General features: G+C 40.9%; 1 protein-coding gene across 1 annotated transcript; it reads right to left on the reverse strand.

The window, feature by feature from the left end:
• Positions 1 to 5,051: 5,051 nt before the first annotated feature.
• SLC27A6 (solute carrier family 27 member 6) lies at positions 5,052 to 36,810 on the reverse strand. Its single transcript, XM_063129461.1, has 10 exons — positions 35,908 to 36,810; positions 30,862 to 31,068; positions 28,268 to 28,426; positions 26,533 to 26,657; positions 24,490 to 24,684; positions 15,423 to 15,513; positions 11,375 to 11,573; positions 10,135 to 10,232; positions 7,643 to 7,773; positions 5,052 to 6,178 (listed from the first exon to the last, which is right to left on the reverse strand). The coding sequence occupies exons 1-10, from the start codon at positions 36,389 to 36,391 to the stop codon at positions 6,002 to 6,004; spliced, it is 1,866 nt and encodes a 621-aa protein (XP_062985531.1). The 5' UTR covers positions 36,392 to 36,810; the 3' UTR covers positions 5,052 to 6,001.
• Positions 36,811 to 72,089: the final 35,279 nt, after the last annotated feature.

A 72,089-nucleotide genomic window follows, 5' to 3' on the forward strand; every position in this document is an offset into this window, starting at 1 on the left:
GCCTCCCCGTCGGCCTCCTGCTGCTGGGGTAAGAGCGACCCGGGTCGGAGAGCTCGGCTTCCACTTCCACCGAGCTCTCCGACCTGGGTGGCTCTTACCCTGGCAGCAGGAGGCCAGCGGGGAGGCGGCGGTGGTAGCAGCAAGGACGCGGCCGGTTCCCCAGCAGCCTCCACCTCTTCCTCCGTCTCTTCTTTCGCCGTCTACACCGTTTTGACGGCGCACTGGAGGCGCACGAAAGCGCCTTCAGTACTACGTGTAGATTCCCTCTTGCTGAACTGTTTTTGACCATCAAAAGTTTCTGGACAGTTTTCAAAGGCATTCACATGTACAACACATTGCAGTAATCCAAATTATAGGTTACAAGAGAGTGGACAATTGTAGCAAGGCTATCTCTGTTTAGATAGGGTCACAGCATATCAGGCCATTGCTAGACCAGGCTATATCCCGGGCTGATACCTGAGATCGCCCCTGTGAGTCCAGATGACGCACAGGGGATCTTGGGCTCGGGGAGGGATCAAACCTCCCTGGCCCCGGGATATAGCCTACCCCTTCTAGCCCAATTTTCCCCATGGTCTCGGGCTGAGCCCGAGACCGCAAGCGTGTAGCCTGTTCTGCGCAATTACTCACGCGTAGCTGGGAGTAGCTGTGCATGGGGTGCAGTGCTCCCCAGGAGTGCTAAGCCCATTGGGGGCAGGGTGGGGGGAGCGGGGAGAACGATTTTTTTTAAAAAAAAAAACTTACCTAAGCGCACGAACATTCGTGCGCATCCAGCCCCTTTAAGTAAAGAAAAATAATGGCGGGCACGACGGTTCTCTTCGTGAGCTCGTCGCGCCTCGTGTGTAACCGAGGGCGAGATCCCACGATAGTTGCATCGCAGGCTCTCCCCTCGTCTGGCACGGATTTTAAAGTAGGTCTAGCAAAGGCCTTACCTGATAAAAAGTGCTCTGAATCACTAGGGCACTTATGACTCTGGAGCAGGAATGGGAAACTGAAATGGGGTGGGGGGCATGTAGCCCTGCCACTCAGCCCTCTGTGAGACTGATGATGTCATTGGGTGTGGCCAAGCCTACTTACATTAGTGGATGATGCTACAACCAGGAGTCATGGGTCCATGGTGGAAGTGCCAGCTGGAGCTCCTCTGGCTGGTGATTTGGTTAGGGGCTTGGCTTTGCCTACCCTATGCTTTCCCCCATTGAGGAAGTAATGGGTATATGAACCTGCCTGACCAACCTGCCTTCTCCACCTAGCAATTTGGGCTTTCCCTGGCTGGAGCCTCCGCTTTGTGTCTCAGTATGGGCCCCACCTGTTAGGTGTGGGCTTTGGCCCAGCCGCTAGGGTGGATACAGGGAGGATTAAGCTCTTACCATGCAATTCATTCTCCCAACTGGAAACGTTAGCAATGCACAGGGAAACTTGCTTTTATCTACAATCAATTATTAGAAATAGCAGTGGGGATTCCTCTTTCATTGTCCTGAAGGGAGAGGGCTTGAGAGTGGAAGGGGCCTCAGATGGCTCGGCAGGGTAAAGACCAGGCATTATCCACCTGTACTCTAGCAACTGTAACTATGGACCTGATTCTTGAAGGGGAGTACAGATTCCTCTAAATCATTCACTAAACAGTACCTCTGACTTTTCTGGACTGAGTCTCAGTTTATTGGCCTTCATTGAGCACATTACAACACCCAGGCACTGGTTAAGAATGCACTGCGCCTCAACGGGATTTGATGAAAAAAGGGATAGAGCTGGATATCATCCATTCCATTCACTCTGGTCTGTCAACTTAGTGGACAACTCAGTGCTGCTTCACAAATGATAATCTACAGAAATCACTTTTATATGGAAAGTGCACGTATGTCATAATGAAAGCACACAGCTTTTGGGGGGGCCATGTTTACATTTCATGAGGAACTTCGACTTCCTGTCATGTATATCCATGGGAAAGGAGACATTTCTTCACTTGTGATGTCATACACATACATGCGTTTTCTTCTGTGGAAGAGATATTCATGAAACAAAAATTGTGCAGTGAGATGCAGCCTTGATAATCAGATACTACTCTTCTGTGCAAAAAGTATCTGTGCAATCTTGTTGAAACAGTCATCCTTCACAATGACATTCTTGGATATCCCTTCTCTTTTTTCTTCCTTCCACACATTCATTTTTAGATTGTGGGTTCTTTGCTATTAGACGCTTATCTTCAGCGCTGTAACCTTTTCCTTCTTTCATCATTCATTGTCAGCTGAGGCCTGCACTGATATCCCCATTTTGTCAGCACTCTCTAGTGACCTGTCAGACTTCCCTCAACAAACCTACCTCTGCTGAATGAGGTTTTCTTTCATTCAGTTTCTTTGGTGTCCTGAATTTTGAATGATATGGGAGTGAGTGATATAAAGCCCTATTTCTGACTTTATTTCCCTCTTAAATGCTTATGGCAACCCTACAAGTTACCTAATATTTGTCCTGTTGGCTCCATTGTTTGGTACATCAAAACCTCAAGCTGTGTGAACTTACCTACCTGTTCTCTTCATACTTTCCAGTTAAGGGATTTTCTACCTACTTGGCTTTCTTATTATCACCCATTGTTATCAGGTTTCATATTGAAGCCACTATTGTATTATCCTTTATATCCAGGTAGGTGGACACCCTTGATAGGGATACTCTTATTTTCTTGTAATTAACTTATTTAATTCTTTCCCACAAGATGTGGTTATGGTTTGGTGGCCAGATGCAAAAGAGGAGAGCTTCTGCACCTTTAACATGAATAAAAGGGAATTTCAGCAGTTATAGCTTGCATAAGAAACTACAATTGCTGAAATGTTCTCTTCTATGTAAATCAAAGGTATAGGTGCCCTGTCCTCTTTTGCAACTGGCCACTCTAATAAATTTCTCTACTTCCATAGATTCACAAACATCTCTTTGTTATCCTCTAATTGGATTGAACCAGTACAAAATTCAGAATTGTTTCTGAATGATGTGTCCTTATCTCTAAATTGTGTGCAACATTTCAAGCATAAAAGCAAAATATATTATTTTGAATATCGAGAAAAGGGAAGCACAATTCTTAAATTTGACAGCAGGCCACTTGCCTCCAGAATTGTATTATAACTGGGAGCACTAGGGTAATTGCTTTGAGGTTTTGTGTAGAAAGTGGAGTTGCTGATTCATATCAACTCCTGAACTTAAATTACCTTTTAGTACACATTCCTGCTTGACTCACAAATTAGCAGAAAATGTTATGTCGTTTGTGTGACTGGTGTCTTTCTGAAACAGTATGATTATTCAGTGTAAGACAAGCACCATGCTGATGTATTGCTTCTGTAATACTTTGGATTTCCATTCATTCACTCATTTTCAATCATTTTTGTTTGCATTTCTTATAGTTAATATTTAGATAAAGATGTTTCATTTATTTGTGTGTGTGTGTGTAAAATATATATCATTTACAAAGGGAAAGGCTAGAATATGAGCACTAAGCTTGTATTCTTCCTTCTCATATTGCTGTACAAGTTTGAAACTGAAAAAAATAACAGTAATATGTTGAAACTGAAAATAAAGAATTGACAGAAAGGATTGCTACAAATGTGTTTTATATCTGATGTGATGTATGTCTTCGTCTTTTTTTCATTTACTAAATGGAAATCAATCAGATTATCTCCCAGCTTCTGCTTGTAGTGATAATGGAACAAATAGGGAAAATCCATTAAGTATGCACTACTGGACAACTTGCAGATGGATTGCAGGATTTCAACTGTTTAAATAAATAAATGTAAGCATGTTTAAGTCAAACTGATTTCAATGGATGAGTTAAACCCATGCTTGGGCCTCTCCTATTTGAATCAAGAGGACTTAAAATGCATAAGTTTGGCTAGATAGTGCCACAAATGTTTTCTGCACAAGATGTCACCCTAGCTAGGATGACAAGATGCAAAAGAGGACAGGGCTGTTGGATCCTGGAATGGATCTTGGTTATGTTTTCCATTGCTTTGTTAATTGCTGAGGATCTGGAAGAACAGAAGACTCAGCAGAAACGTAAAGGTCAACTCTACACCTGGACATTGAGTGTCATAATTGAATAATTGTCTAATTGATTGTCTTCAATTAAGGGTTGCAAGGAGTTGCATCATTGTACAGGTTGTCTATAAAAGTAAATGTGTTTTCATGTTCACTATACTTCCATGTCCCTTACCCAACTTGATGTGAGCTGTATTGACTGACCATTTGTAAGTATTTGTATCTGTACTGCCATAACTAAATTATATATTTATTTGCCAGTAAAAGGTTTATTTTAACCTACATGAATCTTTGTCTTAATTCACGTCTTTGCTGACTTGGCTGAGAACCGCTGCAACCTCTGCTAGTCTCTGGAAGGCCCAGACAGAGACTTAACACAAAAGGTTATGTGCCAGAATCCCAGTCTGTGCCATAACTAATCAGCTTTTAAAGCCATAACTCAACAAGGGCTCCTGTACTTTTAGTAACTGTGTACTAGAAGATGGAATTTCCTCTTCTACACAACTACTAAAGGTAGAGGTGCTTTGTAACATCTGGCCGCCTTAGCTTTAGGATTAAAGAAACAAACAACACACAGCAAAGAGCATGAGAAGGCAACTTAATGCCCTCTTGGTGTTTTGGATGGCAATTTGCATTAGCCACATCCAGCATGGCCAATGGTCAGGAATAGTAGTCCAAAAACATCTAGAGGGTTGCCTACTCCTGGTAAAGAGGCATAAAAAGTTTGTTGTATAGACGATATAGCTACCATTAAGATAATTTAGTTAGGAAACATTTGTAGAGATGTTTTGATTTGGCTGTCATTATTTAAGAATGATTTAATTCTTGTTTTTATCAAGTGAGAGCCTGGAATCCTTTGAGCCAGATCTACTCACAGTAAGCTGCCCAGGCTGGAGATGTTTAGTCATGAATAGTCTACTTGTGGATAAGGAGACATTTTCCCCCCTCTCAAAATACTAGAATCGGGGTCATCCCATAACCCTATACCTGAATTTCCTGAATAGGAAAAATTATCATGTGTAATCTTTGTTTCAGGCTCAAAATAAAACATCAACAGCACAACCCTAAATATCGCTATTCAAAAGTAAGAACCACTAAATTCAATGGAACTTACTCCCAGGTAAGAGTGTATAGAATTGCAATTTAATTTATTCATTTTGGAGATTAGTGCAGAGAGCTAATATAAGCAGGGCTGAACAAAAGAATATCAAATACCTTCGTGGTTCAGGAGCAATTAAAATCAGAAAGCATGTGAAAATGAAGAGGAGTTAGGAATTTCTGCTTAAGTAAAATAAATAATGTGACAGTTCTGTGTGTCAGAAGAAATTATCTCAAAACAATGTTTTTTTATAATGTTAGCAATCCAAAATTACAGCATTATTTCTCCTCTTTTCAACTATTTTATTAAAAAACACACACCTAACAATCATTTTTAGTTGAGGTGAATATTGCGAACACTTGTCATCTATTGCAAATGGTTACTAGTTTTTTGTCTAAGTAACAGACATTATCAAATATACAAAGTAAAACAACTGCACTGTAGCTTTGTTATTTCCCCCCTCTTAATATCCTTTGTTTGTGTCTATCATAAGATCATACAAAGGAAGTTTAAGTAGGATGACTTTTTTGTGAACTCTAATATATTTAGCTAATGTATTTAAATATATGCAGCTACATTTGATATTCTAAGTCTGCAATTCTATACACCGTTACCTGAGAATAAGTCTTATTGAACTCAACAGGACTTACTTCTGAGTAGATAAGTGTAGGATTGCACTGCAAGAGGTAGAAAACAATTAGTATACACTGATGGTCAAAACAGAGAAAGATAACAGAAAGTAATATCCCCTCCTCCAAATATTAACTGCAAAATTTCAACAGTGTACAAATCTCACCCAAGAAACCACATTGATATAGCTACCAAACCATGTTTAAACTTCTGTTATATTGTGTGCACTAGATAGCACAACTCCTTGCTAATAAATAAACATTAAAGTTTGAGCTGACCAGATAATATCTTCTCATGTAGTTCTTTGGTTAATAAAATGTAAGACTTTTTAGAATTGTCCAAAAAATAAAGTGGATCACTGATTGCAGATGGATTAAATCCTTCCCCGACCAACTGAAATTTTTGTTGCTTGAAAGTTCCTGTAACTTCCATTATTTCCTACAGACAAAAGAAGAATATTTTTTTTTATTTATGGTTGAAAAATTAAGCATGTGGAACGGAGAACAAACTATTATACTTGACTCTTTACTTGAACCCTTTATTTCATTGTGATTCAGCTTCCCCCAAGTGCCCCAGTCAAATATCTTTTCTGGATTTGAATGTTTGGAAGTCTGCCTACCCCTTATTTGTCATAGAGTCAAGCATGGAGTTCTGAAGCTTGCATACAGGATGTTTGTGCTAGAATGTATAAATAACAGCTATCCAAATCTGCTCTAATTGGCTGAGTTTTTAAGTCTACAAAATAAAGTTTGAAAACTACAGAACATAAAGATCATTTTACAGAAATCTTGAGTGATAATCTATTGTATAAAAGGGCATCTTTTTAGCTCCCTAAATAAGTTTCCTTTGAGTTATACAACTGTCACAGAAATCAATGATGGAAAAGGCCAATTAGTGAATCTGGCTTATCTCTCTAAGAGAAGATTTGTTATTAATATCTGTTTGTGCTTTGCCCAACACAAATATATTCCACAGGAGCCAATAGGGACAACTAGATTTATGTATCACTACAGGGATACATGTAGTCCTATACTTTTTGCTGATCCTGTTTTTGTTTACACTCTTATTACTGTAGTGGGGATATATACAGAGGTGTACTTGGTCACATTCAAAAGCAATACTTAAGGGCAAGTATACTTTTACTCAACCTATATAGAGATATTCATCCTATTAGAAGTAGTAATAGGCCAAAGTTTTGCACGATGCAGTTCTAAATATGCATCTTTCAGTCTCACTCCAGAGAGCCCTCTTCAGCACCTAGTATCCCACACACTCACCTGTCAAATTCTTGAATTACTATTGGTATGGGTTAGGCCCCCAAATATCTTGTCTCATGCATTCCCATTAACAAAATCCAATGATGGAACATCTAAGCCCAAAGATTCAAGGGTATCAGCTGAGATGTAAGTATTTATATGGAGACGGTCATGAGTGTGTATTTTTGCCAGCCTTGCACTGACTCCTGAATCAGAACCCAACATTACAAACACAACTTTTCAAAGCAACATGACACCCTAATGTAATTTCTAATATGCTGCCCATTCCAGACACAGCATCCCTACATTCCAGCCTTTGTTATTTGCCACACTGAATTTCATTTGTTATTCCCAGACCATGCTTCTAATCTCTCTAATCCCCTTTTATTATCTTCCATGGAGTACACAACTCTTCCAATTTAGTATAATCTGTAGTTTTCATTAGTGTGCCGTATAATGCCAGCTCATTAATGGAAATAGTAAACAGGACTAAAAGTACCACTGATCTCTAAAATACCCATTAGACAGCTCCCTCTGAGGTCATATCTTATTTTTCAGTATATGTGGTTTAATAGATCTCTGGGCTGATTTTCTGCTAGCAATGAAAAATCTTGAAGATGTGTCTACAATATTTGGTGTATATTACCTGGAGTCTTAAAAATAGTGGACGGGCATAACTGGGCAGATATGTCACCACATATTCATAAAGTTGTTCCAAATCTAAGGACGTATTAGGCTTTAAGATGACAGAGGCCATTCCTGCTTTCCCTTCATAACCTGTGGAAAATTATTATAAGATTAATGCCATATCCATTAAAATGTATAATTTCCAACAATCAACAGAGATATTCAGTAATTCTAACAGGTTAAATGAGTACAGAACATTATGGTTGCTTTTGGACAAACAAAAGAAAACACTGATTCACAGTGTTCCTGCTGCAGCCGGGTGGAGCTTAACAGTGCAGGGACAGTTGATCATGATGTCTGACCTGAATTTTCTGATTTGCTGTAGGGAGACAACCCAGAGCTGTAACCTAAGAACAAACCATGGGTAACAGCTCTGGCTATCTCTTCCCCAAAAACCACAATTCTTGGTTTAAACATCATGATCAACAACCCACAGATTCAGCAGCCCTGGATCATTTAGCTCATTGGGAATGGGCAGGAGCCAACATGCTCACTTGCTTCTGCTCATTCATGAGTCCCCATAGTTTAAGCAACCCAGAGTGGGCCTTGAAAGTAAAAATAATTTAGGGGATGTGGACACCTGTCAACCCACCATTTGTTTGAATTCCTCCCCTTAATCCCTTATCCCAAGTACTGATATGGGCCACTTCAATTCATACCTGCCAAAACGAAGCTCTGCTGCTTCAGTTTCTAAACTGATTACACTATGCAGACCCATGTTTAGTATGTGTACAGTTCTCCTTTTGCCTTAAGGTTCTTTCAGATGCCAAAAAAATCTGGATTTATTAGAGTTAAAGAATGCAGTTTACATTAAAGACATTAAATCTATGTTCCAGAGCTTGAGGAGGCATGGACAGCACATGGAGATGTGAACAAGAAAGCAAAAGGTCATGGAATCCTGTTAGCTATACTGCAGGGAAACAAGCCATTCTTTCTGATGATTGGCTTTTGTTTCTGAATATCTTAAAAGGCTGAATGCTCACACGGGGGTAAGTAAAGTGTGGAGAATTCAGCAATTTATGAAATCAGAATAGCAAATTGAAATTACGGAAAGAAATTGACACTAGTACAACTGAAGTATACTGAAGGCCAAACCAGATGTGAGAAATCCATGACTGGGATTGATCATGGTTTTTGTTTTTCTAAGCAGTAGTGACACAGGACTGTGGTGCTCTGAGACAGCATGTTTAATCTGTTCCTCCCAAGTGTTTTCAGCTCCTTGCCCTCAAAGTTGCTATCGCCTCCAAAGAGGAAAAAAGGAAGGAACAGCATCTTTATGCATATTTTCTTTCCCATGAGGAGCCAATATCTTGAGCAGGTATTGGTATCTATAGGATACTGGGAAATGTACCTCCATAGGACAAATAGCAGATTGAGGAACATTTTAATTGTAAAAATGGCATGGTAGAAAGGGTTAATCTACTCCCCTATAGTGCTGCGGTCCCAAAATGACTCAGGAGTATTTACATCTGTTTTTTGTTTTGTTTTTAAATCTATTTAAAACCTGGTAGATTATAATCGGATATCTCCCTTGTAGCATTAGTTTGGTCTGTAGACTGAGGTCTTTGGGGAAAGGGACTTCTCTGTATGTAACTCTCTAAAGAAAGGGTGGACACTATATGACCCTTGGGCCTCATGCCCCCCCTGGCTGTTTCATGGACCCAATCTCCTTCCAAAGTGCCACTGCTGCTGAATTTCTGCTGACTTTAGGCCATGTGATAGCAGTAGCAGCAAAAAAGCTACATTTCCCCTTTTAAACCTTGTTTTGATGGGTCTTCCTGGAGCTTAATATGCCTTTAAAACAAGGTGCACGCTCATGAATCTTTTTTGCCACCAAAATTCAGCACCAATTTGACAGCATGGCAGCAGTGATTTTGGTAGGGGGAAGGTGCAATTCGTCTTAGCATGATGTGTGAATTAGGTCGCTGCTAAACACAAATGCAATTTCCCCTCCCCTGCAAAACTTCATCTGGAACAGGCTAACACCTCTGGAAATTGCTAAAATTACCTATATTCTTTTTATAGAAGAGGGAAATAAGCTGTACACACAACCAACATAGATTTTGTTTAGACTTGTACTGCAATTTCCAACTAGGAAACTGGCATACATCTAATCTGTTTGGTGCGTTAGGCTTTCCATTTATTGAAGGTTTTCTAAACAAATATTTTACTCTGCTATTGAAAAGAATATAAAATAAAATGGGTTGGAAGTTATATTATTTACATCTTAGTAGCGTGTGAGGTTAATTTGTTTAATTATAAAGAACAACTATGAACCTTAGGGATCTTTTGTGCATGTAAAAAACATTTCAGTTGTGAGTAGACCTTCTTTTATTTGTAAAACATCTGTTCCCACCCGCCCACCCTATCCCAGACTCTTAAGGTTGCAACTCTGTACACTGGGTATAGTCCATTCACTTTATTTACTAAATAAAAGGAATATTTTCTTACCTTGAACAAAAACCCCATACACATTGGCTTCCTGTATGAAACCCAACATACCGATGACATCAGAAACTTCAGTAGTTGCCACATTCTCCCCTTTCCATCTAAAACGAAAAATAATGTGCAGATATGTATGCCTATATAAAAGCTCACAACTCCAGTTTTAAAACTAGAAATACTCATTATAAAAACTCATTACACTAGTTTAATTTTTAATTGGAAAGAGATCGACCTCTCTTCTTCTTTTTTTTTTAAGGACAGATCTCTGCAAAACAAACATTTTGGTTCAATTGGGATTTTCATTGCATCAGACATCATGATAAACTATGATTACTTGAATAAACTTCAGGCTTGTGAACTCTCTACTATAGGTTGACCATATGAAAAGGAGGACAGGGCTCCTGTATCTTTAATAGTTGCATAGAAAAGGGAATTTCAGCAGGTGTCATTTGTATGCATGTAGCACCTGGTGAAATCCCCTCTTCATCACAACAGTTAAAGGTGCAGGAGCTCTATTAGAGTGACCAGATTTAAAAGAGGGCAGGGCACCTGCAGCTTTAACTGTTGTGATGAAGAGGAAATTTCACCAGATTCCCCATATATACAAATGACATCTGCTGAAATTCCCTTTTCTATGCAACTGTTAAAGATACAGGAGCCCTATCCCCCTTTTCATATGGTCACCCTACTCTACTACTACTCTGCCGTGACTGCAAGGACAGGATTGGAAGCTTTTACCATTTTCCAATTAACTGTTATTTCCTCCTCATGGGCATGCCAGAAAATGAGAGAGGAGGGAGGAATGTGTGAGTCTAAGGCACACCATGCTTATTCATGTAATTATATCCAAATGAACATCTTGGGGAATGCAGTTTACAAAGGTATGCTCTGAAGTTAGTTGCTTTTCTATATAAATTAATTTCAAAGCAAGATGCATCCATAATAAATTCAAGTGCTTTCAGTCTGCAAAAATATTTTTGGTTTTTTTACTCCCTTTGCTATTAATTATGAGGATCTATTTTTCTTGTAAAATATTCCCCAAGACAGTAGAAAATCTTTGTAGTCAGTGGCTTGTCAGCAAAAGCATTATAGGAAAGTCTAAGTCTTTGGAACCATATTTAGGTCACAGTGTAAGAGACAGGAAGTGAATGGAAACAACAGTATTCTCTCTCTCTCTCTCTCTTATATACACACATACACACACCGACTACTAGGCAGATTGATTAGTTTCTATTTCTGACTGTACCTGAATGTATCCCCTGTTCTGTCCCAAAAGTAAAGAAAATTTTCTTCATCTTGAACCATCAGATCTCCTGTATTAAAATAAAAATCTTCTTTCTTAAACACACCATAGAGTAACTTCTTTTCTGTGTCTTTCTTATTGCCAGCATAGCCAAAGAATGGATTCTTCGAGTTCACTTTGGATATTAAAAGACCAGGCTCTCCTATGTATAAAATTGTGCAGAGAACATATATACAAGTTAGCTCAGTATAAATCTGAATTACTTTACCATGACGTTTGAAGAATGGATATTAGGGCTACAGTGCTATCCACTTATCTGTTAATAAGCCCTATTGATATCAAAGGGACATACTTCTGAGTAGACATGAATAGGACTACATGGTAAAATGCAGTATGGGCCTATTCAGACATCATGCTAACCCACCATGGATTGCTCAAAAATGATGGGCAGAGTACCCACGCCTGGTACCCACCTGCTGCAGGAGGGTTGGCTGGTAACCCACATAGTTCCCATGCTGTCTGGTGGGAATTCTGTGGGCTTTCCTTGTTTTTTGGGTTTTTTTTAAAAAAAATAAATTGGTGGCCATCATAGACTCCCAGGAAGAATGACTGCCACTTCTGGTGGCAGTCATTCTTCTGCCACTTCTGCCACTTCTATGCTCTTGCTGCCACGGACTTTCTCTATGATCAGCAGCCTTTTAAAGAAAAACGGAGCTACTGCCAGGCACTAATTCAGTACGTTGAAGATGGCGGGATGCATGGTTAAACTGTGTGGAAATATGGGATATAACTACAGAAGGGGGTGGCTACAGGAAACATGGGGCACAGTGTGGTTCCTGTTCATGTGACAGCCCACTTGTCATGGTTTCATTACCCCTCTCCTCTCTGTAGTTCCCCTTCCCATCCACTCCTCTGTGCATGTGTGAATAGGGCCTATGTCTCTTGAAGCATGGTTCCAAAGCACTAGGAACAAAGGGGAGGAGAGAATATCAATGAGAGTTTCTGTTGCATTGCCTCTTTTACAAGGAAGTGAATCCAAAGTGATCACAAAATGCAGTTCAAAAAGCATGACAAATCACTCCTTAAGATCTTCTCGAGGGTGGGGGGTGGGATAAAGAAGACTTAGTTCTGCCCTAAGTTATTACAGCTATATGATGGCATAGCCATAAGCAGACTGTAGGCAGCATGGATTCTCCAGAACTCTCACATCCAGATATACCAGAACCTGGTAAAATGATACAACCCTAATACTTTCTTTCCAATACCTTGGAAAACTATTGGAAAAGTGGATATTGTGGTGTGTTTCTTAAATGAACAAACATACTTTGAAAACCAAATCAAATTGTTCTGGCTGCTTTGATTGAAGGGAAGTTATTAAAATGTGTTTAGAACCTAAATGTGTTTAGAACCTAAAGCCTGCCTCTCATTCAGAGCAAACACAATTATTTTTTAAAAATACCCTAGTTGTACAATTGCAAGGTATTGGGAAGTTGACAAGAGTAAGATAAGAACAATACAAGTGAAACCTGCAGCAAAATGTTGCATTGTGTTTTTCTTCCTAAAAGGAGTACTCCTGTTAAAGCTTCCAGAGAGCCATTGCCTTCAAGTAGGGCATTCCACTCTTGTGCACATGCACGCACACTCTCCGGTATCATTTTTAAATGTCACTCAACATCCCATGGCTACTGAGTATGCTCGGTCCCTGCTGGACAGTTTCAGGTGGGTGTTTCCCCCTTAGGTTTTCTCTCTTGAAGGCTTTTTAAACTTCTGCAAACCACAGGTTCTCTGAAGCATGCTGATAGCTCCCTGTCAGTGCCCCAATTTTGGTTATGATCCTGTTGGCACTGACTATCTGGGTTTGCTATTAGAAGGAGTAATAAATGTACTGTGGTAAGGTTTAAATTTAGGAAAGTATTTTTAAAAAACAAACAAACAAACCCAAAAACACCTTCTACATCAAATAGCACATCTTTGAATGGGAAAAATGTGGATATTCTATGTTCCACAAAAAGGGCCAAAGGTTTCTGATTAATTTGGTGAAGTATGCCTAGGGAATGAGAACACATAAACCACCAAGATTTTAGACTGAACATAATCCTAACTAGGGATGTAAGAGAAATCTGGAATGGATTCAAATGAGTTCAGATTCTGCAGCGTACTTGCTTTTTCCAAGTTGCGCAGATATTGCGGACTTGCAGACCTTTTAAAAAAAAACTTTTTGGGAGTGTGATCAGAGCACATTTGTACTCATGCTAATGTGAACACTGACTAATGCACATTACTGCTAAGTGGAACAAGTTTTTTTGTACATTGCAAAAAATAATCCAGTTCCATCAATGTGCAGACGATGGAACGAAAGTCCACAAAATTCAGACGGAACAAGTTTAGCAAAATCTATACATTCCTAATCCTAACCCCCTGTCCACAGTGTTGATGGTTTGAGAAAGTTACTGTGGTGCATTGTCAGCTCTTCTTTTATAAGGAACCACAAGAGATCTCAGATAAAAAAGAAACTAAGTAGTTTCATAGTATGGCCACCAGATGACAGTAGCAGCTAGACATTATTAAACAATCCTGCCCACAGTGACACATTTAAAAATTCTGGCTGCAAATGAAAATTAGCAGTATCATTATAAACTGGATATATAAAGACCTTTAATCAGGTCAACAGTAAGGAAGTTATATACTAATATCAACGACAGCAGGGGAATTATATGACAGCTCAGGTAAGGCATGTAAAATTTGAATTATATAAAAACTTAACAAGCAACATAAGGTTGAGTGTTTTTCCTTGTTTTGCCTGCAAGGTGACATAAAAAAAGGGAGGCATAAAATGGTGCAATTGAAAGGATGGATGCTGGTGTTCCTCCTGATGAAGCTGGATGGGCTGTTAGAATATGGATTTGTGCTAGACTAAATGACAACTAAACAGGAGATAGCAGACTTGCACCCAGACATTTAATTAAAATTAAAATTGTAACTTCACACAAATTGTTTCCAATGTACTGCGGTGGTTGCAATGAAATTAACAGTGCATTTTCATATGTCTGTATTCAGAAGCAAGTCTCATTGAGTTCAATGGGACTTACTTCCAGATAAGTGTGCACAGAATTGGAATCTGAATTACAGTTTGTTAGACCTCCATGTTCTGGTAGATTACATTCAATCATTAGTGTGATAGGCAGAGAAATCCTATGGTCCCAGGATATAGCGGATTTCCATTCTCAAGGCCTTAGACACTGCTACAACCACAGAAGTCGAAATCCCCCTCCTTTCATGGCCACCATGGACAGCACCACAGCAACTGTTCCTCTGAGATCACAACAGTGCCCTCGGAGGAACTCGGAGGGCAGGGCAAAAAGGGGTGTTGGGAAGGGAGAGGAATAGATTCACATGAATCTACAACCTCTCGATTCCCATTCCCACTGAAGTCAGTTAGTTTTTTCTACAACCATTAGGTCTAGAAACTTCCCTCTTTAAAAAATTAAAGCAAAAGATTCTCAGCATTCTGAGGGGCACAGTTTGATGCTGAGTTCACAGTACAACCATGGCCAAAGTGAATTCTCTCATACCAGTAAGGAACAGCATTACTTCCCTGCTTCCTAAAAAGAGATAGCTGGTAGTACAGTTTGTGGTCTTAAATGGCAATTAGGAAAATAGAGTAGGTATTTTAAACTATGGGTCCTTTGCACACTTATTGGGGGCTTCTGCAGTTCCCTAATACTACCATTGCTGTGACCGCATCCCAAACTAACTGAAAACATATCCCCAAATGTTTTCATTTAAATTAGATATCAAGAATACTTGAAAACTCTGCAGGGACTCTCTCAGCATGGAAAATGGCAAAATGGATGGGGGAATGATTTAAATAGGCACGGGCATACCTATGGACGTCAGCAGGATGTCGCCATAGCCACTGACTTCACTTGGCCTATAAAGGGCCCCTTGGGAGGCAATTTAACCCTCCCCCCCCACACCAAATCTGTTCCCCACCCTTTTACAGTATGTATTGCCATCAAAATGCATAATAAAATTCTGATAGGATTCTTACCTTTCTTAACTCTTTCACACCATCCATTTTTATTTCTGATTGGCTCATCATTTTGAAAATCATACTTAATCAAGTCAAAAGGGAAAAAGAGCTTAAAAGAGAAAAAGAAATGGGCTCAGTAATGTTTAAACAGTGACATCTGGTGGCAGCACTCAATAACGTACATTAAATAAGTGACATATGTTTAATTCTTTTACTCATCTAAAAGTAGCCTTTTAAATGCATATAGAAGATACAACAAATAATTTTTAATGGTAATGTTCATGTGGAAAAATTTTAAGACTTAGACTTCAACTAGCTATAAAATGTCCTATACTACTTTCATACAACACTTTCTAAAATTCCAACATGGGTACCAAATTATAACAAAGATGTTCATATTTCTGATCCTAAATTATAAAGTTTAAAAATGATAAAGCTGCACAAAAATAAAGGACCAGCAGACATGGCAAAAGTCAGGAAACAGATCAGCAGTTTATGAGTTAATTGTAGGGTCTGATACTCACATTATATTTGCACGTGTCCTTAAACACCAAAGTGGCTCATGATAGAGTCTTAAGAGACTTGACCAAACTGGTCCACTTTGGATGCATTGGAGTACAATTCCCTTCATTCCCTAGCTAATTCCCCTGGCTAATGATGGTTTTATTTTTAATCCAATCTATTCAATATGACAGTTTGTGTATCTTATAAAACAGCATAGTAGGTGTTACTTTCATCTCTAAAGTTGCAACCTTAAACACACATATTAGGGAGTAAGCCCCACTGAACACAATGGGACTTATGTCTGAGTAAACATATGTAGGTTTGCAATGTAAATCCATTAGAATATGTTTAATATAGTTAACAAGTGGGACCTGTAACAGAATTTTGCAGTACAACCTTCCTCAATCCTAATCATAGTGTTCCTGTTCAGGATTCCAGCCAGTCATTCCCTCTAAGCAGGGCATTCCACTCCTCTCCTGGTTTTCCATGTTGATTTTCCTAACACTCATATTCCATCATTACTGAGCATGTTCAATCCTCATTCGGCTGTTTTTTGGTATATGGCCCTCTTTGGGTTAAAAAAATTCTGGGGGTAGGGGAAATTCTGCAAGACATGCTGAGCACAACATACCAGCACAACAGGTTTTAAAAATAATGATGAAGATGAAGATGAAGATAAAGAAGAAGAAGAAGAAGAAAGGATTGATTCCTCCCTAGGCATATTTCCTCTTAACTAGAGTCAGCATTGAAAAGCAGAATAGGTGTCTATTGGCAGGGACATCACACCATCACCATCACCATCATCATCATCATCATCATCATCATCATATCTCTTACCCGCCTCTCCACTTGGATAGAGGCAAGGAACAACAGTGAATATAAAACACACTAAAAACTGATTAAAAACATAGCATACATAGCAAACAGCAGCAGCTTGAGTGCTGAACAAATGTAGTTCTACTTGAGTTGATGTACTACCTGGGGAAAGACATCTGGATCTTCTCACATTAGATGTTCTTCTCTGCTAACAAGGCATTGAACATCCAATTTTAATATAGTTGTGGAAGCTTTTAAATAGTGACCATGTGAATAATAACAGAGAAGCATGTAGCCGGGTACAAACCCTAGCATGACACTGGTGCTACAGTATATAAATGTTTAAAAGTAGCAGTAATAGTACTTTGTTAATTACAGTGAACCAATGGAAAAGTAGTTTATTTGTTGAGTGGTGTTAATTTACGTATAGCATAGTGCTGGATAGCTTAGGACTGGTTTAGGACTTAATCTTTCTTCTTTAGTAAAGAAAGTAGTTTCTCTTAAAGAATTCAGGTTCTCTTATAAGAACAAACTGAATAGAATAACTTTTATGTCTCTATCTAGCAAAACTAATTCATATTTGTCCACCTTTTTCGTTTATACTGTCTCAATTTCTAAAAAATGAAAAAGCAGGAACTAGTCCTTGCATTAGAAGAGTTGACAATATTGTATTGTTTTCCCTGACTGAAATATAAGTTATTAAAAACTCAAGAAACCAATTTCCCAAATGGTATAAAGATGATGCAGCACCCACTGCAATCTATTAAGTGTTCCCTGGCTGCAATTAATCTTCTCAAATGAACAAATGACAGCTAACACTTTAATTCAAAGAAAGTCTCTGCTGAAATAAACTAACATTCTCAGTTTGGAGTTGACCAACTAATTAATAGAATAAGAAAGGACATTTTTTTCTTGTATATCTGCTTTAATTTAAGAGGAAAGTAGAATGTAGTATGATTTAAGTATACCATCAGCTATTCTGTTTTAAGGGTGGGACACTACAATATATAAAAAACAAATATGACTCCAAACTCCCAAAAGCAACAAAAAAGTGCTGCCCAAGCCAGAAAAAGAGGAAAATGTTTGATATATATATGGAATAGTTTACCATTACATCTGAATGCATTCAGCATTTTCATAATGAACAGCAACTACTGTTGTTTAATTTAATCATCATGGAGATGTCCAGGGAAAAGCACCATCCCTTTAGAAAACAGTTCCATTCCAACCAACAGATGGGTTCCTCATGCAAACTGGTTAACACATGTCATATGACTAACAAGAAAAATAACAATAATATATTTATTTTATGAGAATGGAAAAGAGTAGCTGCGTCTCTTTTCGAAATACAAAGAATTTGAATTGTATTAACATATGAGAAGCTCTTATTTTAATATAAGCCATACAACTGACATGATTAAATACACAGCAAAAATACAGATATTTTGGAAGTGATCCTGCATTTATTGGACTCAATGAGTGTGCTGTTCCCTGTTACAGTGATAGGAGTAGCCTGCAACAATATGAACTTTAAAAAAAAGCAAAGTAAAGATTAAGAGAAATCACATAGTACTTAATGAGAGAAACACAGGTACCACATTACAGATATTAGATACTCTGAATCTTTAATTTGTATAATGTGTGGATTGAAGGCTGTCTGTAGCTCATCCCCTGAGACATACAAACCTCAGGTGCAGGATGACAGGTTTATTATGGGTTATTTGGGTGGTAACAGCACACTCGCTTTTAAGAATGGATCATATGGGAGAGAGATTCAGCTGTCATGTGGGCTTTCACCTGCAAAGACCACACGTGGGATGTCTTTTTACAAAGCTTTAGAAGCAGAGCAGAGCTACCCTGTATCTCATCCACTGCTTCTCACAAGAGGCAATGCCGAGCTTCCCTCTTCTGTTACAACTACTGCAAGACCAGTGATAGGAAGGGATGTTTGCTTAGCTCTCTGAGGAAAAATGCCACCACACTCCTTTTTTCTGTTCATTACATTGAGCTGATAAAGTTTTGTTTTAAGAAGTGTTTGTTCAGATTTACAATCTGCTTGTTTTGGTTTCTTGCTGCCTCCTTCCTTGGCCAAAAGCCTGGACTGGTGAGCAACTCCGTGGAAGAGAAACGGGTTAAAGAAGATGCCACACCAGTAATTCTATTGTCATCGATTGATTTCCTAATAATTAAGGGAGAGAAGCAACTTTTGCTTTTTAAGCTTTGAAATCCTCACTTTAAAAATATATTTAATGCAATATATTTCCATAAATGTAGGAACAAGTACAAATTTACTAGACACACACCTGACCAGGAAAACACAGACCTTCTCAAATGTAATTTTGTCTTACAAAAGAACAGTTTTTGTTAAGCTGGTAGACTATGATTCTCCATAATTACTTGTCCCTTTTAGAGTTCCACAGCTTGTCACTTACTACACAACACCCATTAACTGGGACCAGATCCAAAATGAAAGCTAGAAGAGTAATTATGCTCAAAGGGCTTCTAGTACTTCAGGAACTCAAGACTGCCAGAATGCTAAGCATGTTACTGATTCAATCAATAGCTTCTTTTCCATTCCCTTATGAGACACAAAGCAATAAAGAACCTTCTGTTGGACACATCTTTTGAGTGTGCCGTCTAATTTTTCAAACTTCACAAAAATGAGCCACTTTGTAAGCCTCTGAAACTTTAAAGTTTGTGCTCTCTCCCAACAGAAGTTACTGCAATACAGACCACTGAAAGGTATAAAACTGATGCATATGTTTCGTACTGAGTCCTTCCATTCATGGATGGCTCTTTGATCTAGCAAAGGCTTCTGTGAATGGAAGGTTGGGGAGAGACTAATTTTGCTTATTCTTCCTTTCCTCTGCATCTCCCTGTGCCTCTCAGAAACCTTCTCTGATGGCTGGGGCACCCTGAGAAACCAGATGGATACGGTGTGGAGGGCTGCCAGAGAAAGGGTGAATGCACGTATATTGCCTTCCTCCACTTTCCATTCACAGAAACTTTCCACTGGATCACTGCTCTTTGTGGATGAAAAGTAATAGTACTTTGTTACTTTGAATAGTAGTAAGCCTATGTACTAAGTCCTAGATCAGTGCCTAAACTCAGTAATGGGCTGGATGAGGGCCAATAAACTTAAGCTGAATCCTGGCAAGACAGAAACCCTGTGGGTGAGTGGTTCCGGAGTCCAGGAGATAGGCTCATTGCCTGTTCTGGATGGGGTTGCACTCCCTCTAAAAGATCAGGTTTCTAGTTTGGGAGTACTCCTAGATCCGTCATTGTCACTGGAGGCCCAAGTGGCTGCGCCGGCTCAGAGTGCCTTTTACCAGCTTCGCCTCGCTCGCCAGCTACAGCCTCTTCTGGACAGGGATAGTTTAGCCACAGTGGTACGGGCATTAGTAACCTCAAGACTGGATTACTGCACTGCGCTCTATGTGGGGCTGCCCTTAAGACTGCTCCGGAAGCTGGAGCTAGTACAGAATGCAGCAGCTCAGCTGTTGTGAGTAACTGCCTTTTTTCAGCATGTAACTCCTTTACTGAGGAAATTGCACTGGCTGCCTAATGGCTACTGGGCTAGGTTTAAGGTTTTGATACTAGTGTACAAAGCTCTAAACAACTTGAGGCCAGGATACCTCAGAGAACGCCTTCTCCTTTACCATCCTGCCCGATCACTGAGGTTGTCAGAGGGCATGCTCCTGGTGGTTCCACGTGGACCTTTGGCCCAATTGCACTCCACTAGGAGAATAGCCTTTAGTGTAGTGGCCCCTTCTCTGTGGAACTCTCTACCCCTGGAGGTCAGGCAGACGCCAACACTAGGCTGCTTCCGGCACCTCCTGAAAACAATTGTTTCAAGAAGTCTTCCTTAACTGACTGCCCACTGTTTCTCTGGTTCCTTTGTTTTTAGATTGAACAATTGTAATTTGCTTTTTAAATCTTTCTTTTATTGTTTATATCTATGTTCACTGCTCTGGAATCTGTGTTAGATAATTGAGTGGTATATAAACAATAATAATAATAATAACAATAATAACAATAATAATAACAATAATAATAATAATAATAATAATAATAATAATAATAATAGGGGGGAAATGGTTTGGAGAGTGGTGTTGCACCATGTATTGCTTGTGGGTCCTTGGTCGACAGCTGGTTGGCCACTGTGTGAAATGACTGCTGGACTAGATGGGCCTTTGGTCTGATCCAGCATGGTTCTTATGGTATCTGCTCTTCAAGCAGATTCAGATGAGGAGGAAGCATGGAGGGGGTGGAGTGAGGCTTAGCTAGAATCCTATCCACACTAAGGGTTCATTTTATTATTCTATTTTATTTTACTCCCAACCCCTTTTTAAAAATGTCTTATCCACTTTTCCACATCTCAAGAGACCTTATAATAGCACAGCCTCCCCCAACTTGGTGCACTCCAGACGAGTTGGATGCTGAGAGTTGTAATCCAACACATCTGGAAGGCACCAGGATGGAGAAGGCTGAAATAGCAATTAAAGGAAGTACTCGTATGAAAGAGGTAGGGCCAGTTAAAACACTCCCATGCCTTTGGAGAATCTAAGTTGGCTGTCCCACCCTCCATTCCATTCTCTCTCTCCTTCTATCTTATCCAGAATAGAAGATAGGATTTTTACTAATTTGATAGACAATAATGTCACACTGCCAAAGTTATATTGTGGGGTATTTGATGATGCTCCTTTACTGAACTGTATTGTTAGTTTGACATGCCCCCTTGGGAGCAAAACAGATGTTTTATAGGTTCGTTTTCTGTTTTGGTTGTTGACTTTTCATTCAGGAGCCAGAAGAAGAACTACATATGGTGCTTATGGAATTATTAGAACTAAGAATATATAAGATCCAGTATTGGAACACAGATTACATACATCAAGACACACCACATGGGACTGCATCACTCTTGCTCCCATGTCAGCAGACTCATGAACGTACCAGTAAGGACTTGGTTGTACTTTGTTCAAATGCATCATGTTGAAAAAAACAAAAACAAAAGTCATGATCAACAACAAAGTAAGAAGGACTTGTCACAAATGCTGGTATTCCTGGAATCCTTACAGATGCAGAAATATTAGTAACAAGTTCCAAAAATACAGGTTAGCTCCTACTATGTAATAGGGAAGGCACAGTCACTTTTGTTGGAGAACAACGAACATTCCAAGTATTGGCCCGCCGCTCTGACCAGGTCACTCCACTTCTGAAATCTCTTCATTGGCTTCCAATTCACTCCAGAATCCAATATAAACTTCTCCTGCTGACCTTCAAAGCTCTTCACGGTCTAGCTCCTGCCTATCTCTCCTCTCTCATCTCACACTATCGCCCCGCTCGCGCTCTCCGCTCCTCTGATGTCATGCTTCTCGCCTGCCCAAGGACCTCCACTTCCCTTACTCGGCTCCGTCCTTTTTCTTCTGCTGCCCCTTACGCCTGGAACGCTCTTCCAGAACACTTGAGAACTACAAACTCAATCACTGCTTTTAAAACTCAGCTAAAAACTTTTCTTTTCCCTATAGCCTTCAAATATTGAGTTTGTTCTGACTCTATACTGTTAGCTTCACCCTACCCGGTGCCTGTTTACACTTCCCTGTGCCTGTTTGCATTCTCCTTCCCTCTTTATTGTTTACTACAACTTATTAGATTGTAAGCCTATGCGGCAGGGTCTTGCTATTTACTGTGTTATCTGTACAGCACCATGTACATTGATGGTGCTATATAAATAAATAAATAAATAAATAAATAAATAAATAAATAATAATAATAATGCTGGTCAAATACAACTCATCATTAACCAGAGCCAGATGACATAACACACAACTAACTGTCTCTGGGAACTGAGTTCCAGTCCAACCACCTACACAGGATAGGTAAGTATGTTAACAAAACTGCATTATCTAGCTCATTAGATAAACCCCCAACTTAAGAAAGAGTATCAGCTAAGTACACACCCAATGGGTGAATGTTAAGCTGGGGCATGTAGAATAATACAACATTTAGATTCATTACAATTAGTGATGAATAACAACGGGTAATTTTAGACTCTGAACTTAATGATCTTACAGGGTCACTCTTGTTTAGATTGTAATGTGTATTACTTCATTCATTTCAAAATATAAGCCAGCCAGCCCTGCTGCTTTTGAGGCCCTTTCTGCTCATTCTGCTGCATGGACCTGGATGTCTGTCCTGAAAGTTGCCATCTTTTCACTCCCAGAGTTAATGTGCCTTTCAAAAGTGTGTGACATACAGAAATATCATTGTGAACCCAGAGACTCTCACTTACAAAATGCTTTCTCTCATCATACGGTATTTTGTATTTGTGTTTTTAGATTGTTGGTTGTTTTATTATGTTCTTTATGGTTTTAATTTTTGTGAACCGCCCAGAGAGCTTCGGCTATTGTGCATGTATAAAAATGTAATAAATAAATAAATAAATAAAAATAAAAACCAGTATAATATGTTGGATGCACCTGTGTGACAATTTTATGTGTGGAAATGTTGGTACTACAGTAGGACTTAAACCCTTTCCTAGAAAGTCCCAAGCTTAAGGGATCTCTTTCTAGGCCTCCAGGCTACAGGATTATGGGATTTAGTTGGCTTTTGTGACTGGGAAATGGCTGGTATGCAGGCAGCTGCTTTCAGTATTACTGTGGTTTGGCTGCTGGCTCTGTTTGGCTTGCTAGGTGATCTGAACCCTTATCTCAGGGAAGCCTATAGCTTGTGGCTATAAATGTCAGTCGCTGCCCTCCTAATGGCTGTACCATCAGGGTTTGTGTTGATGGAAGTGCCTTCAATTCTTCATGGAATAGCTTTTGATTTAGCTGTTGTAGTGCTTTTGGTCTGGCTGCATAGTATATAGTTATGGTTTATGGGATCTCCATCCAGGCCCTGGCATCAGCCCTGGTATAGCAGCTGCCAACACAGTAGGACCATAGTATCACCCTGTTAGTCATTATAGTAATTTTGTAAGATATATTTGAAAGAATTTCACAATGAGCTGTTACATATTATGCTTGTTTACAGGCTGCTATGCTAGTACACCGACAGCTCTCTGTTCTCAGTATTCGAGTTTCCAAACAAAGGAATCTTTCTATAGACTATTCTGCATGTATCCCATTCCCCATGAGTAGGAGTCATGCTACTGGAAGGTTTCATCCTTCTGCAACTGAACAATGAGCCCCTGGGAGGCATTTGAGTTAGAAGTGTGAAAAGCAGACACATTTAAGAGCAAGATGCCAGATTTCTCCAGATACGAAGAAGATATACCATTAAGTTAGATTAAGTTGTTTTAGATCGTGTGTGTGTGTGTGTGTGTGTGTGTGTGTGTGTGCCTCTTTGAGACCAAGAGCTGAATTCCATTTCAGAGAAGCTCTTCAGGGGCTGCATTTCAGTGGTGAGCAAAAGGGTTGGAGCCAGAAATACTGCATATTTTAGCATGAATCTTACTGTCAGTAACTAAGCCTTAGGAAAGGCATTTCCATCTTTTAGAATTGAGGAAAAAGAAGCACAAAAGTCAGGAAACCACCAAATTATCAGTGGTCAGGGGAAGGGGGTAACTGTCTGGGGAACCCTGGTGTCCCAGGCAAGCTGGATTCTGCACCCCTGGTTTAGATTTTACATGATGTCCTTGCATTTTATTATTTTACCTCTATTTTATGAACTAACCACAGAGCTCAGGCTATTGAGCAGTATAGTAATGTAGTAAATAAATAAAACAGTCATTACTTTCAGTTAATATGTACATGTAAATAGTCACCTTATAAAAGAAATTAGTTCGGCCCACAGATCCAACTTTGGCTGTGTGGTTCATGAAACAAATGTTTCCTTCAGTTGCACCGTAGAATTCACACATCTTGATGTCACCAAATCGGTGTATAAATTCCTTCCATACATCTGTTCTTACTCCATTCCCAACTGCAAGGCGAACTTTGTGATTTCTTTCCCCCTCTCTCTGCAAGACATTTTGATACAAACAAACAGATACTTAAAATGAACCCATCATTTCTGAATCTATAGCAGAGATTTGAAACTTGCTTTTTAAAATGGTTTTTCGTCCCAAGTCCCCTACACAAAGAAAACAAAAATCCCCATCCTGCAATAAAATCTGCCATGCAGTCACAATCAAATTCAAGAACCTTTGTTTCTACCTCTAAGGCTGGGGATAGATAAAGCTTTTTGGCTGTGTGGAATGGTAGGTACATTGCCCATGATATATAAACTTATTCCAATTTTACTTTGATTAAGCAGGTTTCACAGGACTTTTCTAGTTTTCAAAATCCTGCCAAATCTCTTAGATAAGAAGTGATAGCAAGACAAAATAAAGCTCTGTATACACCAAGGGCAATGATACCTCTATCATACCACTTTCAGTTCTTCAAAACTATCATCTGTCTCCAGTTTAAGTGTTTATCTACTTCAGAACCCATTATTTAACATTTGTCTGGTATTGATTTATAGAGTTTGTACTGCATTTGCTTCAAAAATGTTTTGTGCACAGAACTTCCAGATTAAATCAATTTAAACATAAGAGTTCACTGTATTTTTACAATATAGTTTAGCAGCCAAGAACTAGCATTAGTACCATGTGCTCCTTTCCTCTCCTCTCCTCCCTTTCTTGATCCACCAATCCTGGTTAGCTTAAAGCATAGCTCCCCAGTAAGTCTGAAGTGAAGAACTATGGTTTAGAGTGAAATCCTATACACACCTACCATTTTTTGTTTTGTTGCTCATGCATCTCAAATTATGTAGTTTTTCATTTTGCTTATTTACCTCCAGGGAATCAACTAAAATAGAATTGATTTAAGCACCTACTTCCAAAGGGATTGAATGCCTTGTTTTTCATCTTTGCTCAGCTCAAATTAACATGGCATTTGCAACACTGCTTCTACCACTTGCTGAGGTCACTGAGTTCTGCCTTATTCAAATGTAAATCTTGGTAACACCAGGCTAAACCCAAAAACAAAGACACTTTTATTGTGACTGTTTGTTCAGTAAAGAACAAAGAGAAAAAAACACCCAGCTCAGACTGAATAGTTTATTCATAGGCCTACAGAAATTGAAACCCTCTAGTAGCCAACTTAACATATAGTTTGTTTCCATGGAAACTTTGTTTCCATTTATCCATTGCATTAACAGAAGAAAGCTTTGTTGATTGTAAATATCCCAAAACAGGAGCCAGATTAATTCAAAGTTGCTGTAACACTACTTGCAGCCTTCAGAATGCTGCTATTTGCAGCATTCAGTTTCTGTCACAAGTCTGGCACAAAGTGACCCCAACCAATTCAAACAAATCTCAGGGCAGGAAATACTTTGAAGCCAGGACCAAAGCCAAGAAGCAACAGTTGAGATCAGAGAAGGTAAACAGACATCCATAATCAAGGGTAGAGATGCAGACATCAGGATGTCTTCTTGAAATACCATGAAGACACTTGGGCCCAAAGTTTACACATGCATAGACTGAAATACATGTTACATTCAAAATCACACTAAGCTAAGGCTTATGGAGAGCAAAACAATTCAGGCAGTTTTCTAATCTTCTTCCTACAAAACACATTTGGTTTCAGGGGAAAGTTCAGCTTTACCGCATACACTAAAAAAAAAAGTTTATCTTTCCCCTTTAACTTATGCCCCATGTGAGCAGAAAAGGCATTGTACAGTCTGATATATTGTTGTATCTCACAAATTATGTTCCTTGTACCCACACTTTCTCTTTTTAATAAATGAATATATTTTAATGAAATGGCAGAAAGTAGGAACAATCTTTGTTCAGGAAAACAACAATCTTTAGCATTGGACTTACCACAGGCTGTTTACACAGGTAACGGCACAGTTCTCCAATGTACTGAATAACTGTAACATTATACTTCTTGCAATCATTCCAAAACTGACTAGCTGAAAATTTCTTCCTTAAAACACATGTTGCACCTTGAAAAAAAACCAAAAAACTTTCAGGATTTATGTTCATTACTCTGCATATGGGCAGATGGACGATTCCAGTGGGCCCATGAGACAGTGCTGCCAAAGGGCCCTTTAGCCCCACAACCAAAATGTCTCCACTGCCAAAGCACCCCCCTGCCTACTTTAGCCCCTTGCTCACCCACCACCAAAGCCCCCCTGCCTTCCACCCCCAAAACTGCCAACCCATGCCCCCCGCCCAGTTGGCTCAGATTGCTGCTACTCAAACTTACGTTTTGTTTTTCAATCTATGTGCTCCTGGCATTTGGGTGTAGGTTACACTGCTTATCAACTTGCAACTACCATGCCCTTTTGTGTACAAGGACCCTCTCCATCCTGCTCTCTACATACATACCAAAAAGTTACAAGCTGAAATCAAAGTGAAATCTCACCCAGTTTATGCAGAGGAAAAAAACAAGATCCCATTTTTTTTTTGAATAATTTGTGTCCTTGGTTAACAGGAAGTGATACTGCAGAATGAACGTTATTTACAAAAGATTACTTCATATACTCTGGTTTTTTCCTTTCTTTCAATGCTACACCATGGGAAGTAAAAATGTTTATCACATTATAATCTGGAGTTAGTTAGGGCCGTCTGAACAGCCTTCTGAAAAACAAAGGGAAAAGGCTATCCTCAAATGCCTGCATCATTAGCCCTAATTGGTGCTGAATCTATTATGTGGGGCAAGTGATACTGGGCATGTCTACACCAGTCGATATCCTAGGGAACATCCCTGTGCATCCACATGATGCACAGGGGATCCCGGGAGCAGGAAGGGATGACCCCTCCATTTCCCCAGGATATCGGCAGGCCCTTTTAGCCCGATTCTTCCCGTGGTCTCGGGATTGTCCCAAGACCGCAGGAAGTGTGGGCACCCGTCGCAGCTTTGTCCCGCCTCCTCGCAAATAAATGCAAGGAGGCGGGAACTGGGCACAGAGTTCTTCAGGCGCTCTGTGCCCATTGGGGGTGAGGGGTGAGCAGGTGGTTTTTTCCTCTCTCTTACCTATGGAGGAAGTTTTTTTAAAAAAATGGTGGGACGTTGCGCAGCTGTCTGGACACCCAGGGAGGATCATGGAAACCGGTAAGACTGCGATCCTCCCCCTACACCCTTGTGGTGTAGACATGCCCACCCTATAGCACCCTTCCCCAACCTAGTGCTCTCCAGTTGTTTTAGACTTCAACTCCTATCAGCCTCAAGTAGGACAGTCAATGGTATGGAATGCTGGAAGTTGTAGTCCAAAACATCTGGAGGGAACTAGGCTGAGGAAGATGGCACTACAGATTTCTTACAACTGCAACTGCACATCAAGTATAAATTTGTCAGAATTAAAGAAATTACCTAGTTTGTTTAATTTGGGACCTCAGGAAAAGGACAGAACTGAAATGTAACTTAAAACAGCTGTAAGTCATATCTATCTCATTACTATGTTTATTTTTTATGGTTGTTTGTTTTTCATTTTGCTCATTCTAAGCATTTCAACACAGAATTTGGCCATTAGGAAAACTTGTTTGGCTCCTTTTTAATGCAATTCCACAATACACATTTTAGGTAGGCATTATTAAAGGTTGCTTGTCTTACCCAGTTCAATACATCCACTGATGCCAAGGAGAGAAGCTGCACTGTGGTAAAGAGGGAGAGTTATATAAATGATATCATCAGGAGTGGCACCAAATGCCCACAATCCAGCAGCTCCTTTTAGAACTTGCATATGACTGATAACTGCAGCCTTTGGTAAACCTGAAACAGTAAACACACATGCTTTCAAAGTAGGTCAAAATTGTTTAAATATCCAATATCGATAACTAGCTTTTCACATTTTAGGGTGAGAATTTAACCAATATGCTTGTTCTCAATCTGGATTTCACCAAGAACCACCACCACCATCCATCAGTGTAAGCAGTCTTGCACTTTTTAGAAAAGTTTCCTTTTTATTATTAATAGGATAACAAATGAATGGATAGCGCATGTAGAACAAGCAGAAGCAGGCATTCTGCCTGAAAAACGAGGCAAGAGAAAGATAGCTGAGTCAGCATTTGATTCACTGGGGAATATATGTAGGGAGTCAGGCACATATTGTGACAGAGGGTCAGACTTGAATTCTAAGACAAGTGCAAAATCTTTTCTATTCTAAGACACGTGCAAAATCTTTTTCTTAAATAAGGACATGATCCATTCTAATGGCCAGGAAATCTCATGATAGCAATCTGTTACTTAAAACTGAATACTCATCTCTCTCTCTCTCTCTCTTTCTCTCTTTGTTAGGGTTGCTACCTGAGCAATTTTAAACTATATTGAGTTTCCATTAATAGATAGGCTTTTAAGATGTTCAGTCTCAGGAAATTTAAAATCTGTGTTAATTTTAATTAACTATCATGGACAAACAGAGGTTAAAGTCACATCCCTAGTTTTACTTTCATCTATTTCTGAGCTTTGCTGATGTTCCAGCTTCCAAATATATATAAGTATTCAAAATATTCCCTTTGGATGTGTGTGTGTGCCTACATTCCATTAATTTATGCACTTAATTTAAGATTTATGTACTAGTCCCATGATGTAAGTAACACCTAAAAACAATTGGAATTGTGCACTAAATTGTGTGTTAAAATTGATCAGGAAATATTAGAAGGAGCTAAGAGCAGTTCTAAAAGCAAGCACCACAGCAAAGGAGAAAAAAGGCATCTATAATGAGGACACTGTTGATATACCCTATTTCTTCGATTCTAAGACACACTTTTTTCCCATATAAACATCTCTAAAAATGGGGTGCATCTTAGAATCGCGGGTGTGTCTTAGGGTTTTTTTTCCCCCTGTTGGTGGTACTGAAATTAGTGTGCGTCTTACAATCGATGGCATCTTACAATTGAAGAAATATGGTATCACAGACACATCAATCTGCTTTTAAATAAAATATAAGGCAAAGCCTCACAAATAGGGTCTCTTCAAAATATATTTAAAGCAAAAATATTTATTTAATTATTATGTTTCTATACTGCCCAATAAACGAAGTTCTCTGGGCAGTTCGCAACTATTACAACCATAAAATACAAGATGATAAAATGCAATATAAAAGTTTAAAACTACAGAATAATAATAATAATAATAATAATAATAATAATAATAATACCAAATACAACATAGCATCAGTGCAAAGATTTAAAATAGAGTACCAGATTTAAAAGAGAAACTGAAAACTAAAATGCCTGGGAAAATAGAAATCATAAGTTAATTTTACATGTTATTTAAAATTTAAGAAATAATAGATTACTAATGCTGGAAGGCTGGATTATTTTTTAAAGATTGTGAATGAGCTACAAAAGGACTCCAAGCTGAATGAGAAATGCCTAACTATGTTACGATGCTTTACATTTCCTCTGATAAGAAGTATTTCAAAACAAACAAATATCTTAGCTTCTTACCATCTGTACAGTGGTAATAAACCTAGCCATCTGTTTCATAACTAGAAGACTAATTAGGAACTTAATCCTATTTTCTTTCTCCACAATGACCTGTAGGCTAAGCTAGCTTGGACAAGAAGCATTTCATAACAGATATATAACATGTTAGGAGAATGTAAACTCATGAAGCCTACTTCTAATCTAGAGATATGTTACATGATCAGAAAATATACGGCTGTTGTGCTTTAAATAAAATGAGTCATTTTCTGTAGTGCTTTATGTAAAATATTTGTATCTAGTAAGGGTAATACCCTAGCCATCTGGAGAAACTGAAAAGGCTGCTACTATCTAGGTTATGGGTTCAGAAAGCTCTAGTTGGCAACTGCCCACAAAAAGAAGTTATACCTTTCTTGCAACTCAAATACTTTTCCAGGCAATGCTCTCAGACATCAGTGTACATTTGTAGTGTATTATTACACTAGGTAAATCATGAAAAATAGAAAAACACAATGACCTGGTTTACACATAATGGCTAACTATGGGTTAAAGTGCTGGAGTGAGCAAGCACACTGCTTCTCAAGTACTCATTGGTTCTGCTTTATGTCTGCTTCATGAAACAAACATGCAATGCCTGCTCCTGGGTCATTGTCATGACATGTGAACCTGGTACTCTAACAAACAATCCATAGTTTATTAACCATTGGTTGTTTGATCGTGTGAACTGGGCCAATCCCTTCTGCACATTTTAAATCTACATTACTTTATAGAGTATTGTACCTGTTGTTCCTGAGGTGAAAATGTAGAGGTGAGGGTCCTTTAGATTATTAGCAACACGAAGATTAACTGGTACAGGATCATCTGGGGCAAGCTCCAGCTTGTCTAAAATAGTATGAACATATGGCAATCTGGATTCTTTTGTCATCACCCAAATTCTAATATCTTCTTGGAGGCTAGGAAGAATTTCCTCTAAGGTCCCAATCATATCTTTAAAATAACAATATTACATTTTAAACACAATGCTATTTTCAAGTGATACATTTTTGCAATTAAATCAATGTTGTGGCACCTTAAATGGTAATCAATTTATTATGCCATAAGGCTTTTGTGGAAACTGTCCACTTCATCAGTTGCATAAAGCATTAACCTCAAATTGGCAAATTTATATACATGTCTTTAAGGTGCCACAAGGCTCTTTGGGCAATATCAAATACGGCGTGCCCCTCCCTGCACTAGAGGGACATACTGCTTGTGCAACAGGAAATAGCATTTCTGAAAGTTATCCAAGACAAGCTAATTTCTGTAACAAGACAGTTCACTGCATTTCCATTTGTTTATTACATTTCTAAACTGCTGATAGCTGAAGCTCTCTTGGCAGTTCACAAAAATTAATTCTGAAAGCTCCATTGACCTGCTTTGTTTTGGAAACAAGTATTTCACTAGTTTCCAATCACTGCTGGATCTGCTAGATTCCCATTTTTCTAGTGGTTGGTGCCACCAGCAAGCAGACAGCCTTGAATATTGCTCTTCCTTGGTTTTTTTTATAAAACACAGTCATGTGCCTATTTATCTTGGCAAGGTGAGGTAACAGAAGGGGCAAAGAGCAGGACAGTTACTGCAGGGGGGAAAGGGCAAATGTGTCCCAGATTACAATCTTCCTCCTTTGCTCATTTGTTCTTAACGACCCCAAGGGGTGTCATTAAAAAGAAATTCCACTTCCATCCCACTCCTTGATCTGGTTCCCCAATCTGATGCCCTCCAGATGCGTTGCACTTTACTTTCCATATAAATCCTATTTGGAAGCCATTGATTTGGGGAAGGCTTTATTAGAGTGTGAGAAAAAGACAATGGTCCACTTCACATGCAGCACTGCACAATAGCTTAGCACTATGGAAACAAGCTCACCAATTTCATCCTCCCCTCTCACCCTCTGGTGTGGCCATAAGGAAGAAATTGGGAACTTTCATTTTTAAACTAACCAGAATGTTTAAACTTTGGTTCGTTCAAAGGGGCTAGGACCAAATTGTGATTCATAATCCTGGCTTGTTTAGTAACCATTGTTTAAATTAACCACAGATTCCTAAGCTTGAACATAACAGAGTACTGTGGTTAGTGTAAAACTAGATATAGATGTTTCCTGTCTGCTCATGTCTTGGCCAGAGAAGAAGGGAGGAATCCTTGAGCCCAAGGCTCATTCCTGTCATGCCAAAATATGGTTTAATTCTACGCACAAAACAGGCCAGAGGTCAGGAACTGACTTTTATGTATAAATACCAGTCATACTTCTGTGCAGTAAGTCTATGGACTGGTTCACACATAATGCTAAGCCACTGTAGGAGGAGAGAAATCAAACAGTGATGGCTAACTAACAACCCCAGGTAACTACACCCCCCCTGCATTGGGTTAAGGGCCCCCAGGCTGATTTACTGTGTCATCTGTTGGTCTCCCCATGATTTAAAATGGCAGTTCTGCATGAAAATGTAGTGATCATAGAGTCAGGTACCTAGAGTGTCCACCATTTCCGCCGACAATGGCCATTCAGATAACCAGAGGCGGAAGGAGGCCAGGGGACGAACTACAATGTGGAGAACAGGAAGTAAACCATGCTCACTGTGGTTCCTGTTCATGTGATGGGCGTGTGCATCATGGTTTCACTAATTCTCCTTGTTCCCTAGTTTCTCTAACCACCCTTGTCTCTGTCACATCTGAATAAGACCTATAAGTGACCAGATTCAATTCTAAATGTTTAATGCAAATTATCTCCTCTTACATGTCTCCTATGAACTGTTTATATACAAAAGGAAACTTCAGTTCAGAAAGCACCAGAAGTTTATGGTGCTCCCATTCTCTTGACAGAGTATCATTAAGTTTTACTGATGCCCTATCAGAAATACCTGTTTAAATACATATATTGCAGAGCACATTTATTAGATAAAAACTCTTTGCCCAATTTCCAACACACTTTGGAAAGCATTCAACCTCTCCTTATTTTTTCAATATGAATTTAATCAATAGAAGAACTTACTCCCATCAATCTTTAATTTAAAACAGCCATGTTCTTCTGGTAACATTCAGGCTAATACAGCTTTCAAAAGGATAAACTTCGACTTTTAAAGTGAAATATTAAACTGCAACATGGCAAAAGAATAACTGATTCAAGTACAATTCTAGATGTCAGTGTATATTTCAGTTTCATTATAAACATTGGAGAGAAGCAACATTGTAGGCAGCAACCCTACAAAACTCATTTCTGTAATTTTTGTATAGATCAAAATATTTACATTACTAAAAAGAATCAGAACACTTCCTCTACATTTGACCCCTAATCTTATTAATATGCTTCCCTTAAAACATGTTTTGTGAAATCATTAGGAAAAAAGGGTCATTTTATGTAAGTTGGAAGTCTACTTTCAAGTAGGAGTCTACCTCACTGTGTATACAGTGGTATACAGCTGGTAGGCATGATCAGTTGTTACTTCCTTCCACATGTATGCTCAAGATACAGTAGGAACCTGTGCACTCTCCATAAGCAACAAATAACACATAAATCCATGTAATATGTGACATGGAATTAAGTACCATGCAGGAAATTAGTCTTGTGTGAAGTGGCCTAAGAGAATATGATCAGGATAATTTAAATGTGATATAATTACATCTTCTGGAGATCCTTAACTGATGCTTTGGTATTAACTAAAGTTGGATTCACAAATAATGTTCTTCGTATGACTTCTGTAAGATAGCCTGACCACATTAAATAGCCAATATATGTCAGCTTTCTTAGAAAAACATGTTATTTTTAAATGCTTACATCCATCAATGAAGAAAAAGTCATTTTTAAATGCTTACACCATCAATGAAAACTAGTGTGTAATCTATTGTCAAGAAAATTCTATTGATCGGTGTATTCTTTCATACCAGAAAATTTTGCAATATGCAGGGAGTTGTATATGGGTGGGCAAGTACGTTGGGGATCTGCAGACATCATTTGTGAAAACTGATAAATGTTAAAAGCTGCACTTCTTGGGTAATTGCTAAGGCCATCACACATCAACCTGCATCCATCATCCTCATGTTGCACTATCTGTCCACCCAAAGGGAGCCATGATAGCAGTCTTCAAATACGTGAAGGGCTGAGCAGACTAGTTCAGCTCCAGAGAGCAGGAATAGAGCTAATGGGTGGGAAATGCAGGGAAACATACTTCAGCCCCACGTCAGAAGAAACTTCCTAACACTAAGAGCTGTTCAACAGTGAGACAGACTGCCTTGGGAGGTAGTGGAAGGGCTGAGTCAAGACATTTTGCTGCCTAAGGGAAAGGACATGATGGCACCTCTTTCCCATTCCATGTACAGAAGCCTTCTGGACTGGCAGTGCTTCAATATTGATGATAGTGTCCCCCACCCCACCTGAAATAACAGGCTAGTTTAATGGGAACAAGACAGGTTGTGTGGCACACACACTTCTGTCCTCCAACTGAGGGGAACATCTGAGGAGTCAGGAGGAACAGCTGGGAAGCTTCCCCTTTTAACCCCAGGATCTGCTGCCTGAGGTGACTTCCCCACTCTGCTTTATGATAGAGCTGGCCATGGGGTATGTGTGAGCTCTTCTTCACTGGAGGGATTAAAGCAGAGGCTGGATGGCCATTTGTCAGGGATGCTGTAGTTGCATCCTGTACTGTAGAACTTGCATTGAGTAGGGAGCTGGACTAGATGACCTCCATAATCCCTTTGAACTCTATGATCCTATCCAGCAGTCTTTCTTCTCCAAATGTCCTTCCTCTGCATTCACGTTGCCTTGGCTAACACAGGCTTAGGGACACAGAAAGCAAATTTGCAGAGTTAACGTGTAGTTTTGCTCTGAAAGGTAAATCCTTAACAGATAGAATTAACTACCCCTTGCCAGTCCATGCTTCCAGTCAACAACATGTATTAGAAGAATCATCAGACTGTTGATAAGTGCATATGACTAGAAAGTGGGAGAAATCCATTTGCTTAATCGTACTTTAATCAATTTGCTTCTAAATGAGTTAAAGCATAATTGATTTGCATGTCTGAGTAATCTTGTGGATGTGCCCTAAATTCCTTAACACTTGAGATATGAGCAATATCACAATGTCCATTGGATTTGGCATCAAACAGAATAGGGACCTCCTTGCTACTGAAACACCTTGAATTTTTCATGAATGTAAGGATGGCAACAAGAGAGGGCCTTTTCAGTGGTGGCTCCCCAATTATGGAACAATCTCCCCAGCGAGACTCACCTGGCACCAACATTGTTATCTTTTCAGTGCCAAGTCAAGACTTTCCTCTTCTCCCAGGCATTTAACAGCATATGCTGAGATTTTTTTAACTGACCCCAGAATAGTGGTTTTAAATGGATATCGTCTATTTTTATGCTTTTTATGGTTTTAAATTGTGCATATTTGTTTTTAATGTTCACTGTTTTAATCTTTGTAAACCACCCAGAGAGCTAAATAAATAAATAAAATAAAAACACTTTCGCCTGCCAAAATTAATTTATGCATTCAGGCTTCAAGTGGGGGGGGGGGGAGGGGGCACATAGCTGAATAAAAACATTCCTGCACATACCAAACCAGGCTGTCAGTGAGCAAGCTAGCTATTTTCAACCTTCCCAGAATTTTTAACACAAGGAAGTATTCAAACCTGCACCTCCCTAACCTGCAGCCTCAAATGATGCAGTCCCCACAAGAAGAAGAAAACTTTATCTCGATTTTGCAGGATGAATAAACTTTAGGACGTATTGGGGAGGAGGAACTAAATGTCAACTAGGATAATGGGGAAAGTGCAAAGCCCGGGTCTGTACCGTACCTGCTCCCACCACCAGCATCTTGGGCGCACAACTACTGATGCAGTGCAGGAGAGACCTGGAGCGGATGTTGAAATTGAGGAAAGCCACCACACAGCCCAACTTAGCCAGTCCGAACCACACGTGGATGAAATCGGGCTCGTTGCTCATCAACAGAGCCACGGTGTCTCCCCTTTTCAGCGTCCCTTCCTTGAGGAAAAGCTGGGCTATCCGGTTACTCCTCCTGTCCACCGCCTTGTAGGTGTGGACCTCGCCTTCGTAGACCACGAAGGGCTTGTCGGGCTGCCTCTCGGCCAGCGTCACAAACCTGTCCAGCGCGGTGCAAATCCTGCGCCGCAGCCGGTAGACCTCCACGGTCGTCCCATACTTCACCACTTTCAGCAAGAACTTCAGGTCCACCCAGAAGTAAGGGAAGAAGAGCTTCTGGAGGAGGTGCAGGCAGACGACCAGTCCAGCTGCCGCCCCCGTCACCCAAGAGGGTAACATTGGGGTCGGCTGAAGCAAAACGGAGCCGGTCCCCGTGGCCACCCCCCTTCGCCCCGTAACGAGCGCGCACGAAAGACAGGGGGAGAGACGCCTTTTCCCCCTGAGCTAAATAAAAAGCCAGTCAAGGAAAGCACGGCGGAAGCATCTTAGAGGAGACGAGCAAAAGCGGCGAAGTTCTGCAGCTCGAAGGAAGGCAACAGGTTGAAGGTTCCCGGGGCTCCTCCACGCCCAGGGAAACGACGACGAGTCTCTTTTGCCCAATGGGAAGAAGCACAAGACTTGGAGGCAGCCCACGTGCCGCTAAGCCCCCGAAGACGCAGCGGGCCTCTTTCTCTCCGCCGAGCAGAGCCCCCCCCCCCCGGCCGGACAATACTGACCCGGGAACAACTTCCCTAGACAAGAAGCCGGCAAAAGCTCCTGCCGAGACAATGAATGGCGAAGAAATGGTGATGGGCGCGCGGCTTTGCTTCACCCCTTGCATAAGGCGACCAGCTGGGCGGGCTGCCGGCCGGCTGTGACTCCACCCCTTGCCCGGGGCGCTCAACCCCCTCAAGGCTTGTTGGCCACAACAGGCGGCGCGGCGCGGCCCGCCCCTTTCCACCCACCTCAATTAGCCTTGGAAGAGTTTTGTAGCTCTTTGGACGTACCCGAATAACCCTTGGCCGGAGACAGTCCTGGGAAGTCAGAGCGCCTTGGGATGGGCAGCAGCGCAGCCCCCAGTCAGGCATGTGCTTTTTCTGTTGTGTAATCCCTTGAGAGTTGCCAGATGGCCTTTGTTTTAACTTTTCACCAAATGTCCTGGATTTCGGGACACCACAGCTTCAAAGGACAATTTCCCACATGGACTTCAGTTGGCTTTTGCTTTTGCAGCTAGAGTTGGTTCCAGGTCCTTGGAGTCCCTTGGAGACAACATACCTTCAGAGAAAGGGGAGAGGTCATTGGTAGTCATTCCTGCCCTGCCCATTATACCGCCTAAAGAGAGAGGGGGAGAGCAGTTGCATTATAAGAACTGTAACATGAACTTGTGTTTTTCCTCTTCCCTCCCCATCTCTTATTCCTTGTGTGTCATGTCTTAACTTTAGATTGTTTGCCTGAGGGCAGGACTATCGTGCTGCTTGGCTTTGTAAGCAACTCTGGGAACTTTGAGGGCTAAATGGGGAGGGTGGGTTAAATTAATTAATTAGTGTGCAGAGATGGTGAATTGCATTCTCTCTCTCTCTCTCTCTCTCTCTCTCTCTCTCTCTCTCTCTCTCTCTCGTCAGCATAGTGGAAAGTATTAGGCTAGAGAAACTGCAACCTCAGCCTACTTAACTTCTCTGGGAGGCAAGGCAGGGAATATCGGGCCCATTTCCCATCTTTGCAGAGAAAGAGGGCAAAAATGGTCAGAGGTGGGGGTTCATGCAAGGAGCAACCTCCTTATCCTCTTGCATGCTGACCCGCAGTGCCAGCTCCAGGTTTTTTAGGACCCTTAAGCAAGACACTCAGTGGGTCCTCTCACTCAGTGAGTCTACCTCCTCACTGCCATTGTCACCGCCCACCAGCTATTACTGCTCCTCTTCCTCTCTACTACTATTTGAGTGATTGACAGGCAAAGAACAAGCAGGCAGGGGTATCTACTGCTCCTCCTCCTTGCCGTCTCTTTTGTACAGGTCAGAACAAGAGGTGAAAAGGAGGAGCCACTCCAGGAGGCTTTTTCAGTGGGACAGCAAGCACTATCCTGCTGACCACTTCCCTGGGTCTCTCTCTTTCTCTTTCTCTGGAAAATTATCTATACACTTGCTTTCCCTGGCTGGTATTCCTGGGAGGAATAGGCCAGTGGTTGAGGCCAGGGCAGCCACTGTATCCATTTAATTGTGAATCAACTCTGTGGGCTAGAATATACATTCAGTTTTAAAATGGCTCACTTTCAGCCTGGATAACTTTAAGTAATGTATTCCAAGCCAAACTATGTTCTTTGCATAAGTTGTGAAAATGCTTTACTTACCCCTGCCCCATGGTTTTGCAGATGTGGATGTCACTCTTGTGTATGACATGAGAACAGAAACACTCTCACGCAGCAACAACACAATTGTCACAAAGACCTTGCTTTCAGACAGATTTATTTATTTGTTAAAAGCATTTTTAAACCACTCTTCATCCTAAAATATGAGGAAGGTATAAGAGAGGAATAATATATATATCTCCCTAAGAATGCCACAATGCAATACAATAATATATTCAGAAATTTCAGATTTTACAGATCTATCCAGGGGTGAGCATCATTATGTTGCTATATTTCTGTGTCCTTTTTTCGTTTGGATATGTGAATTGACCATAAGTTCCAAAATTGTCAATACATGAGCACGTGAGCCTGCTAGTTATGGTGATTTTTTCCCCAAGAAGAAATGAAAAGCAACGAATTCAGCAGCTAGAGAGAGAGAGAATGGAAAGATTCACTGAATAAGAAGAGAGCAGCTCAAAATAATAGAATGGAACTGAAACAACAACAGCTGATTAACTAGAAGCCTCTTACATACCCTTGGCCACATTTTCCCAGATTGCCATTTAATCCGGTTGGGTATGATGATCCATGCCAATTTGTTTATGAACATCCATGAACATCTGACTATCATCATAAACTCTTCATTTATCCAATGGACAGGCATTAACATTTTAATGCTCATCTATTGAACATTAACATTCCAACATAACGTTTTATAGGAACAAGCTCTTGAAATTCTGAGGTACATTTTATTGTGTCAGGGTTTTATTGTTTTAAATTGTCGTTCACCACCTTGATGGCTTTTTAGCAGAGACTGCAGTATATAAATGTTACTAAGTAAATATATATTGTTAGATATGCCCCAATTCTCCAAGGGGTCAGACATTTCAAGAGTGCAGTGCTTATCTATGTTGGTCTTTATTGGAATGAGGAGGATCACTGGCCTTTTTATTATTTTTTGAATTTATTGTCAAACACACAGGTTGACCATAGCTGGAAGCACAGTATTCACCAATCTGACAGATGTCCCCAAGTTCACTGTTCTCATCTCAGGTTTTTAGGATAACAGACAACATTACCACAGTGCTCCCCCAAACTTCAGTCCTCTGCTCCATTTGTCAGTCTGAATCAAGCTACAATTTTGTTGTTTCATTTCATATTGTCATATGGCTCCCCCTCCCCCTGGATAGTGGTGGAAGAGAATAAGGATGAGTTATCCCTGCCCATCACCTGGGCTATCTTAGTTCCTATTGGGACACATCACTTGTATATTACAGGAAAACTATAGTGTTTCATTAGGCTTTAATAGGTATTGCCTTCTGGCAACCCACATTGATCGTTCTGCTCATAGAATTCTGATAGGAAACCCATAACAATAAGATTGGGTTCTGAAAAGACCAATGTAGGGGAAATTAATTGGGTCCTGAAGTTTAATTGGGTTGCTTTTGATGTTTATTCTTTGGTCCCTACAAGCCTGCCCAAAAGAATAGAGATGGGCTTGGGATCTGAGGTCTATTCTTTTGAGTGAAAGAGTACAGTTTTACAGCAAACTTGGTTAAAAGGAGACATGCTCTATAGAAAGCGGAAATGAAAATTCACATATCTAAATACAGAAAGGAAAAGGAGATAGTCTTAAAAAAATTCTTCAGGCAGCACGGTAGCAATATCTGTCAACAGAGGCACTGTGCTGGCCCACGTACCAGGATCAGAGATAGGTCCAGAAACTTGAGCATGCTTTTTTATGTTGTAGGGCCTTTGCTAGTCTCTCTACCCCATGTCTCAAAATGGTAATAACAGGATTTAAGCATTCTTATAAGTTCTTAAGAGCCCCTTAAGACCATTTTGTAATGTTCAAAGTTTTGCCTACATCAGTTGATTCTTTCATCTAATCTGTTTACCATTATTCTGTTGATATCTGCAGAAGTTTCTCATGTCTTTCTTCTTATAGGTGGTGACTAGTCTGCCTGAAATAACCTCCCCTTCTGTTTCCTCTGTGATCATTTCATGACTTGCCAACGTCTAGTTTTCATGCTAACATTCAGTTTTTCCCATCTGGGACAAAGTGCTTCTGCTAATGCTTAAGGAATGCCCTTGTATTGCTTTCAGCTATAGGCTCATAAAACGACCCTGTGGCTTAAATGCCTTTTTCTATATCTAGCTTGTGAAGCCTGCATTCTTTCAGTGTTCCTTCTCATCCCTATATTACCCCACCCCCATGTTGTCAGGATCCAAGCCAAAATTCCTGAATCTAGACAGCATTTTACTTAAGTATCTAAGTATTTAATTATGACTAATTAATTAATACATGGATGTGTTTTGTAATATACTATTTGTATTTGTAACAGATAGATGGGCAAACATATTCCTTTGTTTGTTTTGTTAGGGGAGTAGATTGTATTCAAGTGCATGCAAGGTGCAACAGCCTTTTTAGAGTATTGCCTAGTTAGGCTTTTTAATTAATCTCTTCCACATAATTTTAAATGGTATACTGGCTGGCATATCATTAATCTGTCATTTGTTTTGTCTAAACTTTTGTTTGGCTTTTGGGCAGTATAGAAATAGAAACATTTAAAAAAACAACTCAGTATGACAGTTATATTCTTTAAATGAAGTATAAGCATGTTCTTTCTCTCAGCTAAAATCACTGGTAGTTAAATATTGCACAGTGTTGAAGTATATCTTCATAAAGTGTTGAAATTATATACATTCTGTCCCTAGATAATACAATTGCAAGTCTAATATTTTTCCATCTGTCTGCTTTGGATTAGCTATAGAGTGTACATGAAGTTTCTGTAAGTTACTGAGCAATCAAACAGCTCACAACTGAAATATCCTTTTATCTTTGACTTATTGTTTAAGCTTGAGATGAAAAAGGACTCAAACAATTAAGCAGCTTGTGCTTGCTATATTCAGGACCACGTGCATGTCTGGCATTGTGCAATCATGTTCCAGACCTTTGAACTTAAGAAGTATAAATGATAAGGATTACTTCTTTGAAGCCTGAAAGGAATATATCAGAATGGTTGAAAAAGACAGATATTGTTAGTGCTGTTGTTATTGTTTACAGAGCTGGTATTTGTTTGGCACTTAATTTATTTATTTATTTATTTATTTATTACATTTTTATACCGCCCAATAGCCGAAGCTCTCTGGGCGGTTCACAAAAATTAAAACCATCATAAAACAACCAACAAGTTAAAAATACAAATACAAAATACAATATAAAAAGCACAACCAGGATAAAACCACGCAGCAAAATTGATATAAGGTTAAAATACAGAGTTAAAACAGTATAATTTAAATTTAAGTTAAAATTAAGTGTTAAAATACTGAGTGAATAAAAAGGTCTTCAGCTGGCGACGAAAGGAGTACAGTGTAGGCGCCAGGCGGACCTCTCTGGGGAGCTCATTCCACAACCGGGGTGCCACAGCGGAGAAAGCCCTCTTAACTAACTAAGGGTCAAACTAGACTTGACCCTCGTCTATACCAGGAACAGGTCTTCTGTAAAACTAATGGGTCTTAATTCCCCATTCAAGATCAAACCATTCAAATAAATCTTGGGCCTTGCTAGACGAGGCCTTAGCGCGCCTTGAGAGCCTGTTTCCCTGCTGTGCGTCCACATGACGCACAGGGGAATCCGGCCCCAGACCGCACTGAAGCTTCCTCTAACGCGCCATAAGTGAAGTCGCTTATGGCGCACCTTTTCTGCAGCTCCAGCCTGAGGCCGGAGCTGCAGAACGTCTAGAGACTTTCTAGAGTCTCTAGAGTCTAGAGACTTCCGTGGCTTTTTGCGGCTACTCGCTTACTCGCGAGTAGCTGCAAAAAGCCACGGACTGTGCACAGCAGTGCTGTGCCCATCGGGGCGGGGGGGAAAGGCTGGACCCGGCAGGAGGGGGGAGAGCAGGCATCGGGGATGGCAAGGGGGGAGGGCAGGTGAGAGAGAGAGTGGCGGGCACCGCTGCCCGGGCAATGCCCGGCGTGGAGGGGGTGCGCTGCCGCCCGGGGAAGCGGCGGGCGCTGCCGCCCGGGCAAGGCCGGGGACAGGGAGGGCGGATGGCACAGGCATCAAGGATGGGGAGGGCGGGGGGGGCTGAGGGGATGTCTTGGGGGGGGCTTAGTTTTTTAAAAAACCGGACTTACCTGGTCTGGAGTCTTCGGGTCGCACGTGGCCCCTTTAAACTTAAAAAAAATGGTGGACGCTGCAGGGATCCCGATGTCCCTGTGCGTACCGCGTCTGGAAGCCAGGGCGGCGCACGCTAACATCAGCACGTCGTCACCTAGCCTCCCTGCCGGGTTATCCCGGCAGGTCTAGCAAAGCCCCTTGTGTTACAGCAGGGGAAGAACATATCCTCTGCCTCATTGATGTTTATTTAACCCACAGCAAGTGCTGGGCATGTGTGACCTCCATTTTGAACAAGCAACCCCTAACTGAGGTGACCAGGGGTTAAGACGTGTCATGGAAATCTGGCCATTGTTGGTTATTTGGGAATTAAACAACCTTCTTATAACCCTATTACTAAGAGAGGGTTATGTAAGGATTGAGTAACCCTCAAATTTACCATAATGGTCATGTTTACCTGATAGAACACAACTCCCAGTCACTCTGATCAGGTGTTGCATATTCAAAATGGCAGCTGCATATGCCTGACATGCACCATAGCTCATCATAGGTTAAATAACCTACAATGTCCTGGGCAGGATCGACACTACTGCTTTAAAGCCCTTTATAACAGTTTTGACAACTCCATATACAGTTGTCAAAACTGTTATAAAGTGCTTTAAAGCAGTAGTGTAGATCCAGCCCTGGCTACGTTATGCGAATCAAGTCATGATTGCTGGAACAATTCAGTTCCCCACTGCTACTCTGAGGTTTGCAACTAAGCTCAGAGGGAACAGAGAATTCTGAAGGAGGTGGCAGATGACATCATCATCTCTGTTAATCAAAAAGTGCTGGCTTTTGAGCCCTAAAATCCACAACAACAGAATTTGCATTGGCACTTCATTATGTATAGAAGACTATATGTGCATTGTTTGTCTCATCCTTTAAACTTATAATATCATTTAGTCTGTGTTCCTGTGCACACTTACTTGGGAACAAGTCCCATTGAATAAAGCAGGATTTGCTACATAGGATCAGGCCATAAGATGTTAGGTTTCTGTTCTTTGGGGGCTTATCAGAAGCAGATGTTGGATCGGCAAGGAGCCCATTTGAGGCAAAACGTTCTGATTGTCTATATCTTCTTTCTTAGGAAAATCTGAGTTGTTTCCCAGGCTATTTGTCACTTAGAAACAGAAAGATTCATTACAGCTGCTAGTTGTTGTTGTTGTTGTTGTTGTTGTTGTTGTTGTTGTTGCAACTATTCTTCTTTCTTATGGGCTCCATTTGTATGACACATTTCTGTAGTTTTCAGATGTGGGTAGATGAGAATTTTTTCCTGCTGATATCTTTTAATTCTAATTTCATCACTAGGGAAAATGAAGATAACATAAACAATAGGGCTAGTACATGCATTTATGAGGGATCAGCAGTACATAATGAATAAATAGCTACATTGTTGTTTTCCAAACGAGATTTCTTGCCAAAGAATTTCACTCGGCTTTATCAGTTAGCCAGTGTTCTGAGACGACTAGCTTTTTGCAGGAAAAAACGCCTGTTTTCATAAGCAGAACTGGGGCAGTGGGTGGGGGGATGACCCACTTTCTCTCCTGCTGCCCATATGCACCCTTGAAATCTGCTCCAGAGGGTTGGGGGCTCCAGAGTAGATTTTGGGGGTGTGAATGAATGGGGAGAGTACAGTGGGGGAAAGCGTTTGGTCCTTCCATGACCCCCTTGCTATGTTTTAAAAAATAATTTTATTCATATTTAAACCCTGCTTTTCAGCCAAAATTAGCTTGCAAAGCAGCTTACAATTAACACCCCCACACACATATACACACACACAAAAGGATGATATAATTAAGAATATATTTTAGGGTGGAAAGCTGATGGCTCCATCCATGTCTGAGGTCTAGAGTAATTCCCCTCAAAGGGCCTGGAAGACCGGATCCTGGGGAACAGGAAGTGCTTTGGCCATGTGTGGAAGCAATGTCTCTGCAGCAGGGGTAGGCAATCTATGGGGGGGGGGTACATTTGTAAATTTTAGAAACCATCCTGGGCACCAGCACAAAATGGCTGCCATGGGAGGTGTGGTTAATCACATATAGCCCAGAGGATTAATAGGAAGCTGCTGGTAAGAAAAGGGGGAAAGGGCACCTGGAGAGTGGGTCCAAGAAAGAATGTCGGAGATGCATTGGTGCTTGTAGGTGCCACATTGCTTACCCCTGCTCTTCAAGATACTATTATGCCAACCCCTCTTCTCCAAGTGCTGAGAACTTCCAGGACCGTAGTGCTCACCTAGCTTTGGATTCCTTCGGAAGGAGGTTACTGGAGGCTTATTGGCATCATAGTCACAGTTATTTACAATTATATAGGTTCAGCACAGTGGTGCAGTGGTAAAGTTTGAAGTTCAGGCACTGATTGTAGAAGTCCGTGTAACCACGCTCCCCTCCCCACAAGGCCAGTCCAAACTTGTAGACAGCTGTGTTGATCCATATCAACAAACCAGTTCAAAAAGTTTTCATCTGTTTGGAGGAAGTATTTTCTACAGCTAATGGGTCTTAATTGGCCATTCAAGACCAAACCATCCCAAAATTCTGTACAACAAGAAACAATATGTTGTTGTTGGGAAAATTCATCTACAGCTACTATGAGGATTGCAACTAAGCTTAGAGGGAACAGGGAAGTCTGAGTGCAGGGGAGTGGCAGATGACATAAGCATTCCTGCTAATAAATATGGGTCCCTGCAAACCCTGGCTGCACTATACCGCTAGTTGAGCCTAGGTGTAGGCACAGCTTCAATACTCCAAAAGATAGCCAAAGTCCATTGCTTTCACATCAGATATCCAGCCAGCAGCCAACCCCATCCCCAAATGAGTTCAGCATCTTGGACAGCTTCTTTAGAGTTCTGGCTAATCCTGACTGAAACCCAGAATGGATTCATAACCCCACTGAAATTGGAGCCACCAGCCTCCACTAGTGGAGCAGTGACAGAGGAGTGCTGTCACATGCTTCTTACCATGTGCTCTCTCTCTCCTTGTCCAAAGACAGCAGAGGTGACTGGTCTATCTGGGTTTCTTTGTGACTCCAGAGTTTGTCACATTCCACCAAAAGTTGAGATGTAAGCCTATGCGGCAGGGTCTTGCTATTTACTGTTTTACTCTGTACAGCACCATGTACATTGATGGTGCTATATAAATAAATAAATAATAATAATAATAATAATAATAATAATAATAATAATAATCCTATGAATGATGAAAACTCAACGAGGCAAGGGAGCTACTTCCAGGTGTCCTCTAGAGCCATTCCAGGCTACAATCAATGGATTGTGACAACTCCTTGCTAGAGCAAGATTGAAAACCTCCCAGTCCAACACCAGAACCTTGATTTCATCGTGACCCTGTCGGGAAGAAGAAGAAGGGAGACAGGAGCAGGCACAGACCATCAGAGCCTGCTTCAGTTGGACCACCCCTCCCCAAACAGGGCTAAATGTCATCTTGACCCTGTGGAGAAGAAGAAGGAGCTGTTGGTCTGCCCCTCCATTGGGAGTTGAGAGGGGGGAGCAGGGCCTTCCCACCAGCCTGAACAGTCTCTTTCATTTCTTTTTATTTTCTCCCTCTTCCCTCCCCATCCACTTTTCCTTGTGTTTCATGTCTTTTTTAGAATGTAAGCCTGAGGGCAGGGACTGTCTTCTTTACTGATCAATTGTAAGCTGCTCCGGGAGCCTTTTTGGATGAGGTGCGGGATAAAAATACTCTAAATAAATAAATAAATTTCATTCAACTTTTTCAGAAATCACTTTATGGCTGGTATATCAACACTTCCCCCTCCTTTGTTGTTTATTTGTTCAGTCGTTTCCGACTCTTCGTGACTTAATGGACCAGCCCACGCCAGAGCTTTCTGTCAACCGTTGCCACCCCCAGCTCCCCCAAGGTCAAGTCTGTCACCTGCAGGATATCATCCATCCATCTTGCCCTTGGTCGGCCCCTCTTCCTTTTGCCTTCCACTTTCCCTAGCGTCAGCCTCTTCTCCAGGGTATCCTGTCTTCTCATTATGTGGCCAAAGTACTTCAGTTTTGCCTTTAATACCATTCCCTCAAGTGAACAGTCTGGCTTTATTTCCTGGAGTATGGAGTGGTTTGATCTCCCCCTCCTAGGGCTGAAATTTAAATAGAAATACACTACATCTCAATCTCACCCTAGTGGGGAAGATCATGTCTAGGTAACCTGTGTGCCTGCTCACTCTGCTGTTGAGAGACTACTGCTAACTTTTGATGGGCAGCTTCAAGGACCCTCTCCATTCTTATATAAATTTATATGTAGATGTATAAGAAATAAAATAAATTTATTCATTTAATTTCTATATCGCCCAATAGCAAAAGCTCTCTGGACAGTTCACAACAATTCACAAAAATTACAAACCATGGATACAATATTATAATAACATAAGAGTATAAAAAATTTAACATACAAAATTTAAAACAATTTAAACAGCCCAAAACAATTTCAGTAAACAATTTCAATACTAGACCTGTTCAGCCAGTTGACAGAAATGCCCCATCATATGCCATTAAATACCTGGGAGTAGAGAGTAGTCTTAACCTATTCTGGTGCTAGGTGGAGCTCAGTGGGGACATTGTTTTATAATCAGGGGGCTACCACTGAGAAGGCCCTCTCTCTTGTGGCCACATTCTGCAACTCCCTTAGAGGAGGCACTGAGACGAAGGCCTCAGATGTTGATCGTAGTGTCTGCATAGGTTCATGTTGGGAGAGGCGCTCCATCACATATCGTGGTCCCGAGCCATGTACATTTTTATAGGTTAAAACTAGTAGGGCTTGGATTGGACAGCCCTGAAAGTAGAGGACACCTTCAAACAGTGTCTGCTGTAAATCAGGGCACATTTCATTGAACAAACTTTCTTTAAAGTTCAAAAACATGGTTATGAACAGAAGGTTTTCAACACTAAGTTTCAAATTAGTGTTTCACTTTGTAGCAAGAAGAGGATCTAATGTTTAATTTCTTCCTTTTAAAATAAAAGAGCTTTAAAATACTGCCACCCTGTGGTGGTTGAGAAAGATATAGAACTTCAGTTTAACACATTACATAGAATCTCATATTTATGCCTAATGTTCAGTGCAGTAATTCCATCTTCATTGTATCAGCACATTTTACTTTTTCAGCCCAAAAAAGTGCCACAATAATCTACAACTGTGAACTATAAAAATCACAAGAGAGTCTTTACAAATGAATCTTACTTGCTTGAAATCATTGATGTGTTTTGTTCCAACAACTGTTTCAAGGATCTTACATCTTAAATTTTATTAGTAAAAGCCTATTCCTGTTTTCTGGCCTAATTGTATTAATCAGTGACTTGTAGCCATTTGTCTCGGTAACTTATAGTGACCTTTAATCTAAATAATCCCACCATTATTCTCTTCAATGTATCATGTTCATGAAGTTCCATTCCCTTTAGCTAAAGTATCTGTATCAACTATCTGAATTTTGAACATCCCTTCATCCAGCCATTTGGATCAATGGCTTTTCTAATGCAAGCTACTGTATGTCTGTATTGTTGGATAATCACTGGGCTTTTAACGTGCTGGAAGTTACAGGCTGAACCAGTGAATAGCAGAGTAACAAACGGCTCTTAGTTAGGACGCAGCAAAGACCAGTAAGGCAAAAGATTCCTTGTAAGTTTTAAAAGTAAATCCTTTACTGACAGATTTATAATTTAGTTATGGCAGTACAAGTTACAAATACTCACAGACGATCATATCAATACAGCACACATCAAGTTGGGGTAAGATGAGGAAGTGGAAGAGGAATAACAATAATGATACAAATACAGCTTCTTTTATAGACAGTCCTGTACAAATGATGCAATCACTAATTGAACAATCTCAGAAAATGACTCCATGCAATAATCCAATAATTCAATAAGTGTCCACCTGCAAAGTTGACCTTTAAGTGATTATGTTCTGCTGACTCCTCACTTCTTCCAGGCTTTGCAGGACATTGTAGAAATAATGGAAAAGATAAAAACCATGGTCCATTCCAGGACCCAACATGTATAGCCAAAGATAGATCAAGAGACAAGCCACTTAGGGCACAATCCTAGGATCTCTGGGAGAGCATCCCTGGGACACAGGATTTTTTGGATTCCCCAGCACAAAAGCATAGACACTTCTACGACTTCAGGAGGAGGACTTCAAGAGCCATCCCCCCACCCACCCCCCTTGTAGTTGCTGCAGAATGAACCATGGCACATACTTTCTGCGGTTGCCAAAGTAAGCTTGGATGACCTTGTACATGTCAAAAACGGGGTGTTCCAACGGGCAGGGAGGGGAGGAGACAGGAGAATCCTATGGCCTCTCCAGCCTGGCCCATCTCCAGCAGCATGACTCCTCTAGATGGGCTCTGATGCTCAGCAGCCCATCTAGAGGGAAAAATAAATAAAAGGAGGATGGAGAGGTGAAAGTCACCTGTGCCACTCCTCCTACTATGATGGCAACAGACAGAGCATAGGAATCTCAGAAGCCTTTGGGACCAGGGGCTTCTGTCTAATGGGCAGCAACCCAATAGGGTTGTGCCCTTAAAGTTATTCTTTCAAGACATTTGCAATGCCACAGTAATGAGATAATTGAGAGCACTTGTATTTTTCCCCAATGCAGCTATAGCTTCTGTATTAGATAGCATACCACAAATGGGCTTGCATGTCTACATGTAAATCTAGAATATCTTAAATATGCCTTCCTTTCCCCCTTTGGTTGACCGCTATGCTGCATCTGCTAATATATTTGCCAATTAGCTCACTTGCATTGGCAGGGTTATGTGATAAAAATCATGCTGAGAGAGACCATCCAAGCATTTTAATGGCTGCTGAACAGCTGCCAGCTGGTAATCGCTTTCCATCCATACCAACCTGGGCTGGAGTCAAGCAAATTTCCCATAGCAACTTCTGCTTTAAATGCCAATGTTGTTCAAAGACATTCACTACTTAAGGTAGGAAAGCAAATAAGAAAACCATGTTAAATATTTTCCTAATAGCTTTCTTGTAAACTTCTCCTTTGCTCTCCCTCTTTATTGGTAATAAGCTCTGTTATACTGTTGACCTTTGACATGTCATTTCCAGCAAAAAAATTAAAAGGGTGGGGGAAGACAGAGCCTGGACCCTATGAACATCTTTAAGAAGCCCTCCTCTGGGTACCCTTGCCAAATGAGATGAGCAGGATGGCCATTATGAAGAGGACTTCCAAGTTGTCCCCAAAGAAGCTTGCCTAGTGCCTACATTATGGTCTTTTTGGTGCCAGGTGAAGGCCTTTTTATTATCTCTGACTTTTTAGCTTGTAAAAAACCTGTGTGCTTACTTTTTCAATATTAGTGCTGTTGTTAGTTTTTACTTTGGTTTTATTTTGTAATCATGATGATGATGATGTTGATGTTGTTGATGATGATGATGATGTTTTATGCCTATTTTGTGGGGGGAAAGCCCCAGAGAACTTCAGATATTTCGCAGTATAGGAAACATAGTTTTAATAATGACAGATATTTTGTCCCTGTGTCAGATCGTTTCACACAGACCTGCTGAACAGATAGTTAGTGTGGTCAAAGTTGACGTTATCAACTATCTGGGGGGGGGGAAGCGCAGTCTATCTCACTCTTCAATTAGGTGAGAGGTGCTGCCACATGCACAGCCTTCATACAGTAAAGGCAACACTTGCTTAGTCCCAGATAATACCATATGCAAAATTTAGAAATAATATTACTGATAATTAATATTTGTTTAGGTCTTTGTGGCATTCAGAAGACTTCACATGCATTACCTAGTTGTAATCCTTACAATTGTTAGGCAAATCAGTGTTGTTATCATCCATATTGAGAGAGTGGATTGTGTAAGGTTGCTTAATGAGTTCGTGGCAGAGGCAGGATTCAAAGCAGGGACTTCCCGATTTATAGCTCAGTCTCTTAGGATGCAGTCAGAGGAATTGTAGCATGTTTTGCTATAGTAAAAGCAAAACACCACAGCCTCATTTATTCCAGAAAACAAATGGGACGTGGTGCTGTGAATGAGCCATTCATATTCTCTTTCACATGCAAAGGGTGGAAAGTTCCCTGCAGATGATCAATGGAGATTTCTTGAGTTTCGTTGGAGGAAAGAAGATCTTTCTCTGCCAACCCACCCTTAGTTATCCCCAAAAGGAGACTCAGAGCTGTTTGTAATGTTAGCTTTCCTAACTTACATTTTAAAACATATGTAGGGAACATCTGGAATTGGCTAAAAATGCATCTTGTAGCTTGTTTGCACCATTGCTTATCTAGGGATAAACAACCCTACGTGGAATGCAAATTCATGGTATGTGGTGTCCACCAGAAGTAAATCTTTCAAACCTATTAGGGTGATTTGCCACTAGAGGTCACCCTTGTGTTAAAAAGAGAGAGAAAGATTTGGCGTAGCTGAATGAACACAAAAACAGTCCAGCATGTTTTATTAAGAGTTAGGGTTGCCATGCTGACTGCTGTTTTCAGAAATCAAATCAAGAAATGCAGGAAAATACAAATTAAAATAACAAATATTTGTATGGCTCCAATAAAAACAGGAATAACAAAGGCTCTGAGAGCATTTTAAGTACCGCCTGGATTTTTTGTGGCATAAATCAGGAGTGAACAGAACATGGACTGGGATCTGCTGGTAGATCTCTGGGTGCTTTGCAGTAGATCTGCGAGGTGTTCTGACTTCTAATTGTCTAACGATGAGAAAAAAATGTCCCCCCCTCTAAAGTAGGCTGCTAAAACAAAGCTTGGGGGTGGAGGAGAGCAGGAGTGAATTTTAGTGTGAAAGGAGTGACCTCAGTTTTACGCTGAAAACAAAGTCTTGGCTTGGCCATGTGTTCTGAGTCATGCTGTTCCTTGATTCTGCTAGGTATAAGTCTGCTCTGATCCACTATTTTACTCCAGACTCCAGACTGTGAGGTTCTAGTTTTTTTTTTTTTTAAAAAAACAAGGTTTATCCTGGAAGCATAAACTTTCAGACTAGAACTCATATCATCAGATGCAGATTTCTGTCTATTTTCATAAACTCCATCACACCCTTGTGGATAAGTAATATTAGCTCTCACAGGCCTTTGCTAGACCAGCCTGTATCCTGGGCTGATACCCAGGATCACCCCTGTGAGTCCAGATGACGCACAGGGGATCATGAGCTCAGGCAGGGATCAACCCTGCCTGGCCCCGGGATATAGCCTACCCTTTGGGCCCGCTTTTTGCCACGGTCTCGGGCTGATCCTGAGATTGCGTGAGCGTGTGGCCCATTTTTGCAGCTTTTCACAGCTCTGCGCGATTACTCGCTCAGAGCCAGAAGCTGGGCCCATCGGGGGCAGGGTGGGGGGAGCGGGGAAACCCATTTAAAAACAAAACAAAAACCTTACCTTGGCGCATGAGCATTCATGCGCTTCGTTCCTTTAAAAAAATATGGCGTATGTGACGGGTCTCTCCTTGAGCTCGTCGCACCTGATGTGTAGACTAGGGCAACATCCCGCAATACTTGCATCGCAAGCTCTCCCCTCCTCCATCGTGGACTTTCCGGTAGTTCTAGCAAAGGCCACAGTCAAACACAATTTGCTACTCGGCATTGCATATATATATTTCTTTAATTTTGTTTTTATCTAATGAACAAGTATGAAAGTTCTGTTCTCCCCCCAATCCACACTTGGCTGAATAAGTTCCATGCATTATGTTAATGTCTGCTGCCATTTATTGGCACAGCGGGGCAGGTAGTTCCTTAACAAACCTGCAGAAGTCACTTAGCCAAAGGCCAAAAGAGCTACACCAAGGCTGCTTCCAAACAAGACTTTGGATGTGTAATCGTCCTGCCTCATTTGCAGACTTTTATAGGGAATCCAGATATCACTGTCTTCCATTTGTAACCCTCCTGTTTTGTCCCTACAACTTCTTCTGTCTTTTTTTCTTACTGCAGAGAATCCATTAATGAGGGAAAGGCAGAAAGACAGAATAGTTGCCCAATGTCTTTTGTTTGGTAGTGGTAGGAGCTGTCCATCTGGGAGCACTCTTAGAGCTAGTCTATATGCCCTATTACCCCATGGTGGCAGCATGGTGGTGCTGCGTTGGTTACACCATGCAGCCGTCAACTTGCAGCCACCATGGGGCATTTCCCCAAAGCTGCACACTAAAAAAGTCACGGACTTATCACAACTTTTCCATTTGTTGCAAGGTCAGCACTGTCCTTCTTCCGTGTGTCAGCAGTGACTTCGCTTTGGGTTCATGCCAGGGGGTGGATCGCAGCCACCAATTGGTCGCTGAAAGCACCAGGAGGCTGAGCAAAGGAGCAGAGATGGGCTCCGCAAGCCTGCACTACCTACTGCCTTGGGGATCCCGCCCCCACACACAGCTGCAATACCATGGATTTTCACCAGAAAAGAGCAGCAAAGCAGTGCCATGAAGACACCCCCTTAGAGAAGCTCTCTGAACCTCAATAAGAAAGTTATCTAGCCCCTGAGCTAAGCTAATAGGGTCCTATGGGAGGGGCCATGGCTCCATGATCAAACACCTGCTTTGCATGCAGAAGGGCCCAGGTTCAACCCTTGACATCTCCAGGAAGTGCTGGAGAAATTCCTGCCTGAAACCTGGAGAGCTGCAGCCAATCAGTGCCCACAATACTGGGTTAAATGGACTGATCATCTAGCTTAGCAGTAGGGAGTTCAAATAAACCCAGTTCAAATAAACCCAGTTCTGATTCAGTCCAATTGGGGAACTTTTCCGAACATGCCCCTTTAGCTCTGTTTCCTTCTTCCCAAGGCTTTGTGTTTCTTGGCCATGTCACTTTAGGGCAGGGGTGAAAAAGCTGTGGTCCTCCAGATGTTGGACTACAGCTGGATTTGATGATAGTTGGAGTCCAACAACATCTGCAGGGACACAGTATCCCCCCCCCACTGCTTTAGGGTTTGCCTGGGAACTGCATGAATCTGAGGCTGACATATTGATCCCCATACAAACCCTCAAAAAAATTGAAACCATTTGCATAACATATTAACTTTTTGCCAATAAGATGTTACAAGGGAACATTGTCTTCAATATCCATCCTAGTCCTAAAGTTAACGCTGCAAAGGTTAAATGAGACAGAAATAATCCACTGTAAACTTCGTATGTTATAACATTTTAAACCATTTTTATGAAGACTACTCAGAAACATCCCCCAAAATAGTAAAGATCTATATTCCATTATCAGATCCAGAGTAGTGATATCCACACAACTTAACTTGCAATCAGACATTTCACCAAATAGTAATGGGGATAACCCACCCATGTATTAAAAGCATGAGGCAGGGGAATAGGAATGCTGCACAGGTTATGCCTTGCCAGCCCTCCCTCGGTTGGACGAAGAGGCTCTATAGGCAAGCACATAAGTACAAATGTACAGCCCTTTTACAGGCCAGCTAAACATAAGGACAGCAGGGAGCATGGTTTGCTGTACACCCACTTACACATTATCCCCTCACATGGTCTCCTTTTTGTTTGCACTGGGAGTTTTTCACACATCCATACACAAATTACGAATTTACTCTGCAGGGGGCATGAAAGTATTGGTTCTAATGTCTCTGAACGTGTTCACATGCAACAAGAAACCACTGTGGGAAATTTCCCTATGGGGTTTCTCATCACTGCCATAGCCGCCTTTTTGAATCTTTGAGCTGGGGGTAGGGGTGCTGTAGCTTATTGTTATGTGTGAATGCAGAGAAGATCATTGTTTGGGTGCTTGACAAGCCACCCAGAATGCATGGGCTTTTCAGGGTTGTGGGTGGCTTGTCAAGGTCCCTAACAACCCACCCTCACTGGGTTCATACATAACAAGAAGTGAAGACATGCCCCTACCATGCCCCAATATTAAAAATGGCAGCCGCTGCAACAAAAAACTCCACGGGCAAATTTACCCACGGTTGGCTTCTCGTCATGTGCAAACTGAGCCAGAGTTGCCGAGGCCCAACAATTAAAAATACCATTTAGATTCAGCACTTTCAAAAGAGCACCACATTTTTCCAATATATTTTTGGCAGTTTCTGGAAAACTTTGATAGTTCCCAGTAGGTGTTAAACATGGCCACCCAGCATTAGCTTCTCTTGGATAATGAAATCAGAACATTCTGTGCCAGTAGATGTCCTACTTACAGACAAGACAGTAAAGAGAAGAGATGTGGCAAAGAGGCACCAATGCCTCAACAGGGCATCATAAATAACTCAAAAAAACCCAGAGTGGGGTGGAAATTATTGGATGCAGCTCTAAGTATGTATGTATGTATTATTATTATTATTACTATTAACAAGATTTCCCAATTTCTCCAAAATGTGGGTTAATTTCTTGTCATTTGAGTCATACATTTCCAGGAGAATCAAAAAACGTCAGTGAAAAGCAATTGGGGAAAAAAAGATTAAAAAAACAAAAGCAATGAGTGTTTGTAATAACCATACTTCCCTTCCCACCCCCCATGATTGCCTTATATAATATGGATGCTCTTTGCATTTGACTCCTTTTTGAGCATGCTACAATCATGCTTTCAAGTCGCTCTCTCTAACCATGCAGGTTACATTTTTGTTTTAAATGAAAACAGATACTGCCTTAAAAAAAATCACTTCAGGATTTGAGGCTTTTAGAAGTCTCCAGAGTTATGAGACACAAGAATTGTCCACTCTGCCAATTTGTTTGGATTCTGTGTAGAAAAGCTAGCCTCTCTGTCTGGGTTGTCTTGATGGAGCCTGGTTATAAAAGCAAATAAACTAAAATGCTCTAAGTCTCAAGTCATCAAATGCATTCCCCTTTCTGTGCATTTCTGCTGGGTGTGACGAGGAGGAGAGGAACACTCAGAGCTTGATATACATAAAGCAGGTTTTGTAGCGTAATTCTCTCCTGGAACGTATGATAAATAGTTTTCCCATGGCCTACCTTAAGACAAATGATATGTGCTGTTAGATGACATCATTTCTGTAATGGGATGGGGGCACAGAAATGGAAAATATGGTTGAAGCTGCCAACCCACCATGCATGCCATTTCTCACATACAGGGCAAAACAAAGCTTGATTGGCAATCATTAATGTTATAAACTTTACAATTTTTCTCTAGGGCTGAGTTTGAATCCGCATAGCATACTTATTTATTCATGCAGACATTTATATCCCACCTTTCTTCCAGTAAGGACAGAATATGGAGAAACCGAATGGTTTCACTTTGGAAACGGTGTGAGACAGGGATGTATGTTTAACACCCTTTTTGTATAATCTATACGCAGATCAAGATGAAGGAGGGGTTAATATTGGATGGAGAAACACTAACAATTTAAGATATGCTGATAACACCATATTATTAGCAGAAGCTAGCAACAATTTGAAATGTATGCTGACAAAGATTAAGGAAGAAAGCACAAAAGCAGGACTACAGTTGAACATTAAGAAGACTAAAGTAATGACAACAGAGGACTTATGTAATTTTAAATTTGAAAATGAGGAAATCAAACAAGGGCAGGATTATCAATATCTTGGCACAGTTATTAAACAAAACGGAGACAATATCCAAGAAATTAGAAGAAGGTTAGGTTTGGGAAAGGCAGCTGTGAGAGATCAGGGGGAAATCTTTAAAAGTAAAGATATAACATTGGAAACCAAAGTTGTGATTATTCAGATTATGGTATTTCCAATCTCCATGTATGGATGCAAAAGTTGGACAAAGAATAAGGCGAATAGAAGGAAGATCAATTCCTTTGAAATGTGGTGTTGGAAGGAGAGTTTTGTGGATACCATGGACCACGAAAAAGGCAAATAAGTGGGTTCTAGAACAAATTAAGCCAGAACTTTCACTAGAAGTGAAAATGCTGAAATTGAGACTATCATACTTTGGACATGTAATGAGAAGAAATGGCTCATTAGGGAAACCGCCCCGCAAATAATGCTCTTGAAAGCAGAAGGTAGAAGACCAAACAGGAGATGGATTGACTCCATAAAGGAAAATATGAGCATGAAGTTACAAGATCTGAATAGGGTGGTTTACAATACATACAACTGGAGGTCGCTGATTCATAGGGTCACCATAAGTCAAAGTCAACGTGAAGACACATAACTAACTAACTTTCTTCCATCATGATGTTCAAGGCAGCGTACATGGGCTTCCCAGATGGTCAGGCACTAGACAGACATGGGCTTCCCATCCAGGCACTAGACAGACTAAGATTTAGGGCTTTGCTAGACCTGCCGGGATAAGCCGGCAGGGAGGCGGGGCGACGGCGCACTGACGTTAGCGCGCGCCGCCTCGGCTTCCAGACGCGGGACGCGCAGGGACTTCGGGATCCCTGCAGCGTCCGCCATTTTTTTTTTTTTTAGTTTAAAGGGGCCACGTGCGGCCCGAAGACTCCGGACCAGGTAAGTCCGTTTTTTTTTAAAAAAAACGAAGCCCCCCTCCCTGTCCCCGGCCTTACCCTGGCAGCGCCACTCGCCTGCTTGCTTGGGCGGCGGCGCCCAGCGCTCTCTCTCTCACCCGCCCTCCCCCCTTGCCATCCCACCTTGCCATCCTTCCCCCTGCCCCTCTCTTCCCCCCCCTCCGGGCCGATGGGCTAAGCGCTGAGCCAGGTCGTATGAGCGCTGTGCCAGGTCCGTGGCTTTTTGCGGCTACTCGCGAGTAAGCGAGTAGCCGCAAAAAGCCACGGACCTTCCTAGACATTTCGCAGCTCCGGCCTGAGGCCGGGGCTGCGAAAAAGGCGTGCCATAAGCGACTTCGCTTATGGCGCGTTAGAGGAGGCCTCAGTGCGGCCTGGGCCCGGATTCCCCTGTACGTGATCTGGACGCACAGGAGGGAAACCGGGTCTCAAGGCGTGCTAAGGCCTCGTCTAGGAAGGCCCTAAGTCTAAGTATAAAATCCATTAAGGAAGAAAAGGCAGAAGAGCTGCACAATGTTTTATAATTTGTAGTGCTAGGAGTCCCCCCCCTTCTCTCTCTGAAACAATAAAGAGTTACACAAGCAATGAATGGTGCTTTTGTTTAGCTACAAAAGAAAAAGAAATAATTTCAAAAGAAATCTTATAATGTACACTGTGAAGATCTTAATTACCAAATAAATCTCAGCAAGCTTTGGTGCCTTAACCTATAGTCTGGCCTAGTTTGCACAATCAAACCTCGAGAAATAAGCCACATGCTTGGGGGATTAGCACCCTCCGTAGGACAGCTTGTTGTGTCATGTGAAGCCAACCGGGGTGGCTTGTTGTCATGGGTAACAAGCCATCCAGAACCCATGAACTGTTATTGCAGGGTGGTTAACATAGGCATGCGTATTTATTTATTTATTTACTTATTTATTACATTTTTATACCGCCCAATAGCCGAAGCTCTCTGGGCGGTTCACAAAAATTAAAAATTAAAACCATCATAGAACAAACGTAGCACATTTCATTAGGGTGTGTACTCCGGGATTTTTTTAAAAAAGGTGAGCAGTTATTGAATACGCAGTCATAAAGGACATTATTTTTATTCATTTATTTATCAAACATTGTAGACACTGATGCCCTAATCCACATTTGGCTTGCCTGCCCAAGGGAGGGCTGTAGCAGGTGAGGGGATGAGGAGACGCTCCTCCATCCTCAGCATTGGTGGGGATTTTTAGTGACACTGGCCAGAGGATGAGCTTACAAGGCAATATTGGCCTTTGGGGTCCCTCCTCCAAGCCTCCTTGAAGTGTGCTCCTGGCAGAGAGGCTCCTAGCAGAGCGATTCCAGCAGCGGAGCAGCCAGAGGACCATTTTTGCTGCATCTGGATGCCCCTCTGGATCCCTACTCAATGCCCCCTTAATTTGGCGCTTATTGCTTGAGACATTAGGGTGTGCCTGGACATGCCTGGCACACCCCTTGCATACACCTACGATGGTTAACAAGCCACTGTGCTTTATTTACCACCTTGTGATTGCGCAAACCAGGTCAGCATGTAGGAATGCATTCCTGGGCACACTTACTTGTAAGTAAATCCTATTGAATGTTGAACTGCCCAACGGACAGTGTTTGCCCTTAGAATATGCACAGCAGCCAAAAGTTTACATATGTGGCTTCTCTTTTCATTACAGCCCCATCACAAGAGAAGGTACACCTATCAATTGTGTCCTTATGAAAGACGTAAAACTCCTGCTTGGCACAGAACAGAGCAGCCATTTTTTCTATACTCAATTTAAAAGCCCTGAAGTCAATATGACTAATGAAGCAGACTAGCTGACAGGACTGGGTACAAAGTTTATGATGAGTTTCTCTAATACTTTTCAGATTCAATTTTCAGAACACACTTTGTAATGATTTAGATAGGATAGGCTTTTTAATTAGTGGGGGGCAACTTGGATTGAATGTGACTTTCTGCGGTGGGCCAGTAATATTTTGGCATGCACCTACCTATTGCCTGCTTTTTCTGACTTGAGATCTGAAAGGCTTTTTCAGGGCCACCAAACTATTGAAGTTACAGAGAAATGTTAATTGAGATACTGTCAGGGTATTGATAGATTTGAACAGATAGTGTTAAGAGGTTTGGGCGGCCTGCATCTGTTTTGTTGATTGTTATTTTCTACCCAGCTGAAACTAGGGAGACCTCTGTTCTTCCAAGCAAGAATATATGGGCCAAAGTTGGTGCATAAGAGCAAGAACCATCATGATCTGTTATCCCAGCTAAGTTCTAGATAAACAGCAGTCCATAGGGAGAAGTCCTGATGTCATGTTTTTTTCCTGGGTTGTAGAAATGCAGGAACAGCAGCATGAAGGTGGGTAAAGCAAGGGGCAAGACATGGACAAATGTACTTAGGGCACAATCTTATGCATGGTGAGAGAGAGAGAGAGAGGGAGAGGAAGTCCTCCAGCTCTTAGAATGCCCTTAAAATATTTCATTTTAGATTAAACTCTAGCACTTACATATGGATTGTAATTAGTTAAGACCTGCAACTTCAACAAAGAAGCACCTTATCCTTCATTAAGTAGAACAAAAGGATACAAAAATATCCATTCATTTTTTGAACAATGATATACACCTGTTCACAGTTGGGTGTCTTAACCTCTGGTTGAATTCCCCCACCCCTGCCATTTCCCACATACATAGTCAGGAATTATCCACACATGCAGACAGAATTGTCTTGCTTGGAAAAACATTATACTTTTCAGAGGCTCTCTGTGTTTTTTAAAGAGTTTTCTTTAAAAAGCTTTTTTTTAAAAAAAAAGAGAGAGAGAGACAAGTCTATGATACATTCCACTGTAAACAATACCCCAGATGTTTTAGCACACTGATGTGAAGCAAAAACTTTCTATTCTTTATTTATACATTCTAGCAAATATTTTACCAAGAAAAAGTGGTGAATGTTGACTTTTCACCACTTAGGCCCCAGTTGGAACAACATCCTGTATGCCACAGTGTCAGCATTCCTTGTAAAGTTTTCTTCACATAAATCTTTAGGGACAAGCATCTGACACTTCTCCTTTTCAGTCAACAATAGTGATTACCTTCTAAGCACAATGGCGAAGTCATCACAAGAACCGAATACCTCCTCTCATTCACTCTCTCCCCAATGTTATTTCACCTGGAAAGAAAAAATCTCAGTAGTCTGGCCTGGATGCTTCATGTTAAAATCCTTTCCCACTGCCTATGAGTATTTGGAATCTGATAGGGAATTTCATTTCCTAAAACTGCCATTCATATTCCCCTTACTTCAGAGAAGATCTGTTAGAGATGTACATATTCTGTAAAATCCATTCAGTCTGTGTTTCATGGATTGTGAGGTGCCTTTCGTTACATCATTTGTTCATTGGTGTAATTACTTTCTTTCAGTTTCCTGAATTTGCATAAATTTGCATCTGCCCAAATTTGCTTTTGCAAATTTACACTTGTGAAAATCCCTCCCAAAATGCACAGATCCCTCGTAAATGTGCATATTTGTATTTTAGCCCATGGAGGAAATGCACGTTTTCATCCAGTTTTTATTTTATGTGTTTTCTACCACAAAAATTTGCAGAAAATTCCAGAAAGTAAAAAATAAAATAAAATCAGTCTGCAAGTCCACGGAATCCATGCAACTCAGGAATAGCAGATCTGGTGCAGAATCCATAGGTTAGAGTCAAAGAAATCCAAAATTATTTTATTCCATTGCCCATTTCTCCAACATCCCAAAGGTCTGCTGACATCAAGGATTCCGCTAATCTCAGAAATGTTTTGTGGTCAAAAAAGTGAGACTTCTCACCTAAGGTTAATGAAGGCAGACACCTTTTGTCTTAACTTATAGCTGAGCAGATTTTTTTCAGAAGACAGTTTTCTGATGAAATTTCTGGTTTTTTCTTTTTCTTTTGCTCACCACCACCACCCTTAGAAAAGGAAGGCCATTTTGCAGCATTTTCTGTGGATACATTTTCTTGGTAGTAGCCAACAATTCCTCACTAGGACTGGACTAGGAATGCTAGGACTGGGCCATTGTGGACAATGCAAAATTATGACCAGCCTGCAAACACTGTTGCTGTTGTCACTTGCAATGATTTACAAATTTCACACAGCTGTATTGAAAATTGATCTAAGACTCTTTTAGAAGGTCGTATTGCAATTCATTGACAAAGTTTTGCCTAATTTTTTTTTTGGGGGGGGGAAATGAAGCAGGTTACAACACAGAAAGTTCACTGAGCATAAAACTAAAGTAAAAATAATAGTAAACAGGAGGCAAATTAATATAACCTCTTCCTCCCACTGCCTTCCTCAAAATGACACTCAAAGGACATCTAGCAAGAGAGTAAATCATTCAATGCAACAAATTCTAACATGGTCCATTTTTGTACTTCAAACGAAAATAGAGCCAGGTGACATGGTTTATTTTTACTGAAGCTGCCCCAAGCCCTCTAAATGGATAGAGAGATAGAGAAACGAATTGTCCACAGTCCTGTTCTTGGTACTCAAACTTTGCTGTGATTTCGTTGCAACCTTCTTGGCACATTTTGGAATCAAGGAACGTGCTCTTCAGTCTACCATCCATGCCAACCTTCACCAACCTGGTGCTCTCCCATCACCTGGCCAATGGACATGTTGGCTGTGGATGACGAGAAGTTGTAGTCCAAGACATCTGGAGATCAAAAGGTTGGGGAATGCTGATTTATGTACTCCACAGCAATCAAAGGAATGCCATGTTCTGCTAAAAAGGCAGTAATTTTTATTTCAACAGGCTGTAATTGTTGTTCAAGCTGGATTGGTCCTTTCCCTGTGAAGGCTGTAAGTATTGTCTGACTCAGTGGCTGCACAGCAGACAGAACTCTTTTTAAAATTAGCTACTAAACAAGGCTTGGCATACTTAACTGCAAGTATGCTTCAAAGCTGTCTCTTTGCACAAGCTTGAGCCAGCTGCTGAACTCTGGGTTGCTCTCCCACTCCTTATGGTATCTTCCTGTTTTTGCTTGTCTGGTCTTTCACTTGAAGCCATTTTCTTCTTTGGTGAAATATTTGGACTTTTGCCTTTGCTGTCTGAAAAATTACTAGCAAAAGTACAGATATGCGGCTTGCTCTACTACAAGTGGGACCTGCAACAAAATGTTGCAGTGGGCAGTGCTCCCTCTTCAGGATTCCAGCCATTCCTTCCTCCCTCAGGTGCAGGCTGTGGCCCTGATGTCAGTGCAGTCCTGAATCTGCTCAATGGAGTAGTGAATCCGCTCTGTGTTTCAACAAGAACCCATCAAAACTCAAAGGCCTAATCTACACCAAGCAGGGTATTGCAGTATGAAGATGGTATACAAAAGGCAGGTGCCACAATACTGCTTTATAGCTGTATTGAAGTACACTGACAAATGTTGGGGTCCATTGACACATACCAGGTACCTCTTTCATACCGTTATATCCTGCTTAGTGTAGCTCCTGCCTTTTATATACCGCTTTCATAGTGCAATAACCTGCTTGGTGTAGATTAGGCCTAAAAGAACTATCCAAGGTCTTGGCTCTCCCATCATTCAGCAGGGTCATGCCATGAAGCTGAATAGTGGAAGATCCAGACAGATTGGTGGATGTCCTTCACACAGCATGATGGCTACTGTAAAATGCCATGAAGATCAGTGACTCAGAGCTCCAACTGATAAGCATTTTATTGCATGCTCGTTACTGGTCACTCATGGACTTTTTGGAAGTCCCTCACATGACTGCCTCTCGCAAGTCCCTCACATGTCTGCCTCTCGCATGCCTTCTGCTTCTTCTGGCCTTCCTTGCACCACAAGAAAAACCAGAAAAAGTAAGGTTGCCGCTCTCTCCTGCTGTGTGTGGGAGAAGCAGTGTGATTACAACACCCAACTGAATGGGCCTCATGGTAATTGTTTACTTCCTGTTTTCAAACAGGAAGTAACTGAGCAATGAAACCAGGAGCAAAGAAGCCACGGTAGCCAGCGGTTTTTTCCCAGGTGTGATGGAACTTTCAGATAGTTTTAAATGGGGATCAGACCAGTTCCTGGAGGATAGGGCTATGGCTGGCTCTGAGTTTTTGCTGATGGCTCTTTCCTGATGGCTCTTTCTTCCCTCCAGGCTGGAGGGCAGTATGCCTCTGAATTCCACTTGCAGGTGAAGAGGAGCCGGAGGGTTCTCTTGCACTCAATGATGCACTTGTGGGCTTCCCCCGGGGTGGCAGTTGGTTGGCCAGACAGCATGTGAAGAGAACGCTGGCCTAGATGGGCCTTTGGCATGATGAGCTGTTCTTAGGCTTGAAAGAAGGGAAACAGCAGGGCCCGTTTCATCACCAGCACTCAGGAAGCATGTCAGAGGCAATATGCTAATGTAAACCAGTTGCTGGGGAACATGAGCGGAAGGATGCAGTTGTCCTCACATCCTACTTTTCCATGGGCATCTGGTTGGCCACTCTGACCAGAATGCAGGACGAGATGAAGCCTTGGTCTGATCCGGCAGGGCTCTTCTTATGTGTCATAAGAACCACCCAGAGTGGAGGGTACAAGGATGAAGGGGAACAGCAGGGAGGTGAAAATGATCACATTATTTATTTATTTATTTATAACATTTGTAGCCTGCTCTATATCACTAGGATCTCAGGGCGGCATACAGATTATTAAAAACATTAAATTCCAGCCCTCCCCCAAAAGTATCTGATGGTGCATAGGGGTATATACAATTTTATGATGAGCCCACTGTTAAAGTGAACTCAATTGATTTGATGCACACTTCCAAATTTCTCTGGATCAAGCTCTGGAGAAAACTTCTAATTTTCAACAGAAGACGGGTTTACACAGTGCTGATTGGACAGCTTTTGTATTGATCACCTGGGGGGGGGGATCTACACTACTGCTTTAAAGTGCTTAGTTTAAAGCGCTTTATAACAGTTTTGACAACTGTTGGTGCCCAGGACACACTGCATATACAGGTTTCAAAACGTTTTCAAAGTGCTTTAAAGCCCTTTAAAAGCAATAGTGTAGCTCCCCCCTCCCACCTCTTGGAAAAGGCCACAAAGAGCACTAACTGGCTGGCTCTTCTGACACTCATGGAGCCACCTGCACAATTTCTCAGAGTTCTTTATTAAATGTTTTTTAAAATATAAAAAAAAAATGTAAAAAAACTGACAAATGTGTGAAGAGGTAAATATGCAAAACTCTTCAGAAGCGGTGGTGAAACAAAGTAGATGGCATGGGAAGAGGGGTGGCAATGATACCATTTGATGCAAAGGCAGTAACTGTGGCCATTGCTAGACCTAAGGTTTATCACTGGATCATCCAGGGGTCAAACCTGTTCATCTAGGTGACACACAGGGGATCCAGTGCTCAGGCAGGGGCGAACCCTGGTTGATCCCAGGATAAACCTTAGGTCTAGTTGTGGCCTGTGTCATAACAAGACTGAACGTGGGGAGAAGGAGAACTTCACACCAGCCCGTCTTCAAAGGTTGTCTCTATACAGCCTCATTTTTTGTATTTTACACCCTTCTAGTCAGAGTCAGTGAAGAAGACAATCTTCTGGCAAATCTACATGTTTCAGACATGGAGAAAGGAGCCCAAACCATTAAAAATCCTCACTTCAAGCAAAGGTAACTCTGCCTCAGGTTGCAGTTAGGTTTGAGGAAGCTTGGCTCTCCAAGCAGGAACCAGGACTTTGGTAAAGCTTAGCTGGGCCAGATTGAGTGAGTGTGACACCAAGATGGCATGTCTACTGACTTTTGGTAACTGGAGAGAAGACTCACTTGCACTGATAGGTTAGGGTTAAGTTTCAGGTTAGGATTAGGGTTGAGGAGGCCTGGCTCTCCAGGCAGGAACTGGGCCTTGGTAGACCTTAGATGGGCCAGAGCGCTGAAAATTCCCAATCTGGGGGATGGAGATTTGCTGCCCTTCCCCCATTTTACTAACTATGATTTAATACAGACCAAATAATAGAGCTTAAACAATGCCTTTCTTATTTAATAATTAGAGTAGCCTCCACATTCAAATAATAAAATACCATGTTTCTTCTTTTTTCTTCCGTCTAGATGGCATGACACTTGAGGAGCTTGAGGCTGAAGATGACCATCCCCAGATAACATAAGTGCCATCCTGTTGAAATTACTCTTTTACTCTGGTGTACTGTAGCAATCACCTCCGGTTTGAGTCGACATGCCCTGGCATGCTCGCAGTTTATCTGTATGAGCCAGTGCATGCAGCAATAACATTTGAGATGGCTTCCAGCCATACTAAATGTTTAGATGAGGAAGTGCCTTGCTTATGGCCAAAACTATATTTCAGCTTGGGTTATGTGGGGAGGCTAGAGCAAAGCACCAGCCTCCAGATTTCCCTATCTCTCATCTCTCCAAATTCGGCCCACGCAACCTTGGGACTTTGGGCCCTAGCCAACTAGAAGAAGACAGTGGAAGGGCAGACAGCAGATGAACAAAGGGAGAATATGTTGGTTTCGTACATACCAGTGTTGTCTGCCACTTTCTTTGGTAACTGTTTTTTCCTTGAAGCACAGCTGTTTACAGGGTACAGTTTATGATGTATCTTCTCATGTTCTGTATGCTGAAGCAAGCAGCTAAGGCAGCACAAAATAAATGGAAAACAAAAGAACATGAATGCAACAAAGACTAAATAAGCTGCACAGCTTCATGTGAGCTATAGTTCTGTGTACTGAGATTGATGGCTTGGCCTAAAACATGGCCTGTGGAAGCCAAGTATTAAAATCAGACATTTACTCTCTTGTGAAATGGCTATATTTTCTATTAAGTAGAAATGGCCTAGATGTCCACAGAAAATGCATCCCATTTGGGAGCAGAGATGTAATGACACTTTAGGCTACATAAAACTGTAATTCAACAGTGTTAAGGAATAATAAGAAAAGGAAATCTCACATCGATTGCACACTGTTGGAACCTGCCCCATTTTACAATATGGAAAGAAGTGAATACCAAGGAGAAATTAAATACAAGCAAATTATCCGACCAGAAGGAATATAACTGGTATTAATTCACAGCTATAAAACACATCTGTTTTGAGAGGGCTATGCTCCCAGTTTTTAGAGGATTAAAAATCTTACTATGTATCAGTGATACTGAGAATCTTCCAGTGTAAAATTGGGTGGTGGTGATGGTGGTATGGAATAGTTGTTCTTATTGGGACCTGCTCCCCCTGTGGCACCATAGTACACAGCTATGGTATGTGAATGCTGGAACTGTGTGGGCAGGGCTAATTATGTAGGTATTTCCAGCCAATATTGCTGGTTCTGGTAGCAAGGACTCATTGTTCACATTGTTGTGATATTGACGTGCACATTGCAGCTATGTAGGATCACACCACAGAAAAACACATCCTATGCAAATGAATGCTTGTGTGAAGGGTTCTCCAGTCAAAGTATAATTTAGAAACTTCAAGTACAGTTTTTCAAGGTACAATTAAAAAAGAAAAGGAAAAGCTGGCCCATTGGCTGTATACACCCTAGAAAGCTGAGCCAGACCACATATTTGGAGAAAGGTTATGTGGCGGTATTTCTGGTTTGGAAATGGGAGAGGGTTTTATTGAAGCTGCTCCAAGGAAATCTCCTTGCACTTTCTCAATGATCATAAAAAAATATTCAGCCTCACTCATCTTGTAATAAAGCCAGGTACATGGTGAGTGCCATATCCCCATAGAAGTGAATACCAAGAGCCATAAATATCTATTCCATTTGAACTAATAAGGATGCTCTCCATCAATGACCATTTTTTATTAAAAGTTCTTGAGAAGAAGGCAGATTTCATTTAGGGGAATTATTTCCACTCCTATACAGTGTTAACTGGAAATATGCTTATTTTTCAAAAAATTCAGAAATAAGATCATTTTTGTATGTTCATTCCCTTCAGGATACGTGCACAGGAGAAGTTCTTACTCCCAAATATAAGTTCTTGTGTACAGCCAAATGAAAAAGAAACTGTATTGCTAGAGAAGAAAATACAATGCGACATGTAGGTTTTCACACCCACTTCACTGTTTCCCTTCATGCAGGCTCCACAGACTATGGCACAGACTCATATCCCATCTCATGTGCACAGAGATCATTTGTGTTGAATAAACAAGCCAGGAAATAAGTGTCTGTGCAGACATTCACTGAAGGAGTAGAACTGCTGCTGATTCAAGCATTTCTTTATTTAAAACAAGCTGGTTCCCCACGAACACAGTTTGCAGTGAAAAATCAAATTTAACAAAAAGTTTAACAACTAAAGCTGTGCAGACAGAGACTTTTAAATTTTATTTTGTTAAATTTAACAGCTAGACACTTTCTGAGTAATAACTAAACTTGGACTGGGTTACTTTTAACTATAGGTGTCTCTTAACCCTTCCATGATTTGTTTACATGCCATATGTTACTGACATATTGTTGTATTTGGTCTGCACATGTGTTTATAAAGGTGAACAGAGACTTTTAAATGTTATTTTGTTAAATTTAACAGCTAGATACTTCCTTTCTGTGCAATAATTAAACTTTTTCTGGGTTACTTTTAACTGTAGGTGTCTCTTAATCTGCACGTTACTGGCATATCATTGTACTTAGGCCTGAACCCATGTTTATAAAGGTATACAGAGACTTTTAGTTTTGCTCTAATTTGCAATTAATTATGTTTGTTTAATTATACTTGACCTTTTTATATTAAACTTCATAGTACCTTGTTATAGAAGAAAGGGTAATTCTTAAAGAAAAAGATTTATGGACATAAACCTTCAACTTTAAATTATAGTGAAAACCATTGATATTCTGTGTGTCAAGAACTTTCTAATAAAGTATGTTTCATGAGAATCGTTCAATGGGATGGCAGTCAAAAAGGGATGAGCGACTAACTCCTGACTTTAACTAGCAGGTATTCCCAGTGTTGCTTCAGTCCCCAAATAATGTTGATCCACTTCCCTCCACTCATCACTGATGCTGCTTCTTGCCACTCTCTCAAGGAGGAGTATTGCTGAGGAGTGGAGGGAAGCAGCTCTCAGTGGATGTGGGCAGCTTTAGGCAAGGCATGCTGGGATCTATAGCCATTTCAGAGATCACCCACAGATCTCTGAAACACTTACACCTTCCAGCATGCCTTTGGTGGTCCACAGGCAGTCCCATCCTCTGAGAGGCATTAGCTCAACAGTTGCTGGGAGACGTAGGTGTCGGTGTAGGATTTGTTTTAAATTGTTTAAAAATAGCCAAACCACAAAGAAAGGGGTTTTGGAATTTATTTATTTTTGTACATTGTACAGGAAGAACTGTTTCCCAAATTTCAAGTTTGTAGCTCATCTAGAAGTTGGTGAACATTTCCGGACATACAAATCCATACACATGCATTCAGCGTTATATAGAGAGAGATGCAAAGAGGCCCACAAGAAGTTGTAAAGCAAAAATGTATAAATACAAAGAAATGCAAGGCATAAGAAAAAGCAGCTATAGTGAAAGTAAACCAGTGGCTAAAAGAACACTAAGCACAGCTTTAAAAGCCTGGGTGAAAAAGTTTTTTCCTGGCACATAAAAGAAAGCAATGTCAGTGCTGTGCAGATCTCCTTGGGGAAGGCATTCGAAGGACTTGATAACCACAATGCCATGGCAAAAAAAGTCCACTCTTTAGTTGCCACCCACTTTACTTCTGATAGGAATGGCATTCAGAGAAGGGCTTAAGTAGATGATCTTAGAGTGTGTGATAGTGTACTCATGGCTATACTGCTATGAAGTCAACTATATAGCTTTGGGGAAAGTCTCTGTCTCAGTTGCCGAAGAGGATTAGTGTGAATATCCAAGCTTCCCAAACCCTTGGGGTTAGAGTGCAAAAGGTGGCTAAATAAATACATAACTAAATAATAAAATGCAGATATAGGGATGTGAATACTGCCCTGTCCAAAGCCACATATGCTTTTTTACTTTGGTTGACATGGAGAATATTTGGAAATCTACTAGGAAAACTTGTCTGGATTTTTGCTTCTCTTTAGAATACTGTGGTTATTCCATTTGCTCCATTTGCTTCATAGTAACAGAAAAGGACTGATCGTTTTGTGGCTTGCACTCAATGAAGTGGGCCCAGTAAAATCTGCACCAGAATTGGTTTCTTCTATGTGTTTTTAACAACTTGGGTGAATATACCACTTCCTCTTCCTGCACCACAGAAGTGCCTTGAAAAGGGATCTGAAGGAAGAACGTTTCTAGGGATTTGTTCTGAGAAGGATGACGAAAAGACAAGGGTGGTGGTGGTAAACTTTCAGTTTAAGGGAAATTGGAGGATCATGGCATCTTGAGGTTTGGGACAGCTAAACCATACTAAATCCTCACACTAGGGCCTCCTGGCAAAATTCTTAAGGCTTCTGGAGCAGCCAGTTGTGGAGAGAGCCAGAAGCAGAAAGTGAAATCCAGGCAGGAATGCTACAGTTCTTGATATCAAGATTGGGGGCGGCTGGGGAGGGGGGAAGAGAGCAAAATACACTCCCAGTTTTGGCATCCATATCCTGATGCTTGCCAAATACTCCCTAAGAATGGCCACACATGCATTGGTGTCGATGCCAGAGCACACCAAGGAACAAAATGAAAACAGGAATACTGTAGGGGCTGCAATGCCAGCAATAACAGCTCCTAGAGAGCCAGATTTCTGCAAATAATATATATACATATATAGGTGCCTTTGCTTTCCTGTTCCCTTGTTACTTATTTCTTTCAGCAGGTGAAATATCATAGATTTTGTTTCTTTTCAATTAATGAGAAGGTACACTTATTTTTAGTATGTCCAAAGGAACTTTATGTTGGAATTATAACTGAGGAATGGAAGTTAGGACTCCTGGATTTCAATTACAATTTTCTGTCATTCCCATAGGCCAGTTAATTTCAGTTCTTAGATTACCTGATGAAATAGGTAATTCTGCAAATCCAACTATACATTGCAATTATAAAGCTGCTGTTTGCTAGCCTTCATGTGGTTGTATAGCCATATTCAAAAGTCTCAAAGTCAGCCTACATTAGTAAACCCTTCCACAAAAGACAGAGCTGTACTGGAATTTTGTAATGTTGCCTAAACACATTTGATTCATGATAAAGATGTAAGGAGCTGCCTTATATTGCATGTGACAAGATATATAATCCATCTAGCTCAGTATTGTCTCTCCAGGACTTTAGCCAAAGGCTTGTCTTACCTTTTATCCTTTAACCGTGAAAACCATTTAAAATAAAAAATATTAATAAAAATACAAATCTCAAGAACATGTGCTCTACTGGTGAACTACAGCTCCTCCTCCTTACAAGCAGTTTTTGCCACTGAAAATGTGAGACAGACATTTGCACATCCATAAAGATCCAATCCTGCCCTCCCCTTCCTGGAGGCCTTTGAACCCAGGACATATAACAGCAGAAAGCCAAGTAATTAGGAGCTGATGGCAATGGTTAAGCCAATGGGCAAGATAAGCAGCAACGAGGATGATCAGGGGTCTGGAAACAAAGCTCTGTGCAGAGACACTGAAAGAGCTGGGCACGTTTAGACTGGAGAAGAGAAGATTGAGGGGAGACATTATGGTACTCTTCAAATACTTGAAAGGTTGTCACACAGAGGAGGGCCAGGATTTCTTTTCGATCATCCCAGAGTGCAGGACACAGAATAATGGGCTCAAGTTATAGGAAGCCAGGTTCCAGCTGGACATCAGGAAAAAAATCCTGACTGTTAGAGCAGTACAACAATGGAACCAACGTCCTAGGGAGGTTGTGGGCTCTCCCTCACTAGAGGCATTCAAGAGGCAGCTGGACAACCATCTGTCAGGGATGCTTTAGGGTGGATTCCTGCATTGAGCAGGGGGTTGGACTCGATGGCCTTAGAGGCCCCTTCAAACACTACAAATCTATGATTCTGGGATTGGCCTTCGCTGGTGGCCTTCATTGGATAATGCACTAAGTTAGTCATCCTTTAGTCCAGTTTCAATGGAACTAACACATAAGTAACTTAATCAGGATCCAGCCCACTGTGTGCTATCCCTTCAGAAGCCCCTTCTTGGATGACTTACAAAGAGGCAAATAAAATGTCTATTGTTGTGACAGAAACTTCCAGACATGCTTTTGCCCCATTCTAGAAATCATCCAAATACATAATTGTGGTTTTCTAAATTGATATTACTTTTTTAAATATATATATATATATATATACACACACACCCAGTTAAAATAATTTGAGTTACACTGTTGCTAAACCCATGTAAATTAAAAGGGAACTCACTGAGAGCTGTAATAAAAGTCATTACTTTGTTCTAGTTTAATGATTGGATAAATTACAAATGAGCCATTGGAACAGTTCTTCTATTAACTATGGGGTAAAAGAGTTCAAATGTTATGGGGTAAGTTATGGGGTAAAAGTTCAAACCAAATGACAAGATCTAAACTTTAGATATATGTTGGCTGTCTGTAAGATTATGTTACCATTTCCCTCCAACTCCAGTCCCACATTATTTTATGTTATGGTTTCACTGAACGTTTTCATACTTTTAGGTAAAGGCATTCTATATACACTAATTGAAAACGACCTAGAATAAATTAGACTGATAAAAAATACATAACACTTTTAAATGGAGGTTGGTATACTAGAAAACATCTGTGTTCAGTTATCAAGTTGTAAGAAGCCCTTTGTTTTACAGTAGATCATGTTCTTTGTACTAAAATGAACTTTTGTTCTGGCAGTCAGCTGATGGTGTTAACAGTGTTTAATTAGGTGGCTTTCAAAGCTTGTATACCTCCTCTTGCCTCTGACAATCTTTGCCAAGAGCTTAATGTTATTATAGCCCCAAAACCATTTTAAGGAAAAATCTGTATTGCACACTCCATTGCACATCCATTTCTCATCTGCTGAATCACAATATAATTTAGGGGAGTGATCTAAATTGTCTATGTATATTTATTACTGTAGCAGCAAAATAACAAAACTTGGACAGCAGAGATGCTCTGTAAATATTGCAGTCCAAGTTCTGAGCATGGGACAGTTGATCTCTTTCTGTGTCCCACGATCCATGCAAAAAATGCCAAACACAATGTAAAGCCCTGAACAGCAATAAAATATGAAGATTTGGCAGAAAAGCTAAAGATAGATGGAAATAATATAAATGCATATAATGATATAAATACATGTACATGTAAATGGATCTGTCATCGACAGAAGATAAGAAAAC

The sequence above is a fragment of the Elgaria multicarinata genome, chromosome 6 (genome assembly GCF_023053635.1).
Source record: "Elgaria multicarinata webbii isolate HBS135686 ecotype San Diego chromosome 6, rElgMul1.1.pri, whole genome shotgun sequence".
NCBI lineage: Eukaryota > Metazoa > Chordata > Lepidosauria > Squamata > Anguidae > Elgaria > Elgaria multicarinata.

Coding starts and splice junctions, on each gene's coding strand:
- SLC27A6 (XM_063129461.1), bottom strand. CDS start 36,391: ATGTTACCCTCTTGGGTGACGGGGGCGGCAGCTGGACTGGTCGTCTGC. Junction 31,069..35,907: donor GATGCTGGTGGTGGGAGCAG/GTACGGTACAGA, acceptor GTTATTTTAAAG/ATATGATTGGGACCTTAGAG. Junction 24,685..26,532: donor ACCTGTGTAAACAGCCTGTG/GTAAGTCCAATG, acceptor AATGTCTTGCAG/AGAGAGGGGGAAAGAAATCA.